This window comes from Talpa europaea (genome assembly GCF_964194135.1).
Source record: "Talpa europaea genome assembly, chromosome: 6".
NCBI classification, from domain to species: Eukaryota; Metazoa; Chordata; class Mammalia; order Eulipotyphla; family Talpidae; genus Talpa; species Talpa europaea.
In genome coordinates, this window is record NC_140072.1 from 19,044,807 (window position 1) to 19,116,895 (window position 72,089).

The 72,089-nt window shown below is 38.0% G+C and overlaps 1 protein-coding gene across 1 annotated transcript; it reads right to left on the minus strand.

The window, feature by feature from the left end:
• Window positions 1–2,445: 2,445 nt before the first annotated feature.
• On the minus strand, window positions 2,446–16,014 carry FAM98A (family with sequence similarity 98 member A). Its single transcript, XM_084235845.1, has 8 exons — window positions 15,947–16,014; window positions 12,581–12,729; window positions 10,019–10,153; window positions 6,445–6,629; window positions 5,368–5,448; window positions 4,762–4,878; window positions 3,513–3,680; window positions 2,446–3,426 (listed from the first exon to the last, which is right to left on the minus strand). Exons 1-8 carry the CDS (start codon window positions 15,997–15,999, stop codon window positions 2,767–2,769), a joined length of 1,548 nt encoding a protein of 515 aa, XP_084091971.1. The 5' UTR covers window positions 16,000–16,014; the 3' UTR covers window positions 2,446–2,766.
• Between the last annotated feature and the right edge of the window lie 56,075 nt (window positions 16,015–72,089).

Sequence of the window (72,089 nt, forward strand, 5' to 3'; positions counted from 1 at the left end):
AACCAGGAGTGAGGGTTGTAAGTTTAATTCGACCTTCAAACTTTGGACCTTGAAATGGGGCTATATATATAATTCATATTCACAGACTTACTGCCCCCAAAAGTCTAGATAATCTAAGCATATATTCCTACCTCCTACCTTTTTTCTTTTTAAAAAGATTTATTTATTTATTTATACAAGCACTGGGTACAGTCAGAAGCGGGGGGGGGGGGGGGGGGGAGGGTGAGAGAATTCACCAGAGCCAGAGATCAGAACAGGCAGACTGACGAAGTACACTACTGAGGGCAGCAGCGGGCACGGCAGGAAAGATCTGCGCTCCATGTGGGACCCCCACCCAGTGGCCGGGGATTGAACTGGTGCTGCCGAGGCTGGGCAGCTTCGCAACCCAGCGCTCAACCACTGCGCCACTGGGGAGGCCCACTCTTTTCTCTTTGCGCACTGCCATCAGTAATTGACTGTAAAATCACTCAATAAAAAAGCCAGGTTCTGCATTCTCGGCAGCATCCTGGCAGAACAGTGTGCTTTACGAGTCCAGTTTCCTTGATGGTGTGATGTTGCCTGACACAACATTAGGGTGCAGAAGTCAAAAGCAGGCAGAACCTGGACTCAGCCTGGAGACCGCCTTGGTTGACCAGAGGCCAGCCCCGGGAATTGGAGGAGGCTGCTGAGGTAGAATCTGGACTCCATCTGAAATCTGCCTATGTTGCCCAGAGGTTGGCTCGGGGCATTGGAGGGGGTTGCCAAGGCCCTGGGTGAAGACCGTGAGTGCTGTGGGTGCTTTGGAGGGGGTGTTTCATGATAACAACCACTGAAATGGGTGATCTTATACTTCCAAAATATAAACAATGATATAAATCAGTATTACCTCAATAAATTTTTTTTAAAAATGTGTTTATCTCAATAGCAAATAAGATCTTTTTTTTTTTTTTTAAAGATTTATTTATGTATACAAGAACTGGGGCACAGGCCAGAGGTGTTTGTGTGTGTGGCGCAAGAGTGAGAGGATTCACCAGAGACAGTGGGGAACAGACTAGGTGGATTGACTGAAATACACTGCTGAGGGGAGCAGAGGGCGAGTCAGGAGAGGTCTGCTGCACCATGTGGGTACCTCCCTGGCTGGGGATCGAACTTGTGCTGCAGTGGCTGCAAATAGTTTCATAAGTTGCGTCTTAACCCCTTGTGCCACCAGGGAGGCCTCATAAATAGAATCTTTTAAAAAAGGGATGACTTCTTTTCCCTAAAAAACCCAATTAAGCAGGTAAAGAAATACTATCTCTTTTTTACAAATATTTATTAATATTTTCAATTCAATATTTTGTAAGAAAAATGTTCCTCACTCTTAGGAATGACAAACTTAAAACAACACAATCCTAAATAATTAGGGCTATTACTTTATCTTTGTCTAATACATTGTGTAGCAACAGCTACACCCAGTGGCCATAGTCAAGTAGTGAAGTTTCCTAGCTACATTACAGTAAAAAATAAATTTGGGAATAGCAATTTTTCAATTGAAGATTTTAAAGTGTTATCTTTCACTACAAGTTATGTTTTAAGGAAACACTCAATTTTTGGATGAACAAGGCCTTAGCCCATGTCTGAAGCAAGTGTTCTGTGAAAAAATAGCTAAAATCAAATTCAAACCAAAGAGAGAATGAACAGATACTTTATTGCTCACCTTTCACACAAAGCACGCCTCTAGCCACTTTCTTTCACAGCTTGACAACGTATACAAAAACCCAGCAAGAACCATCAGTTGGATTTCAGTAAAGGAGAATGTAAAACATCAACTCAGCCAGGCTTTTGTTTTCTGCAGCAATAATAAAGGGCCTCCTGCACTAAGCAAAAATCTGTCCTCTTACTTGGTAGTGCATTTCTTCCATTACAAAAAAAGTCTCCTGTCCAAAGCAAACTAAATTGTATTTGCTGAGCCAGTGGTATTAACTCGTGCATTAAACAAATTTCAGTTTGCTGTTTCTTCTAGCAGATTTCAAGTAAAAATAAGGTTAAAGGAGGAACTTGTTTTGAATGGATGCAGGTCAGTTTGAATTGCTATACTTAACTAAATGCCTACATTTACTATAGGTTCACAACTTAGTTTGCTTTTATAGTCTTTATGGATTTTGGCCGTGTTCAAGGTTTTCAGAGTTGAGCATATGGTACAGTATTCCATCAAAAAGATAAGGCTACTGAATGTGCTATCTGCAGAAGAGCTCATTTAATAGGAACTGACCTAGAAGTTCTATCATGAAGCAGATGTGGCATAACCTCTCTGAATAAAAAACCAATCAGGGCAGAACTGTGCTTGGAAAATAGGTATTAGAATACTTTAAGGAAAACACATAAAAATGCATCATTAATATGAGGAAGGTTTCCTAGTTGTAAATCTAAAAAAATCTAGGAGAAACCTCATTTTTCAAAACTGCATATTGAAAACTACTTATTCAAGTAATTTCTTCAAAAAAGTATGCATGTTCTGACTGTGGAATTAGTCTACTGGTCAATTAAAGGCAATTTTAATTACCTTTTAAAAAATTCTTCATACAAAGGAGAGATGTTGCATGTGTTTCTCAAATAAACAGCATTATGTAAGTCCATTAAAAAAAAAAAATCAAAACAACAGAAGAATGAAGACCTACAAATGCTATGCCAAGCAGGAATCTGCCTGCCATCTGTGGTCTCACATTAATTCAAAATAGATGCTGGATTCAGGTTCTGAAACTAAGTTTCTATTACTTGAGCTCTAGCAAAACATAAGGTAGTGTAGCCTCAACTAGTATAATGTCTTCCCTGTCCAAATCCAGAATGATTATACTGATAACCTCCATGCTGGAAGTGCTGTTCAAATTGTCCCCCTTGGTGATAATTCTGGCTCCCCCTTCCAGCCCAACCTCCTCCCTGGCCACCACGTCCACCTCGGCCTCCACGTCCACCTCGGCCTCCACGACCACTGCCTCGATCACCATGGTGCCCTCCATCTTGGTATCTATTGTCTTGCTGGTATCCACCACCCTGGTACCCACTTCCTGTGTATGTAGATGTTTGGAAGCCACCATAACCACCTTGATAGCCACCACTGTGGCCACCATGATAGCCACCTGGTTGGAAACCTGAATCTCGATAACCACCATCTTGGTATCCACCACCTCCTCCACTCCCTCCATCTGTCCAGCCTCCTTGGTGCTTATTTCCTCTTCCTCCCCCTCGGCCACTATGGTCATAGCCACCACGTCCACCTCTCCCTCCTCCTTGTTCATGACCTCCTCGTCCTCCATAAGAAGAATGTTCATAACCACCTCTCCCTCCTCCTCGGCCTCCTCCTTGCTGCTGGGGGCCATCTTGCCTTTTCTGCCATGGTGGCATCTCTGGGGGTGGAGGTTCAATTTCATTGGGTCTACCTCCTCTGTCAGGAACCCGGCCCATCAACACCTATGGGATAAGAAAGATATTTGAAATTCACTTTATAAATAAAAATAAATGCATTTATAAGAAAATTAAAAGTACTCTATAATCACCTTATTGATGGCACAAGCAGTCTTTTCTCTTACAGAACCACTACTTGTCCTTAAAATCTTTGACAAGTCTTGTCTTGCAGCCAAAAGATGGGCAACAGAAATAGCACTTTTAGGAGATAAGACTGAGCGTTTTGGCTGGTAAACCTTTGCTAATTTTTCTGTTTGACTCTGTTGAAAGAAAGTATTTAAAGACAAATGTCAATTTTCAAAATAACATAGAAACACTCTACTAAACAGGTTAAAGCTACAGATGGGAAGACAAAGCTGTATATACTCTAATCATTACGCCAATCTAGTCCAGAACTATTTTACAGCATTGCAAACAGACCTGCTAATATGCAAGGAATTACAGCAGGGGACAGGTGAAGGAAGGATACAGAGGGGAGAGGGACTTCCTCTAGGACTGCTGAATTAAGAGGTAAAATGGATTCCTCTTGCCATTAATCAAACATTTTCATCTACCTATTGAAATAAAGGAATGTAAGCCCATTTCAGAAATTTTTCTTCTATCTTACTTTACTAGAGATAAAAAATTATAAGCTGCAACTAATTTCTACTAAGTATGTTTAGTGATATATTTCTTTTAAAAGTAATAACCCTCTTAATATTCCTCTATTATAAATAAGAAAAAAGAAAGGCCTGCTTTAAGTATTTAGTAGAAGTCTAAATTAATGATTAAGATTGCTAGCTCCAGAGAGATTAAATCATTAGGCAATTTGGAAACTTGGATTAGTCATTTAAATGTATTTGAAACACAGACAAAAAAATAAATGAGCAGAGAGTTAAAAGAGAAAATCCACCAAGAGCATGTAAGTTTAAACAAATATAAAAAATTTTTTTGGACAGGAATCAATTAAATGCAAATCAAAGTAGCCTAAGTTTTGGGACACAATAATGTCCTATCTGCAAATTTTAATTAGCAAATTAAATTGCTAGCATAAATTATGGTAAACAAGTAATTTAAAAATTTATTATTTTAGTAATTTTAAGATATTCTCTTTGTTCTGCTCACAAATGGGAATTTGTAGTGAGATCTACAATAATTTTGTTGAAAAATACTAAAAATTGGAAAAAATAAATTCTTTATTGCTAAATAGCTTAAAGAGTGGCTACTTAGCAATTCATTAAAGAACAATTTCTATATGTCCTCATATTTCTATTGTAATCGCCACTGTATCTAAACTGAGCTAGGAATGTAGAAAGATCCTGTCTACAAATACTCTACTCTTTTAAATTATTTAATGTATACCTTAGCTCTGTCAGACCAGCCAAAGGACTGGACAGTGACATCCAAACGTTTTATTAGCAGCTTCCTCCGAACTTCATATTCATTGGCTATGGCTTGGTTAATTGCTTCTATCTTTTCCTGAAATGAAATTTAAAAAAGTAGAATTTAAATCAGATAGATTTCCCCCGTTCCAAAAGGAAAGAAACTATTTCACTCATTACTGAACCACAAAATATCCAACAATATGTTATAACAACAACTTACTAAAATGACCCTGTCTCAAAGCATAATAAAGAATATGTAAGTACAAAATTTTCATTTAGCTTTTCCATAATTCACTGTGTGAAGCTCAGCTCTACTCAGTTTTTGGCTTGAAGGCAACCATTTGGTAACTAGGAATATGCATCATCGTGAACTTCAATTTACTCTAAAGAGCTGTGTGAGATATTTACATTATGAGAAAAACGCTTCAATACTAAACAAATAAAATTATTCTGCATAAATCTTAATATTCACACAAACTGGTTCTAACGATGTTCATCAAAAATATGACACATTTGAGGACAACATAAAAATCAAGAAATAGGTGGTTCCTTATAAAGTTTACTCAAGATGATCACCACTCACCCAGTGGGCTGGTCCCATTGACTTCTTCAATAAAGGCTTTCCCACATGATTAGGTGGAACTTTCGCTAATGTTTCCTTTAACTGACACAAAAACATAAATATATGAACAAATAAATCTAAAAATAAAACATATCCTCCTTATCTTCCCAATTCCCATCATATCTTGCCATCCTGAGAGAAGATTCCTGACAGAGACAAAGGTGGAGGATGTTTTGAAATGTAAAAGACCCACACATTAATGACACTCGCTTGTCCCACTCCTTATATACCTCTAGAAGTATGATTTCTTCACTGTACCTACAACAGTGCCTCAAAACAGCAGGCACTCAATGTTTATTTGCTGGATGGATGAATGAACATACAGAAAAATACGGACTAAGGAGATACTGCTGCTCCCCTGGAGTGTTCAGCCAGATTGGTGCATCATGGTGTCCACCTACCCCATAATGCAAATGTACCAATTCTTAAGAGTCAGGCAGAGATGCACAGAGAGAATACCTCTGCTATAATAAATATCATTCTCTTCTTTCATTAACATTTTATTAAAATTGTTAATTCCTAATCAAATACACACAAAAAACTCTCCACTGTTAATAAGGTATGGCGTTTAAAATAACTAATTTCCATATATAACAGCTTGTTAACAACAAATTTAATTTGCCAACTGAAATGTAAGACTTAGAATGGACTAGAAACCAAAAACATTAGCATCTTTTCTGTCCAGTCAACGGGAGGAGGGTGGTAACCTAAAAATTAACTGCATCAAAGTTCAATGATAAAATAAAATATTGTTTAAAAGGATTTAAGTCTTAATTCTTTTTACATTGCATCTATCTTATTTCAGCTTATAAATCAAAGTGAAAATTTTCTTTTTAGAAAAATAATCATACTAACACGTTAAAAACACTAATTTCTCTTTAAGGTATCTATCCAGGATTTAAACCCCAAATTCATTTAGTAACAGTTATTTGATTACATGTACATTAGGTTCCCAATAAGAGAAATTAGCTTGCTCCATTTCAAACAAATGTAGGACTATCCCTTTAATACACTACAATCTGGTACTAAAGGTCTTACTTTTTTTTCAATCCCGCTGAAGAATTGGAACATAGTTATATTGGCTGGAGGTTTGGACATTCCTAGAGCAATACATATGCCTTTCAACTCTTGAAAGACCTCACTACCGCCTCCTTCTTGAGCTTTTTTTGGAGGAGTATTCACACAGAGCATTCTGGCAGCTTCTAGTTCTGAGATGAGGTATGCTGAAGTAAACAAAATAAGATTTCAAAATGAGTTATAGCTACAGTTAATAGTCATAAATCTGGAGTCACAACTCTATAGACCTAATGATATGTAACTTTTAAAGCTGCAGGAATGGATAAAAACAAGAAAGGAAAACCATTGTTACCTGTAAATGACGTAACATTTACACTAGCTCTATAATTCAGGTGTTTAATCAACATATAATAATGACCTATTTAAAAATAAGCAATTCTTTGAAAACAAAGGATCAAGATAGATCACATCTAAAAACCAGTGAATTCCACTCTACCAAGGAGCCTCCAGAACAGGGGTTGGCATCTGTTATTAAGTTTGCAAAAGGCAGCAGCTGACTAGTTATCAGTGAGAGCTAAAGAGATTATTTTCCCCCCTTCTTACAAATGACATCCACCAGTGATATAACTACCTTGCCTTCCAGTATTTAGGCAGTCTCTCTAGAAAATTGGTATGAAACATATATAAGCAGTCAAAGTTCAGTGTATAGAAAGTGGGAAAGGCATTAACTCTCAAAAGTTCCTTTCCCAGTATCTGACTGTCACCCTTCAGCTGTTCACAAAACCCCCTATTACATCTACATTCTTCTTAAGATTCCCTTCCCCCAACTTTCCTTATCCCTATTCTCTCCTCCAAAAACAAAACAAAACAAACAAAACTTTCTAATCACTTCTTGGCATCAGCAACATCCCCCTGTGTGTCGATTTCAACCATGTGTAATGAAGGCTGCAATCTGCTTTAGATAATTCAGTTCAATCTGAATTCAGTCTTATTCCTTTAACCTACCAAAGAACATTTACATTTTTATAAAGATTAATAATCATTTGTTTCTGAGGATTTCAGGTTATGTGACAAAGTGAGCACCTCTGACAATATAAGGAAGATAGTTTTGGAAAAAGACATTTTCTAGGTTATTTTAAGTCCTCATAGAAGTACAAAAGAAGGGTCAGTTCCAATATCTCATTTCCTATACCCAAGGTGTAATGTTACAGGTACAGGCATCCTAATTTTGGCAGATTATTTCTGATAAATACAGCTAAAGTTTCTGGAAATTTCTAAATTCTAAGTCATTCCAAATAAGGCTTGCAAAATTCTTAACATGTTCTAAATAGTAAACGGTATGAGTTTATACATCAAAACATTAAACCACTGTCATGGAAAATAATCACTGTTTTGATAAATAAGGTTTTACTGGAACACTGCTACACTCATTCATTTATGTATCATTTGAGGCTGTTTATATACTATAATGGCAGAGTTAAGTAGTTGAGACAGATATACCTTACAGCCACAACATGAAAAATATTTACTATCTGGCCCTTTAAGAAAGAGGTTGCCAACCCTTGTTCTAGAAAAATCATATATGATTTAATAAGCTGGTTCTCTAAATTTGGGACAACACAGGTCCGCATTCATAAAATTAGTTCACCAATACAAATACCATCAAAAAACATTAATTGTAACTGATGTGGCTTAAGTACTAGGAACGGCAATGAAAACATGATGCAAAACAAAAAGGTTTATCTTTATTGACAATCTAGTTAAGGATGAAGAATATATGCACAGATGACTATTTCTTCATCTTTTAGGTACTCAGAGTTAACTTACTTTACCTAAGGGAAATAACCCAACACCAGAAAAGTCAATAAACAGCTAAACCAGTTTTTAACCTGACATAATAAAAGTTTTTTTAGCCACTCATTCAAACTACTTTTTCTATTTTACTAACAATTCTAATGAGGTTGGTTTACCTCCTCCCTCAAACACAATGTATTAAAAAATTCAAATTAGATAGAGAGCCATAAGAAGCAAAATTATAGCATCAAGATGTGACAATACTTGCAAAGATGAGAAATAGTTACACAAAGTGAGTAGAGAATATGTACATAAATACTAGAATGAAAGTAAGGCTACAATCTGAAGGGACTATTTTAGGAAGGGAAATAACAGCAGCAAAGATAAACAGAAGCAAGTGAGAAGTGAGTGGTGTGTGTGCGTTGAGTGTGTGTGTGAAGAACTCAAAGAACAGAATACTTTTAGTTGATTCAGTCATTTTCTTGAGGAGTAAAGAGTTAAATATTCTTGTAGAGCTTTTGAAGTGGAGCACATTAAAATGTATAATTATGGCCATATACCTAACATAATAATGTCCAACACAGTCTACTTAAGAAACAAGAGTTAAATGTATTTTATAAATGTATTTTATAAATAAATATTAGCACTAAAAATTCTGAGCTCTTTGGAAGCATTAGCAATTCAGGGTCATAACTAAGCTATCAACACATGTTATCTACCTATGTAAGACAACATATTCTAAGTGCCAAATATTTGGTATTGGTAAGGACACACAGTGCTACAAAGGAAGAATCAATAAATGCACAGTGGCTGAGTCGGTTAGAAGAATACTGAATGCATGTATAAGAGCTATACACAGCAGTATCAATACCTAAAGCAGTATCTAACATTATGTGCACATATCCTCCAGTAACAATCATTTGACAAAAGGAAAGTGAAGTGATTCTGGAATAACTTAGTGCCTAAGTATAATGGGAACCTATGAACACGTTTTAAAAACAGATTCTTTAAAATTACAGATTCTTTAAAATTGGAATTGTATCATTTTTCAGAAGATCAGTGCATTCCTAAAGATAAACAGCAGAAAAAACTCATTAACTGTGTTTGTTATAATGACTATAATATTCTGTAAACCAAAGTTTAATCTAAATGTGTTTTCAGAATGCTGCAAAAATTTCAAGTTAAGACTAGTGGTTGAGTTTATTGGAAAGTTTAAGGCCAAAAAAGTTGTGAACCCACTTGCCGTTTTCATGGTGACAAGAAAAATGAGTTCACATATAATAAACATGAAAGAACTTTTCATAAAAATTGATTTCTAGCATAACCACCTACTACAGTATTTCAGAAAATTTCACACTGTAATTTGACATATTAGCAAAGCAAATCAAAACTTTCAATTAGCCCCAATGGGATATCAGTAAGACAAAGAATTTTAAATTAGCTTTAAAAAAAACTTTATTATTCCCCCACTTTCTTTTTATTTGAAAATTTGCTTCTAGTCTAGACCACTCAGGCTGAATAATCACACACCTGAAACATTCCAGCACTAACTTTGTTCACCAGAGGTGAATCACAATAGTCTGAGTAGCACCAAAATTAACTGATAAAAGAACAGCAATTACAAAACAATGCTACGGGTGCACAGGCCCACCATTTGCTTTTTAATCAGAAATTTAACAAAAGTTTTATTTAAAAGTAGTATTTTTGAATTAACTCTATAGTGAAACTAAACAATAACAACTGGTTTAAGTCATGGAAGACATAAACAGAAAATAGTTACATTTAGTAGCCAAGAACTTACTGAGCAGAAGGAGGCAGTTCTTTTGAACAAGAAGGCGCTTGGTCACATCCCCAGATGTCAGTGAAAGATATGGACAGTTCATCTCCCCTAGTAGCCCACTCACCTCAAGCTGGAATTCTTCAGCTTCACTTGGGCCTTTTAAGAATTAAAATGATTATACTTAATAAAAAAATATTGTTTTTCCAAGTAGCAAAACAATTGTATATAAATTGAAATTTTCAATAGGATGTTCCCAATACAAGTTCCTTTCCCTTCTAAGACCATCCTTATATCACTGGTAATTTTCTTGTTCTTCAACTATTTTCATTGGGTTGAGACTATGTAATGGCTTCTTAATTTCTGCTCCAGTGGATCTAATTTTCTGTGTGTTTTCAAAAATTCTTTATAGTCTTTCTACTTTGCCTTTTCCAGCATATAATATAGTTGTCTCTATTAGATATATGTAGTAGCTACTGATTGCTTCCACAAACATTCCCTTTGTGCCAGACTGGTATTCTCACTATGCCAGCAACTGTCAATCTCATTTTCACTTGTATGCCTTCATTTAAGTTTATTCCCTGTGACTGACTGGCTCTCTGCTCTCTACTCTTGCCTCCTTTATAATATACTATTTATCTACCCCAGTCCTATCTTCTTGCTCCTTGGGGAAGCCTTTCCCAAGTACTGTCACACTCATTGGTTTCTTCTCACCACGAACCATGAAGTAAATAACCACTATACTAATGTCCAATTTCATTTGTCTAATTATTTCCAGTTAGATTAATTTTGACAATAGTCAACATACTTGCAGTTCTATATTCCCAAACAGCATAGAGTTCATTTTATGTACCAAGGGAAAACAATGCTTTTTTTTTTTTTAAAGATTTATCTATTTATGCATACAAGAACTGGGGCACAGGCCAGATGTGCTGGGGGTGAGAGGACTCACCAGAGACAGAGTGGGGAACAGAGAAGCAGACTGACTGAAATACACTGCTGAGGGGAGCAGCGGGCGAGACAGGAGAGGTCTGCTGCATCATGTGGGTTGCTCCCTGGCAGGCCTGGGATTGAACTCATGCTGCAGATGCTGCGGATAGACTCAGTGCTGTGCTCAACTCCCTGCGCCACCAGGGAGGCCCAACAATGCTTGCTTTCTTACTGTTTTTATGGTTCTCCAGTGAACAGCAGAGTGTTAAAAATTAACTAACAAACTTTGAGAGTCATTTGACCTGAGTCTATTTTCTTATCTGTAAAATGGGAAGACTGAATTTATCCATGGTTTGCAAACTCTGTTCTATAAACACTAAAGTTCCACAGCACTCCTTCAGAGGCAGCTGTGGAAGAAGAGGAGGTTAGTTACACTAATAGTGGTCCCATTTAACATCCATTACAACAGCTATATTTCTACCTGTTTTATAAATTGGTTTCTAGATAATGCTTTTGTTTGAACTAAGGGGCTACAGATTAATAGTTATCATCTAGTATAAGTGTTTTCAAAAGTTCCAACAATCTCTGAAATGTTAGGTTAAGAGGCAGTACAGCATTAAGAGGACTGGATCTCAAATTTGACTTCTGGGGTTGAATCCTGGCTGTGTGGCCTCAGGCAATGTATTTGACCTCATTGTACTTCTTTGTTTAATATATAAAAGAATAATAAAACCTGCCTTAAGGGGTTGCCTTGAGATCTGAATGAGTTAACAAAGGTACAGTGCTTAGAACACAGTGAATGCTCAATATGTGTAAACTACTGCTATCATTACTGTTACATTATACTCTCTATAATATTTAGTACTGAATGCAAATAACATGCACAAATTCAATATATGAATCATGTAGAGCTAAGCTCTTCAAAATAGGATTCTGGGGGGAAAAAAAGGGATTACATGTTTAGTTCTCCGTAAGGGTAGGTTAATAGGTGGGCATTTTTCTTTGTCTTATAGGTTCACCTATGACAGGAGGGAACAAGATGGTCAAGGTCAGGTGACAAGTTTTTATCTCTTTTGCAGAATCCACAAGCTAGTGCTAAAGCGAAGACAAAACAGCTTTCGATGCCATAAATCTGACGGTGCTAGATCTGGCTGTACTGAATCTAGTCGTGCATTCCTGTGATACAGAAAGCGGATCATAATACACTAAGTCTTAATAAATGTTCTCTTTCTCCCCATGTATAAAAGACTTATTATGCATTTACTTTACATGTTATATGTACTTCTGTAACGTGGTAGCCCTAAGAGGAAAAAACATCCCAATTTCTAGTTTCAGTCACCAATGTAAGAATTCAAAAATCATGTCTTGCAATGAATGGAAAGTCTATATACACAATTACTGTCACTGCTTTTCTGTATCTCAGTGAAAATAGGGTCTTTTCAACTCCTTCCAATTTTTAATAGTTGCATGACTACATTCTGATTTTTCAACTTCTGAACCACCTTATCTCTACATACAGTGGAGGAAAAACATCTGATTTCTTCACAAAACTTTTTTAGGATTAAGAACTTGAATTTTCTACTTTAATAATAATCATGTTCAACTGACAATACCCCACTTTTTAGCTTTTGCACCTAAAATCGAATCTTTACTTACTGTTAGTTGCTTGTACATTTTCCTCTAGTTTACAGAGCACTCTTAATTCAGACACCAGCCAAGCACAGAGTTTGGTAAACTCAGGTGAACTGGCTCCACCAGAGATTGCCTGAGACAGAGCGCCATCTTCTAGCAAAGATCCCTTGTAACTGCCGGGGGAGAAATGACACTTCAGAATAATATAAAATCACACCAATGTTTTACAGATATGTTTATCTGTATAATTGAACAATAGTTTAATAATAAATTACGGCCAATTTCTAAACTCACGAAATTTAGCATGACATTGAACCATTAGAAAATTAAGCTAAATGGTAACTGCTCAGCCCTTCACAAATGTGAAATTTAACAGAATCACATAAAATACTAAGTTGTTTCAACTTGTGTATATTTACCTAAAAGTGTACAAAGGCTTACTCACTTATTTTTACTGAATGGTACATTATAACCAGATTAACAAGAGATAGTTAATGATACCTTAAAATTTCAGAAATAAAACTTGTTTTATTTTCCAAATATTTTTTCCAAAAAGTAATTAGGTTAGGTTTGCCCCCCACCTTAAGTTTAATTAATTAATTTTTTTTGGGGGGGGAGTGCAAACTGGTTTATTTTTTAATTTTTAAAGATTTATTTATTTATTTATACAAGCACTGGGTACAGTCAGAAGCACGGCAGGGTGACAGAATTCGCCAGAGCCAGAGCAGGGAGCAGAGCAGGCAGAAGGACCGAAGTACACTGCTGAGGGGAGCAGTGGGCGGGAGGAGAGGTCTGCGTGCCATGTGGGACCCTTGCCAGTGGCCGGGGAATTGAATTGGTGCTGTAGAGGCTGCGGGCAGCTTCATAGCCCAGCGCTCAACCGCTGCGCCAGCAGGGGAGGCCCCCACCTTAAGTTTTAAATTACTTCCTCCAATCTAGAATATACCTAGAATTAAAGATTTTGTCATTTTCAAAGTAATTTTAAAATATTTATTCTTTTTTCATTTTTATTGATAGAACATTGCATTACAACACGCGTGAGGTGTGAGCACATCATTAAAAATCAACATATATAATTATCTATATAGTGATATCTTCTATACTAAGTTCATGACTAAAGTCAATTCTATCCTTTACCATTTAAGTGATTCCTTTTACCTGATCTACTTAGTCTCCTAAAAAAACACATTCTTTAGAAGATTACTTTATCTTCTTTTTAATGAGATGTTAATAAAACAGTTAAGGTGACACATTAAATATGCGTAAGATAACAAAGAGGGAAGGAAGCACAATGGACCATAGTGGTAAATTACAGTAATTTGGAGGTGGGTGCACTATGTGGCAAGATCTGGTGGGTCATTCAAATATTATCTCAGTTAAAAATAATTAAATAATTTTTAAAATGCATAAGCTAATTCAATAATAAGAGGTATAGAGCTATTAGCGAAATGACAAGCCTCAATCCTTCTAAAATACAACTATATGCTTATATGTAAAATGGAATGGGAAAAAAATCATACACAAAAAATGAGATTATATGTAATCTGGCATTTATATTCAAAACCACTTATTAACATTAGAATAAGGAGACCAGGCCTAGAAATTTCCCACTTGTGCTACATGTTTAAACCTTTTCAGTTTATTCTACTAGTCAGTGAATTCCTAATATGTGCCAGGCTAGAGATAAAGGAGTCATATAATTATGTCTCAGTCAGTCCTTGAAACTGTTACACGTTCATCAATTAAGGCTGAATGTTAATGACTGTCATCAAACTAGTAACGGTTAAAATTTATAACAAAATTTTCAGAAAATTCTATGGTTAACATTACAACCCACCTCAATTATTTACCGAATTACAAATTATTACAGTACACTTACTTTGATAGTACTCAAGAGAAAAAAACGCTCAAAAGAGGGTAAAAGAACAATTATGCAGAGAAAGGGCATGTCACCAACTGTTATCTCTCCAAGCAGAATCCTCCAAGCAGAATGTGTACATTTAGGTGTCTCCCTCTGTCCTCCCTAATCCTCCTTCAACATGAATCATAAATGTTACTTCTAGGAAGCTCCTAGAGCTTAATTTCCTTTCCCAATAAAGATGCTCTCCTCAATTCTCTCAGCATATTCTCAGAGCAAACGTATCTGTATCCTTCCTTAAGCCCCAATACTGCCGCAGAGCAAATGTTCCTCAAAAGTTCACTGGTTTCATGTCTTAGCAAACGATTTAGTTTGAGATGTCTGCCAACAAAAGAGACCATTTCATTTTACTTAAGCTTTAAATCAAAGAAACAGGCCCCCTAAAGCCTGGAATATTCATAAAAATACAGAGCGAGTCCCCATGAAAATAACCATGGTAATGCACTTTGACAAAACTAGTAAGTGCTATCACTTTCTTGCCAAAAAAATTACCAGGACAGCAACTTATTGCAATGGGCAGACCTTGTGAATCCACATGGTGTCCCTCCCTAAAGAAGTAAGGTTCCCCCCAAGGCTTTCCAAGTCACGGAAAAGCCTAGGGCAAGGTTTTGCTAAGGGACTAGTCACCTAATAAATACAGGTAGCTAAATCTCTATTTTTTTCTTTTTGTCACTATACGTGCAGGCAAAACATGATTTGTTTCTGGAATCACAGTGTGCCCAAGAGGTTCTAAGTTCTCGAGTATTCATCTCCAGCACATCGATCTGGGTGACCCAGTGCGCACAGAAACCCTATTTCCACCTTTGCTGGGTAATTACCAGGCGACAGAAAGCACAGCAAATCTGCCGGCGCTCGGGGGGTGCACCGACCCTCAGGGCATGGCTAGCAGCGGCTCAGTAAGTGCGTGGCAGGGTCCAGGGGAGCTGCCAGTGGCCCCAGGCAGGTGACAGGTCAGGCTGGCGGGGCGGGCGCAGCGCGCGGACAGGGCTCGGGCAGCATGGGCGCCTGCAGAGATGACTGGGCAAAGCAGGTTTTTTGAGAGGAGTGGGGTGGGGTAGGAGGAGGGGCTCAAGACCGCGGCAGGAAGTTTGGAGGACAAGCAGGACAGCGGAGAATCAACTTCGGCCACCTCTGGAGTGAGGGGGTAGGCAGGGCAGGAGGCGGGGAGCCAGCAAAGCCCGGTGCGGGGATGGCGAGCAGCAGAGCCCAGACAATGACACGCATGACTGGAAAACGCCGCGGGTCACTCGGCGGCGGGGAGCTCGGGGGCGGGCTGGGGACGTGGCCGCCGGGGGGCCCGAGCCGGCGGGGCCAGCCGTGGACGTGGCACTGGGGTCCCGAGGCGACAGGGACGCCGGTGGGAGCGCCGGGCGCGCGGCGTGGAGAGGCAGGTGTCCCGGGCTGCGCCGAGGAGGCGCTCCCGGGGGGCCGCCGGCGTGGGCGTGGGGGGCCCCGGGCCCTGGCAGGCTTACCCTAGATCTTCCAACGACTCCAAGATGTCAGTCTCCATGAGGTCACACTCCATGCTACTGAGGTATTCAAATTTCCGAGTCGTCAGGCTCCCCTCTTCACCGGCAACGCGCACCCCAGCGCATGCGCTGCCGCCCCGGAACTTCCAAATCGACAGCTGGCGCCTCAGACCCCGCACTGCGCATGCCCCGGGCCTGCGCAAGCAACGAGGGCCCGCCTCTCGCTCCACCCCTCACTGGCTGAGAGAGTGCTAGGTAGCAGCCGTGCACATGCGCAGTAGTGACGAGTGAAGCCGGCGGCCCGAAGAAGGGCAGGCGGACTGGCTGCGTGGCAGCTGGGCGTGGGGACCAGTCGAGGGGGGAATGCTTTCACCTCGCTTGGTGGTGGGATGTACGCATGTGCGAATCTTGGGCGAGGCAGGAGGGCGGGGGAGGGGGTCTTGGGGCGGGGGCTGTCCCAGGACTTGGGTGGGTGTCGGCTGGGAAAGCCGGGAGGGAAAGCCTGGCTGCAGCCAGGGAGTTACCTGGACGGTGGGCCGCAGGTAGCTGGTGTTTGGAGCTGTGGCCGAGGGTCCTGGAGAAAGGGAAAACCCATTCTGATTTCTTAGCCTGGGGGACATGGGCTCGGAAAGTGCCTGGGAAGGCAGATACCAAGACTTGGGATTTCCTTGAGGCTGCTGTAGTCAGTTTTAGGGAGGAGTTAACTTTCCTTTGACACGGATGTGTTTGGAGAGGTGTTTCTTTCCCCCCTGCTGCATGCTCTACCCACTAAGTCCTTCCCAATACCAAGAATCTTATTTTTTAGGGGGATGGGGAGTTTCATTCTATGCAAATAGAATAATAGAATAAAATATATTTACATCCATGCAGTTTAGACAATAAACCTTTTTTTTTTTTTTTTTTGCTGTGATGTCCTTGTTTTTGACACCTGACTGGGTAAAACATTCAGTTCACGATAAGTTCAGATTTTTTGGCACATATTAACCCTTTGCACTCCGAACCATTCTGGACATTGGCTACCAATGTTCCCTGAGAGGGGACAGCGGAGTGCAAAGGGTTAATTGGGTATGTGCTGAGAAATTACTGGAAAATGAGAAAGTTTTCAAAGTGATGGCATATTTGCAAAATTGTAACTGTAAGTTGGCATGTTACATTGTGTAGGCATTTTAAAAGTTTGCACCTTGGTACCAGTAGATTTTATTGTGTGGTATCTTACTGTGTAATGGAATAAATACCCCAATTCTTAATCATACCGTTTTCAGTTCCTTAGTTTGAATCATCTGCAATAGGGTAAGGAATTAACATTCAATTAACATTCATTATTAGGAATTAACATTCATTATCCCCTCACTGTGTGCTTGATGGGGTATTACTCCCTTAATGTGTGTTATTTTATGCAATCATAAGACTGTGAGTATTACTTCCATTTTACAGTTGCAGATATTAAGCTTCAGTGACTGATCTGTAAAAAATCCTAAGGCTAATAAGTTGAAATTTGAGAAAGGCATATCTGTGTCTCCTTTTTATTTAATTAAAGATTTATAAGCAGGATGTGAAAAGATAGGAAGATGTGGCAAGATGAATTTGCTTAAGCTTGTATATGTTGTACCATATTATTACTTTATTATAATGGGAATGGGATAATTATCCTCATGCATTTAATGGAACATGCTAACAAAACAGCAACACTTGGCAGCTCTCTTGCCCACCTGTGACTATGCAGGTGACTTTCCTTTTCTTTCTCCTTTTCCTAACAAACCTATCTTTGTAAAATGTGTGTGTGTGGGGGAGTTAATGCTTATTGCCAAATCAAGGTGAGAAAAGAAATGGTTTCATTCTTGACTCTTTGATGTAAGTTGGAACACAAAATATTACTGAATGAGCAAGTGTGGACTCCCTGAAATTTTATATACTCTTTTTAATGCAAATCATTGGCTTAACTGAAGGGTTGCCAACATGAAGTTTTTAAAAAAAGTATTTTAAATAATTCTTTAAAGAATTGAATCTTGCTGCAATAAAAACTGCTTTAAAAAGTAAGTGTTGCCATAATGTCTATAGATCTACTAGGAATAGTTCACATTTTATTTTGAAATGGTTTGCATTGTAACCTGGATATCTAAAGACCTCATTTAAACTGAATTTAGGAGAACGAAAAGAACACTGATGTGGGAGTTAGGAAGCCCTGTTTTTTACCTGAGATCAGTACAAGAAAGAATTTTCTAACACTTAATTGCTTAAGTTCATCAGATATATTTGAGAGATGATAAATTTTCAGAAGGTGTTCAGCTAGAGGCTGGAAAATGACTCATTGATGTACCCCTGTGAGAGGCGCGGGCATCCTAGTTACCATGTGCTAGCCCATGAATCCCGCACATGATAGATAAACCAGATACACACTGGTCTAATTTAGATGCAGTAAGAGTTTATTAAATTCTAGCCCCAAGGTGGTAAACTACCATTTTTATCAAGCTGAGCACTGTTTTATTTAGCCTGATTAATAAAGAATTTTGAGTCTAGCACTGAAAAGTTGGGAGATTTCATCTATAAATATGGATTTCTGATTCTTTTTGGAAAAAAAAAAACTCAAATATCTTGGCAACAGTAGGCTGTCATTATCCATCACAGCAATGATTGGCTTGGCTTGAGATGATTATTGATTGGGCATGAATCTGCCAATTTTTTTTGTTTCTGGATCTTTACAAACTATCATACATGTACATCATTTTAACAAAGAGTGATTAAGTTGTGGAGAAGTGACTAAACAAAGGGAAGAGGGTTTAAGCTTCTAGGGGTGGTAAATTGTAATAAGTAAGTATATGGGGAAAATAAAGGAAGATGAGATATTTTGGTAAGGCGGGTTTGTGCCAATTCATTTCAGTGTTTACTCCTTCATGGGGCATAAAACTTCTCTGGAGACGAGGTGTGACAGTCCTCAATTCCCAGCAAATCTGCTTTTTGTCAGGTGATAGAAGCTCTGGAAGACTTCTGAGTCTGCCTTCAGCTCAAAATAATCCATATGCTAAAATAGTGTATTTTGGGGTGGCATATTATTATTTTTAATTTTTATTTTAATTTTGGGGTTTTTGTTTTTCCATATGTGCACATGTTCTACTTACCCTTCACCAGCCCACTGTGTGGGGTGGCATATTTGGATCTTTCACTACTCACATGAAACCTCTATTCACTTAACACTTTTCATGCCTCTTAATTTGGCAGGAATTGTTTCCTCTGCTTTGTTCTCTTCCCCTCATTCTCTGCCTTCTGGTCAACCTTTAAGATTCAGTTTTCTGAGTGTCCAAGGTACATATTCTTTACCTCCTAAAATTTAGCACATTGTTCGAGAACTGTTCCAGTCAGTGCCTAGATGCCCTCTGCTTTCTCTGCTGCTTTGCTGTTATTCTGCAGCAACTATCCTCAATTTAGCTGAACTTCCTTGCTCCACAAACGTATTCTCTGACAGTACTACCTGAAATTAATTTTCTTCTTCTGGATTTCTGAGGGATGGTGCCTAGCTTGACCATCAACCATCTAGAGAAATTAAATATAGACTTCTGGGTCCTGCATCTGATGAGTCTTTAGGTCAACATTTATTGGAATCTATTTATTAGGAATCTATTTTTCTTAAAACCATGTCAGATGGTTATATAATAAGTCCTTCATCATTTAACAGCTATTAATGTTGTAATTTTATGTTTCTTATTTAATATATTCTGCTCTTTTCTATCCAGTTACTATAAAACCAGGCACATCCTACATATTGCTTAGTACATTGGTACATACACAAAGGCATTAAAAAAAGGTTGATTAGTTGATGACAAGAAAATTTCCCCTTTTCATGAGCAGATTTTGCTTTCTTCTGAAAGAATAAAGTGATTCTTTGCAGGGAATAAATAAGTATACAATAATGAATTATGCTCTGAGCTCTTGGATAATCCTGGAACTCAGTCAATGCCTATTTAAAATTAGGCTATTCTTGTAGGATAAAATGTTCTTTGCTGACTTAGATTGTTATTAGCAACTTTGTCTTTTATGTTAGCACAGTGCTTTTTTATGGGATGTGTGTGGAGGGGGTTATAATCTTCAAGGAGATTTTTCAATCTCTCTACTCCCCACAGGTCCCCATAAGAATCATAGCTTTGTGATGAGAGATGCTCTGACTGGGAGTGTGCTGTGAACAAAACAGGACCAAAGAAAATAAAGGCAGTAAGTCACTGCACTAGGGAGAGCTTGTCAATAAGACCATTAAGATTAGATAAATGAACTTGAAACTCATTTTGAATGTCCTTGGCAAATTTTAGTTTCAAGTCTTAGTATCAGTTAAAATTTAATTTATTATCACAATAGTATCATTGCTTACAAACACAATATAGATAAGGAGAAATATAATTTAAGGATATAATTTAAGGACACACATTATATTCAAATCTTGTGTTGGATTACTTTTTTTTTTTTTGAGAATAAAAATTTAACTCTGAAGAGACCCTTTGGACATCATTCTAGATCAGGCTTTCTCAACACTTCCAAGATAGAATTAAGCCTAATGCCCCAAGGCATCCAATCCCCTCATTGTCTTTATTAATTAGCTTCTCTTTTATGCATTTAGAATGCCACACTAGTTATTTATGTATCATACTTGTGGAAAATGAGAAAAGACTCCCTGAAATAACTTTCTTCAAGACCCAAATCTCTCCTCTAATTGAGAAAAGTTCAATTATCTAGAGTCTAGTGGCTTTCAAACTATTGTGTGTATCAGCATTATCTAAAGACTTTAAAAAACAGATTGCCAGGCCTCACCCTTAGAGGTTTTGGTTCAGTAAGTCTGGGATGGGGCTTAAGAGTTTGCTTTTCTAAGGAATTTGTAGGTTAATAGCAGACACTGCTTGGGTAGAGACCATAATTTGAGAACCACTGTTACTTCCTTTAAAAAGAACTCATGTCAGTTAGTAAGAAAATGAATTTATATTGCTACCCAGTATACCCAGGTGTTATTGTGTACCCCTAACACATAGGTACACAAAAGTGCATGCCAACACACACAACTGAAACAGTTTGATGAAACAAAACATACCTCTTTTTCATGCTGTGCACTGTTTTTTTCACTTAAACTATATTCTATTTATTAAAAAATACTGCTGGGAGCCACTAATTAATTGCTTAATCATCCAGGTGATAACAGGTGTAGTGCCAGGATGGACACAGAGCTGGTTTTCCTTATGATTTCAGCAGGCCAGACCAGGTAAAGGAGAGGCCTGGAGCCCTTGGTGGCTTTCTCAGGCTTTTATTGAGCTTTTACATGCAGAGCAGCAACCAGGCAAGTGGGGAGGGGTGGGGTGGGGTGTGTGTGTGTGGGTGTGGGGGGGGTAGGGGTGGGGGTGGTGGGATGGTAGTGGGGGATTGTGGGGGTGGGGGTGGGGGTGAGATTGGGGGTGGGGGGGCAGGAGGCCGGGAGACTTCCAAGCCCCCTGCAAGTCTTCACTCTGGGCTTCTCTCCTTCCCCTTTTCTCTCCTTCCCCTTTTCTCTCCTGCTTCTCTTGGTGACTATCTCAATACTCTGCTATGGCCCACAGAAGTAAATAACACAGCTTATAACAATGTAACAAAAGGCAGGTACCCCATCAGGCAGGACAATCCTGAAGCATGAGGGAAGAAAAGCCTGAGAAACATTTACCTTGCAATCCACCCCCTCAGGGTTTTCTGCTATACAATCCACTATATTCAATTTTCCCTTAGCAAACAAACACTGCAGCCATAGCCCACAAAAGAAAATACAACTGAATAATGAAACAATACAACAGAACACAAATAAGTCCAGGCAGGGCACCAACCTAGTGGTAAAAGACAATCATTGGCACCACCACTTCTGCTGCCTTCCGCACTGCTCTGTGAGGGCGGAGCCGCTCAGGCATCTGCCATCAGGCTTCCTGGCTTTCTCTGGCTGTGGTCTCCGCAACAAGCCACACACCATATCCACCCCCAGGATGCACTCACTCTTGGGTTGGCGATTCTGTACTTTGGGGGTGTAAAGGCAGGACAGGACACGGTGCAGGTTTTGTGATCTCATGCAGACCGGGTAAAGGAGGAGTCAGAGTCCTCAGTAGTTTTGCAGGTTTTTTATTTGGGGTTCACCAGGCATATGGCAGGCAGGGGTGCTGGCTGGGGTGCTGGGAGGCTGGCAGGCCTCCCAGCCCCCAGCAAGTCTTCACTCTATCTGAGCTCTCTGGAGTTCGTTCTGCTGCTTCTCGGCTTCTGCTGCTGGTGCCGCTGCTATTGCTGCTGCTGGCGTCCCCGTGACGCCGCCCTTATAAGCACAGTCTCAGCTCAGCTGAATCCCATCTACCTATGCCCACACCCTATTCCAGGTGCCCGCCATCAGGCATGCATTCAGGACAAGGATCCATCATCTATCCTGATGGCGGAAGGGCAGAAAAGCCTGATATTTTCTTTACCCTACAGGGGGTAATTGCCCAATCCTCAGGGTTTGTGTCTGCAGTCGCTCCAACACTTGGCTTTCATAGCTCCCAGTAAGACATGCAGATCCCTGCAATCAGGCCAACACACACCAGCACATGGGTCGGGGATCCGTGGATACAAGCTCCACGTGCTGCCTCTCTTGGCTTCCCTTTTTGGCTGTGGGCTCCTCCCCCAGCCACGTTCCCCACCTGTCTCCCAAGAACGGGTTCCTCAGCTCCTCATCCTTACTCAGCAGTGAGCAGGGCATCACCCACAGGTGATTTTAAGAGACTCGCTGTCCTTCTTTAACACACGTAGGCTGCTTAACAGCCACTCAGGTCTTCCAAATCTCAGCACCAGCTTTCGCCTTTCTAAATTGACTTTTTTAAAAAAAAATTTTTTTTTAAGATTTATTTATTTATGCATACAAGAGCTGGGGTACAGGCGAGAGGTGCAGGGGGTGGAAAGATTCACCAGAGACAGAGTGGGGAACAGAACAGGCAGATTGAAGTACACTGCTGAGGGGAGCAGTGGGGCGAGTCAGGAGAGGTCTGCTGCGCCAAGTGGTAGCTCCCTGGCCGGGGATTGAACACATGCTGCAGTGGCTGCGGATAGCTTCGTAGGCTGCAACTTAACCCTTGTGCCACCAGGGAGGCCCTCTAAATTGACATTTTGATCTGCCTAGCTGCAGGCTGCTTTTGGCCACCAAGGCCCACTGGCCACCCCCAGATGTTTTAAGAGGTAAAGATGGAAGTATCAGGGATGGTGTTAGGCAACTGTGTAGATTTGAGAGTTTTCTTCTTTACAGTTTGAGCATGTTTAGAAGCCAATAAAAAGGATCTAATTTTGAGTGAGGAATTTTGTAAAGGGGAAAAAAGACCAAATTGATAATGATATTTTTGAAAGTTTGGGAGGGGAGAGAATCTAAATTATTGACAAAGATGCTTCCTTGGGCCAAAGTTCAATCAGGCTCCTTGACTGCTCTTTCTAATGAGATCCAGATCTTGGCCTTTGTCTATCCTTTGACTCTGCTCTCAGTGTAGTTTTAGCAAGAACCCTGCTGAGTCAGTTGAGCAAAAATCCCATACTCTTCTTATCTGATCAAGTTCCTTATTACCCACTCTGGATATCTTATTGCCCTGGCTGGCCTTCAACAAAAATCCTGTCACTTTAATCAGGATTCTTACCCCTGATGCTTCCTCTTAGTAATTTTCCATCTACCAACTCCACCCTGTTTCTTGGCTGTCAGTCTCCGCTTGTCCTTGTTGCATTCAGTCATCCAATCTCTCTCCCCTCTTGCAAATGTCCCATTGTAGTAGCTCTCCCAAATAAAGTCTGAGTTGCCATCTTTAACATATGTCACAATTAGTTTTTCTTGAACAGTGTTAGCATATGAATGAGTCTTGGAGACTTGGGAAGGTGGTGATCTGTATTGAACAGTGGCGAAACAGCTGATAAAAATATTCCTATAATAACTTGGGAGAAACATATCTAATAAAGTGTAGCTGTAGGGAAGATAAGGAAATAATCTTAGAAGCTTATGTAGGTTGCTATTTTCATGTGTAAGTTGTATTTGAAGACATGAACTAAAAAAAGAATCACTGCATTTCCAACAAGGAATGAAAAGGAGTCAAATCTTCAAATTCAGGGACCTACTCTTGGAAGGAGCAATTGCTTCTCAATCTCAATTAGAAAAGGCCAACTTCCTAGGAATAAAAGCAGATTAAAACTCAGTCTTGTGTCAGAGGTCAAACTCACTTGTTCAAACAACTGGAATGAACTAAAATGTTTCAGAGTAAACATCTATCTGTGTCCTACCCAGTAAATCCCTTCAGTGACTCAAGGAGAAGAGATTAAATGTGTGGCACTCCCTCTGAAACTTTATAAACCTCAACTAGTTTATGTGAGTGAATCTTCAGGGTAGGAAAGCAAATGTAGCTATTCTAAGAATTCTGTTTGAAAAAAGAAAATTAGGGATCTGGAACTGACAGGAATTGAATATAAGAGAATTGCATAAGGGTATTTATCTGGCAAATAAGTCACATGCCTGGTATAAGAAGCCAAAACTGACTCAGATTTATCGTGGTTTTGGGTCCCTGAACCTTCTAAGGGCAGGAAGCAGCCTCAGAAAGCTGCCAGCACTTGAGGGGCTTCTATCCAGTCTCGCTTAAGGTATGGCCAAAAGAGATGATGGAAAAGGAAGGGGCTTCTTCTGGACTTTTCCCACTGGAATGACTTTTGTTCCACAGCACAGAGAGCCAATGTGAGGGTTCTTTCAAGTGCTGAGTATATTCACCTCTGTTAGAAATCAGAGGCCAGGGAAATAACTAGAGGATTGTTCTGTTTGGTTAACTGTAGGACAGATATGAGCTTGAATTACAATTGCATTTGTCACTTCACTTCCATATGCACCCATCCTATTGTATGGTGGGCATGATGGCATTTTGTTTTCCTCTGTACTGTTGTTGTCTGACTCTATATCTGAACAGATTTGGGTATTACCTTGCTCTGTGTATAGTTTTCTGGAAAATGGCCAAATGTTTACCTATACATTTGTTGAAAAATAAGGCTCACAAATTTAGAGACATTATTGTCTTTATTAAATGACTTATGAATCCCACAGACTCCCATCTAAATACTGCAACAGCTCCCAAGAAATGGAGGGTATTTATAGACAGAAAGAGGGTAGAACAAGATTACAGCAAAAGAAAAGATTCTCTCAGGTAGAGCTACCTTCCTTTAAGGGAAGGTAGGGAGCCTTCTTAGCAGATTGTCTCACTGGTGCTGATTACAAACTCCAGATTGATTGGTGTAGGATTTTGCTTTTGGGAAACAAAACTGCAATAAGTATTAAGTTTGTGTGGGGGTCCACTATGGGCCTGTTATTTTTTTTTAATAATTTTTTTAATACATTGGGCTACTATATAGAAATGAGAATGAACAAACTACAACTGTACACAGTATTGAGTCTCACAAACAAAAAGTTGAATAACAAAATCAAGATAGTAAGTATTGTGTGGTATGTGAATCCATGGCTCAAAAGTTGCAAAACAAATCTATTATCTTTAAAGTGAAAATAGTGGTAACCTTTTTGGGGTTAATGACTGAGAAGGGAAAAACAGTCTTCTAAGAGGTTTGTTTTCTAAGATGCCTGTTTTGTTTCTTGACTTCAGAATTTATATTGTGTTGTTTGCTGAATATTTATCAATCTGTACACTTATGATTTTTGTGCGTTCTGTGTATATGCTATGCTATAAGTAGTCTTATGTAAGTTGGTGGATTTATATTTATGTATTATTTTCTTTTGGATTTATACTTAGAAGTAGTATTATAGGGTCATAGAGTTGTATGTTTAGTTTATCAACTACTAAATTTTCCAGAAATGTAGCATTTGCATTCTTATCCAGAGTAAGTGTGTATTCCTATTGTTTAATGTCCTTGTTATTGTCAATTCTTGTCATTGTTTTCTTTTTCATGTTAACCATTCTGGAAGGTGGTTGTGGCTTTATTTCATCATGGTATAAATTTTCCTTCTCTTATGACTAATGATTTTGAGTCCCTGTCCACCATTTTGAATATTTAGAACAGTATCTACTACAATGTCAATAAATTTTTTTTGATGAATGAATTAGATGACAGGAGGTTCAACAAGTGCCTTTTATTAAATATCTATCAATTTCTTAGCTATATTTAATATTAGTATACAACTAGCTATTATTCATTCTTACATGTGACGTTCTTGTTAATAGGGTAATCTTAATTGTTCTCTTTCTGTATATAATAGAGTGGTTAAAACCCAAGTAACAAGCTCCCTGACTTTTTAACTTATTGCCACAATGATTTTAGGAAAGTTACACAACTGTCTTGTGCTTCATTCTCTTCCGTACAATGGGTGTTGAAATTTACAACACAGTATTATTTTAAGGAGCAAATGAGGCAATCTATACAATATGTTTAGAACAGTGCCTGGCATGTAGTGTCAGTAAATGTTTGTTTTTGTTATTATTTTGCAGAAATGTGAAACAAAGATTGCAATTATTTGCTATAAATTGTCAAATAGTCTGTTTGAATAAGGAAATAACAGTCTCTTTTCAATGATAAGAAGCTAGAGCTCAAAGACATATAGCTGTAAATTTGTGGCATCAGAGTTTTACTAAAATAGAAATTTACAGTAAGAGTTATTCCTCTTGAATAGCATGGAGACATGTCCTAGAGGATAGGGTTGGTTAAAAGCAGGGACGGAAGAGTGGGTAAGGTGAATGGAGCAGAAAAAGATGGGAGCTAGTTTTAGCATCTGCTCAAATCCCCAGCTCCTGTTCTTAAGAATAAATAGCTCAGCCTACTTGTCTCTGCTGATTATGCATAGATGCCCTGAAACTTGATTCTTTGCTAAGAAGCCAAAGTATGTGCTTTCACCTCCAAAGAAACATTCTTGGTAAATTCATTCATACTAAGAAAAAACCCAAACAAGACCACACCTCCTCTTTTGCTCACCATAAATAAGCCTGTTACCACTCGCTAGTCCTTGCCTGCTTAAAACCACCTTTGCTGTTTGCATTGTAACATATTAATATTTCTTTTATTATTTTTTATTTTAACACTTTGCAATATTGTTCATCCTAGAACTGCCTAGTTACTTCACTTTGACAAAGCAATATAAAACCAAGGCACTGATTCATTAATCCATTTGACAACATTTATTGAGTACACACTATGCGACATCACATTTAATCATCCAGGACCTGAGCTACTTTGGTGTTCCTCTCCCTAGCTGTTTATTAGAGATCAATTACTCATCACAAATTAATGGGTAGTGTTTGATATTTGAGATTGAAAAATAAAATCCATATCAATAAATTGGTCGTTTACTTGCTTTGTTACCATATATTTTAGCAATCAGATCTCAAACTATAGTATTTTGAGGTAACTAAAAATTTCAAAATTTGTTTGAATTGGTTTGACTTTGTCTTCTCATTTGAGTTTTACATAGCTTAATTATTATTTTTTTATATTTAAGGAGCAGGTTTATTAGGAAAAAGGATAGAAGAATAAAGGACACTTGTATAGATACAAGCAGGCAGAAGTAGTTGCCTTAATTATTTTTGATTTCATTGTTACAAAAAAACATTCCTTAGGGGCCTCCCCTGGTGGCACAGCAGTTGAGCTCTGGCCTGCGAGGCTGCCTGCAGCCACTGCAGGGCAGGTTCATTCCCCAGCAGCCTGCGAGGGTCCCACACACACACACACAAAAAAAAAAGACATTCCTTAGAATTTGTTTAGTGTTCAAAGTGATATGGAAGTCCTTATTTTAAATACAGAGCTAACGTAGATATTTTAATTGAATTCTATTTATTGCTAGATTATTGATCATTGGATTCCTCTCCTACTTTCCTTCCTATTGAAATTTTCTCTGCTGTTGTTAACATAACAACAAAATAACCTTCCATCCTCCCTCCCAGATGTAGTTGACTGAGTGAGAGGAGAACACATGACTTAAGAATAATGTGCTCCAAGATCCATAGCTGCACATGAAAAGATGAACTGGGCCAAACATTTTTCTCCCTTGTGAATTTGGAACTGGAAACTGGATAATTACGACTGAGTCAGTTGGCAACAGAGACAGCAGTGAAATGGTGTATGCAAGGTGACTGGGATGAAGCATAGCCAGGAGGCCTGAAGTTAGGAGAGAGAAAGCCTGGAGGATATTTTTATAAATGAAGCTGTAGCTCAGAGAGCTTGGGTTAAATTATCCATGCAGAGCTAATAAACGTAAATTGTATTCACAATTTGTTCTTCTTATCCTCTGCCCCTTCACATAAAAGTAAAAAAGAACTTGGGGAGTACTAATGAAATAAAATTCTAAGAGAGGCATCTTTATCTTTCTTTGTAATCCCTCCTCAAAATTCTTAGAGCACATGTACACTATTTTTATGAATTACCTAATTTGTACATCATCCAAAGTAATCTTAAAATCCCCAACCTAATACTGTGAAAGATTAATGCTGTATTTTCTTTATTTCACTATTAGAAGACTTTATTCAGTTCTCACCCCACTTCTACTAATAACATTAATATCTACAGCTTGTATTTTGCTTACAATTCTAGTGAGTACAAGTCTTTATTTAACAAAGAAAGCACAAAGAGATAGATTCTTTTTTTGCCTTGCAACTTTTAGGGGAGAGGGAGCTTGCTGTACCATTAAAAGCAGTCAAGTAATCTAATTTGATAAAGCACTGAAAACATTCATCAGAGTCTCATACTGCTTTTCTGTGCAATAGGGAGATTTTTGTGAATAGTTATAATGTTGCTTACTTATTGTTTCCTGTTAATCTGCCTGTCCTTGAAGCTATATTGAAACAAAGGAAACTTACAATATTCCAAAGACCTTAGAAACCAGTGCCATGCCTTGTGAAAACAACCTTCAAAGAGAAACATGTAATTCTGATTGTCCCTATCTTTTTCTCCCATGTGGTTGGAGGTTGGGTATGAATGCTGGTTTTTAATCATATAAAAATGATTAATAATTTTAAGTTAACTATTGTTAAATAAATAGTTATTAACTCAAATAATTCAAATCAAATCTTGGTGAAATTGATTTTTTAAAAGATTTGTTTATTTATGCATACAAGAACTGGGGTATAGACCAGAGTTGGGGCGGGGAGTGAGAGGATTCACCAGAGAGAGTGGGGAGCAGAACAGGCAGATCTACTGAAATACACTGCTGAGGGAACAGCAGGCAAAGACAGGAGAGGTCTGCTGCACCATGTGGGTTGCTCCCTGGCCAGCCGGGGATCAAACTCATGCTGTAGTGGCTAGTGATAGCTTTTTTTTTTTTTAATTTTTTTTTTTAGCTTTATTTATTTATTTATACAAGCACTGGGTACAGTCAAAAGCGCGGGAGGGTGAGAGAATTCACCAGAGCCAGAGCGGGGAGCAGAGCAGGCAGAGGGACCGAAGTACACTGCTGAGGGCAGCAGGGGGCGGCAGGAGAGGTCTGCGCGCCATGTGGGACCCTCCTCCGGTGGCCGGGGAGCAGCCGGCCCGGGATGGAATGAGCGCTGCAGAGGCTGCGGGCAGCTTCGCAACCCAGCGCTCAACCGCTGCGCCACCAGGGAGGCCCTGGTGATAGCTTGATAGCGCTGTCTTTAACCCCTGTGCCACCCAGAAGGCCCTTGTAAAGTTGATTTGACCTATTTCAATAGCTTGGGGGGAAATGTCACTTCATGTTCTTCATGCTCACATATTGATTTGGGAAGAAGTCACATGTTTCCCAGCCTATTTTTTTCTATCCTTCCCAGTTGTTTAAGAGCCCTGGGATTCACACTTTTTCTTTCCATATACCATGCAGAAAGTGAAGTGGGAAGTCCAGCCCCAAGCCTATTGCTATGTTCTGCTCCTGGCTATCTTGGACAACCTGAGGAATGGATGATCCCTTTGCAGCATAGATCCTTGTGAAGGCTGTTGTTTGGTGGCCTGGCGTGGTCTCCACATTTATGTTAATATACTCAGCCATTTCCCTCACATCCTGAAACAGAGCCAAAGTAAATCCAAAGGGGCTACAGACTAGCCCTCTCTGTCCCAGAGTCAGTTCTCATGCCTTGCTTTTTGGTTGAGCCTGGACTGCCAGCGCAGACTTCTGTTTCCTTGTAGGAGTTCTACTTTGGGAATCTTGACATTTTTTCCCTCCAGAGAACTATTGTCCCACCTTGACCTACCTGGGTCATGTGAGTCTTCAAGTGCCTTCCCTTCCAGGGGTCTTGATATGATTTAGCACCCTCCTGGGTGCTGCATACAAAGGAATTTTTAGGTGGGAATACCTTTATCAAACCCAGTAGGGTTTTGTTGTATTCCTCCTTTGTTCCCATCACTGGCTGCATGCCTACCTTTTAACTGCATCATTAAAAGAGATGTAAAAAATATATATATATATATAAATATATTTTTTAAAAAGTTACTATTCACTTACCTTTGCTCACTTAATGAGACAATCTGCCCCAGATAAATTATAACTCAACTTTGGACCCAGAGGCAGATAGCATAATTTTTATTTTTTCCTCCTCTAGTCTTAGATGAGGAATGTCTGTTTAGACATGGTACGTAGTCTCAAACACATACCCAAGGTCATGTGCTTTCATTAATAGTGCAACAAAGGAATATTTGAGGGTATGTAAAAGGAGGTATGAGTTTTTACATCTGTATGCATACATGCATGCTGTTGAGTAGAAATCTTTGTGTGTACTCCAAAACAAACCACCTCTCTTTGAAAACTGTAGAGGAAGAAAGACTTTTCCTCACTCTTGTCTTGTTTAGTGCCTGGGAACCTAAAAATTAATCTGACAAATGACATGATAGAAAAAGAAAAAGTTTATCTCTGAGTGCAATATGTGTGCAAATGGGAATGCTCAGATGAGTAATTCAAACGAGCAGTCAGAATTTGGGGTTTTATTTTATTTTTTTTATTTTTTTATTTTTTTAAAGTATTTATTTATTTATACAAGCACTGGGTACAGTCAGAAGCGCGGGAGGGTGAGAGAATTCACCAGAGCCAGAGCGGGGAGCAGAACAACAGACTGACGAAGAAATACACTGCTGAGGGGAGCAGTGGGCGCAGCAGGAGAGGTCTGCGCGCCATGTGGGATCCTCGCCTGGTGGCCAGGGATCAAACTGGCGCTGCTGAGGCTGCGGGCAGCTTTGCAACCCAGTGCTCAACCGCTGCGCCACCAGGGAGGCCCCAGAATTTGGGGTTTTAAACCAACTTAAGAGGTGAACGGGAGGGAGAGAAATGCAGTGGGAAAGTAAATGACTTCTTCAAAGGGGGAGCAGGAGAAAGGGCATTTGTGGAAGATGGCTTTTTGCAAATGTGAAAGGGTTTTAGGAAAATAGATGGGGAATATGATAGTCTTAAGACAATGTCTGTTTGGATGTGCTACTAGTCTCCAAAAAGATTAGATTTCCCTGTGGAAAGGATCTATGACAATTGAATTCTTTGGGGAGTCTTTGGACTCCAGCTTCCTTTTAGGAAGATGAGGGACTTCAGGAACTCAAATGCCTTTAGCTAAAATTAATTTTTATTCCATAGTGGTATATTTTGAGGTGACACATCTTAATTCCCCTTCATAAAAGGGAATGTTCAAGTTCATTTGAACATTATAAAATATAAAAAATACATAGAGAATAGTTTCCTGTTCCTTTTGAAGGGAGATATAGTATACTTTAAGAAAGTTCAATTAGGGGCCTTCCTGGTGGTGCAAGGGGTTAAGCACAGCACTATGAAGCAATCCGCAGCCTCTGTAGCATGAATTCGATCCCCAGCCGGCCAGGGAGCAGCCCATATGGCACAGCAGAGCTTTCCTGTCTCTCCCTCTCCTCCCCTCAGCAGTGTACTTGGGTCAATCTGCCTGTTCTGTTCCCCACTCTTTCTCTGGTAAATTCTCTCATCCCCTACACCTCTGCCTGTACCCCAGCTCTTGTATGCATAAATAAATAAATCTTTAAAATAAAAAAAGTTCAATTGAATACCTCAAATATCTCCCAATTTCCCTAGAAAGCCAATCATTTTTTAATTTTTTAAAATTTCATATATTTTTTATATCATTTTTGCACAATGTATGCATTTTCATCTTGGTTATAGTCTCCATACAATTACCACCCCCCTTGTTTTGATCCTCCCACCCCTAGTGTGTCTCTGGTTTATAGTTGCTTGTTGATTTTGATTTTTACTTTATGACTAGATCAAGAAGATGTGGTACATATACACAATGGAATATTACTCAGCAATCAAAAAAGATAAACTCACGCAATTTGCAGCAACATGGATGGAGCTGGAAGGGACCATGCTCAGCAAAGTAAGCCAGAAAGAAAAAGAAAAATATCAGATGGTCTCACTCATAGCAGGAATTTAGAAACCTAAATAAGGGACCAGGAAATAGAAAGCCAATCATTTTTAACCCTGAATTCCATGAATCTTGGATAAAGGATCTTTATATCTTGGATAAAGGATCTTCCCTTTATGGTGAAGCCTCCGCCAGTACTAGAAATAAATCCTTATGTCTTTCACCTTCACTGGAATTTCTCAATGGTCAGTTCCTTGGTGCCTCCAGGAGAACAGAGATGGCTGGTGGCCTGTGTGGCACAATGGTATAGATGTGCAAATATAGTTACCTTACATAATAAGAACTGGTTTCTAGCTTTTAATGTTCCAACTTTTGGTTTTCAGTTTGTAATCACTAACTTCTAATAGTATTCTTGCGTGACAAGTTTTTGTCTACTTGGTCTTTTTGACTTAAATACATTGAAACAAGTAACAGTGAGTTTGTTAAGGAATCAAGGCTGCAGACTAGAGCCTCTAGAACTGAGAAAGTGGTCTGAATTTTCAACTACTCAATGAGAATTATATACAATTCACAACAAGAGACATTGCAAGGATTTTCTATACAGAAAATATGGTCTGGTGTGTGCATTGAAGAAAACAAAAGAGTTTTCTGAAAATTTACCCTATTTGGAGTCTCATCTTCTGAGAATTGGGATTTTTAGCAATGTCACGTCTCTCAGAGTAGGTATTCTTTGACGTTACTGATTTGTCTGTAGGCAGCAATATTCAAAAAGTTGCCTTATCAGAAAGACGGCATTTTTTCTGGACATGATTTCTTGACAGGACAAGACCAGGCATGCCCGTATTCTTGATTTGTGCCCTTTAGTTGTGATCAGGGCTAGGATTATCCACTTAATTGTTATCTTGGGTTAGATTGGTTTATTCTAGTCTGTACTGAGGGCTAGCTATATGATGATTTATTAACCTGAAAGACAAAATTTAGAGAAGGTATCATTTTCAAGGTAATTGTATGCCTGTGGATCTGGAAAAGACAAAAGATGAATTGACTAAAACCTAGTGAAGTGAAAAATATTTGTATTTTGCTTTAATGACTCAGAATCCCAGAGCCTGGTGGGATGGTGATTTTATTTTTTATTGTAGCAGGTACTCAGCAATGGCTTTAGAATTGTCTCTTTGTTCTGTGTCCAGTGAGGTTTTCCTGCTGGTAGCAGATGGCAGTTAATTTTTATATAGACCTGGACAGGGATCCCTTTTCCCCCCCCTTTCTTGGCTATGGTGATGATTTTTGGAAGATCAGCCTCCATAGAATGTTAACGCTGGCAGGTTAGATTTTTCATGTAATCCTGATTGGAAAAATCGGGAATAACGATTGTAAATTTGCCAATGAATACTTCTCATGGGAGGGGAAGAAATACTCAGAGTCTTTACTAATGATGTCAAGGTCTCCAGCTTCTTCTATAGCTGATCACAGTTATAAGTTCATATTTCTGTCTCTTGAGCCTTATCTTAGAAGACATGCTTTGAAGACCCTTCTCCCTTTGCTTCCACAAGGCCCCTAAACATTCTTGCATAAATGCTATTTTATTTTTATGTTTCTTTGATGACTCTCTTGAGCCAATAACAGCATCTGCTCCTACAGTTTGCAAGGCATTATAGCAAGAGCTTCTCTTGGCACTTTGTGATCTATGACGGACACTTCTTATCAACTGCATTTGAATCAGGGTATTTGTTCTCTGCTTCTAAGCAGAAGTGTTTTCTGCATTGTGGCATTGACAGATAGAGGCTCTCCTCAGCTCTGGTCATAAATTTACAAGAAAATTAGTTTATAGTTATGAAATAACACATTACATTTTCCTTACTCAGATTTGTTCTATCAAAAGAGAAAGATTTGCTATTTACTTAGGAGGGACTGAATTGATTCTGTGCTTTGTTAGAGCACTAAATGACACTCTGGGAGTGCCTCCAGTGCGTCTTTATTCATTTTCAGATAAGGGGATGCCTATCTGTCATGTAGTTTGTGCCACATAAAGTTTTAGAAAAACAATTCTGTAGATTCAATCTGTGTTTTGAAATTATCATTTATGGCAATTTTATTTCTGAAATGACATTCGTAACATCACATTAAATGACTTCTTATGAAGTTATATCACAGATTGAAGAAAGATATCTGAGAAAGAAAATGCATAAGTATATTCATTTTTTCAAATTCATCACTGTTTGATCCAAGGGTCTCTATACGGCTATTGTCATAGACTCTTATATAATGGGGGAATCTTAGAATACTCACCTTAGAAGTTATCTTAAGATAGTGTTATGGACTGAATGTCAGTGTCCCCCCCAAATTCATATGTTGAAATCCTAATGCCCAATGTGCTGGTATTAGGAGGTGGGTTCTTTGGGTTTACAGTAGTGAGGGTAGAGTCCTCATGAATGGGAATGGTGCCCTCATAAAAGGGGCGATAGAGAACTCTCTCTCCCTCTCTCTTCTGTGTGAGAATATATAACAAAAAGACAGCCAAGAGAGCTGTTTACAAGAACCCTGTTATGATAGCACCCTAATCTCAGTCTTCCAGCCTCCAGTGCTATGAGAAATAAATATCAGTTTATAAACTGCCCAGTCTATACCACTTTGTTACCACAGCCTGATGTTTTCCTGTGCTTTCTACATAAGAATGGTTTAGAGAATTGTCAATACATTCAAAGAAAAAAGCATAGTGATAAGAAGACATAGTCTTAGTGATTTATGATGCATGCTCAGAAGTTTTCTTTATTGTAATGTTACCCATCTCCTTTAAAATGTTACTGTAGATTGGAATCTCCAAGAGAAAAGGAAATTGCATTTTGTTTCCCAAGGTTATTTGACCACACATTAATTTTTTAATGGCCTATCATTTTGTGGGCCTTGTGTTTAGTCAAACACGTATGAGAGCTATTGTTTCAGTGGAAGAAAATGACACCCAGAAGGAGGGATTGATATGCTCAAACTGACCCAGCTGGTGAAGTGTTGACTGAAGATAGGAACTCAGCTCCCGTGTCTGTGTTCTTTCCATAGTTCCTCACTGGCTCCATTTGGTTACGCTTTCTGACATAAAGACCACATTTAGAGCAATTGCTATATAATATTTTTCTATGACGTGCTTTTTGTGATATACATTAAATACTAAACTTATTTAGAGCAGTTTTAGGTTTACAGCAAAATTGAACATATGGTATAGAGATTTCCCACATGCCCCTGCCCCCATACATGTATAACCCCCGTTAATCAATATTCCTACCAGCATGGTACATTTGGTACAATGGATGAACCTTTATTAATATATCATTATCATCCAAAGTTCATTGTTTACTTTAAGATTCACTTTTGGTGTGCATTCACTTTTGTAAGTATATATTGACATGTTCCCATATAATATTATTATACAGAGTAGTTTTACTGTCCTAAAAATCCTCTGTGATCCCCCTACTCATCTTTCCTTTCTGGATTATAATACTATTAAATACATTTTATTGAATTGAATAGATGAAATTCAAAGGATAAAAGATCCCAAAGAGTCAGCAGAAGAAGTTCTAAATTCAGAAGATAGGCTTTTTTGTCTACTTGAAAAGAAACATCTCCCACCTTCCGTTCCATCCTTTTCTCTTGCTTCACTTGAGTATAAGGGAATGGGAGGCAGGTGGCAATTTTTTCTCTTCTGAGTTTAGGGCTGTGTCCACCCAGGAGGTATTGGATTGAATTAACAAGAATGTTTTCCTCTGGAGAAGGAAATTCTAATTGCAGTAATCTTGTTCAGAGACCTAAAGCTTTGCTAGACTCCGATGGCCCAGATACCCGGGGAATACCCATATTGTAGGGGGAACAAATCAGTCTGAAAAAAAAAAAAAAGATAATGAGATAGACTTGTTGATAAATATTTGGCTCACCTTTTCAAGAGACATACCTTTAAGCTATAAAAGTGTACAGTATGTTTTACGGATTTTATTTTCCTTACTAGCTCTATAAAATCAGAGCTTTATTGGTGTGAGCCCTTTGTGTGAAATAAATGATAGATAAGCAGATGATCATTTTATTTCATGGTTGAGACAAGATGTGCTGGACTTTTATTGCACTAATCCCCCGCTGAAAGAAGTTTTAAAGTGCATAGTAGTTAATTCTCTTTGGCAGACATGAGCTGTAAACACGTTTCATTTCCTTTCTCTCATTGCATTAGAAATTTCTGTGATTATAGGTTTTCATTTCTCTTATGGGGAACTTGGAAATACATTCTTTTATGTCTACCTTTCCTGTTTTTCAAATGCAATTGCAATGTAATGTGGAGTGGCCTGAGGTGCAGTATTAATTTGTTTCAGCATATTTCATCGGAATAAATTGCATTTTAGCTTAGGAAAATCAAGGTTAACTTTCTTCGCCATTGTGAAAACAGTGATTCTTGATCACCCTAACTTGGAACTATTCTATCATTCTTGATCTGTATTTAATAAAGTTCCTTGTACATGGAGGCCTGTATAATAACATGTTGATTCCCATCCACTTTATTCCTTTTCTCTCTGCAGAAGGGATAGAAGACTTTAGTAAAAGGACAAAAAATCAGTTTTCTATTTTATGCTTCCTTAGACAGATAGTTTTTGGCTTTGTGGAGCACTGAACCTGGAAGAGGATGAGGCCATATTAGTATATAGCAGTGCTGTAGTGGCTTAGAGGTGCCTCCCCAGGATCACAAGTGGGTTCCCAGTCACAGTGCACAGTTAGATTACTTCAGTATGAAGGGATGGGAGTTGTAGTCTACCCCTGCATCCATAAATTTTAGGGCAGGTGATATTCCATAGGAGCACCATGAATCTAAAGGGCATCCATTAGGAACAGGCTTCCTCCTCTTTCCCTTCTAATTTTCTCTACACCATCTCCAATTCCAAGTCAAAATCACTCAATCGGAGTAAAAGATCACATAACCATGTCATGACTTACGTAATAAATGCTTGAGGAAATGAAGCTCACTTACAATGGGATGTCTTATGGCAAGAGCCTCTGCCCCAAACCAAGGATTATTTTAATCCTATTGTCTAAACCTGTGAGTTTTTCTTTTTCAATTTTTATTTAGATTTCTTTGGGAAGCATGGGTCATTCACTGAACATCTCTGACAGAGAAATGTAGAGTAGGTTTGTCTTCTGGTTTCATAAAGCTTTACTTGCAAACAAACCTAGTGTATTTACTGGCTGGTGACCCCACCTTTGTCAGTTTTTATCTCAGGGAATCACCTATTCCCTTCCTCATCTGTGGGCTTTTGTTCATTCTGTCTCTTTTTTAGAATGCCTGCCTGCTCTTTAAGCCACTCCTTCCTGGGTCCATCCAATGCACCATAACTCTGCTAAGTTATAGTTTAATTCAGGATTTGCCTCATCCAAGACCTTTCCCTTGTTTCACACTTGGACAGATGTTGATTGTTTCCACATATCTTTTAGTAAACAATGATTTTTTAGTGGCCCCACATATAAGAGGTGACTGGATCTCTTTCTGGATCCAGAGATTGAATCTTAAACCAATAGTAATACTTTTATTTCCCTCATCAGTGACTGTTTTGAAATAAGCACATAATGTATTTCTGGTTATCACATAATATCTGATTTCACAAGGGAAACGTCTGGTAGGTACATTTGGGAAACTGTGTGTCACTCTTAGAAGGGGAACCAAAAGTGATATTCTCTCTGCTGATCTGTGCATGTTGCTGGTGTGGAAGTGACATGGAGTTGTGGCAACCCATTTGTGATCATGAGGGTGCAAGTTAGGAAAAAAGCTCAGGAGGAGGTTTATCTCCCCACCCCCAACTATCTAAAGGAATTTAGATAGGAGGCTTGTTCTAGGAATTGAACTGTCATTGAAGTTAATTCCAATTGTAGTGCATGACTTAGGGGTATCTAGGCACCCCCAGACTTCCATACTTTAAAACAGGATGCTGCCAAATGCTGCACAAAAGACAAAGAAAGCTTTGGTGTGAAACACCTTTAATGCAATTGGTTTGCACAGAGAGGGAAGAGAAGAGAGAATAAGAGTTTCCCAATAAAACACCTAAGATTACCCATCTGTTCATAGGTAAATGCCCAGCTAAACAGGGTCAGCCCTCAGTGGGGCCAATGAAGCCTATGAGCTTGCCATAAGTCTAAGGCACCTCCTAGTGGAGAACCATAGGAGAGGATGTCTCAAGCAAGTCTCAGAAAAATGGGACAAAAGGAGATGCCACATCAAGATAGTGGCTGCCATTGTCAGCTTCCCTGTGTCTCTCTAAGTGTTTCTTCATGTCTCTCTCCACGTGTCTCCTTTCCAGCAATACCAGGTACAAGTCGGGCTGCAGAAGCAAGAGTGTTCTTTTAGCCACCTGCCGTCCGTGTTATATAGCTTCACCTGGCTGCTCATCTCTGCCCATAGTCCCAGTACCTAGTCCAAGGCGTCTGCATGTAAGTGGGGATGGGGAACATAGCACCTCCCCCTCACACAATGAATATGAGCTTAATATGATAAGAGAGAGACTGGAGGAAACCTAGTAAGGCCTATGTTCAAATTCCTTGCTGTAGCTATTGTTTCTGCATGACCAAGAAAGCATTTGTTTACAAATGTTTGATTTTTCTCATCTTTCTATGACTTGCCTTCTTTTCTTTTGAGGTCCTAGTGTTTTACACTCTTTTTTTAAGTTCAGAATGGCATGTATACTCTGCCTATTGCCTTAATGCCACTGTACCCCTTATGTTGTTGCCCTAGTGGAGGAAATTTTTTGAATAAATATTTCTGCTTTTGCTGTATGCCTTTGTGGCAATTTTGGGAGACTTTAAATGGCTGTATTTTTATAATTTTTACTAGTTATATTTGTTTTCCTGAGGAGTAGATCTGCCAATCTCCTCCCTCATGATACCACTCTAGAAGTTTTCCATTTTTTTGGTGGAAATTTTAGGGATTTCCTTAATGTATCCAGAGCTCTACATATGTTATGGAAGAGATATGATAGAGGCAGTTTATTTTTATCGAGGAGACAGAACTAGGAATCTGATTTCTTTTGCTTCCCTCTAGACTTAGAAGACATTAGGCAGATGGTATGGAAAGTTAAAATTCAGCTTCATACTATGAATTAATGTGGTGGGAATAAGACTTATTAATAAAGCATGAGTAATGAGTGTTCTTAGCCTTCTCTTGCTTTTTCACTAGTTAAGGATAATCTTGTCTTTACTTATACAGGCTCTCCTGTCTCTGAGAAGAGTTTTGTCTTTGTCAGTCTGATTCCAGGCTTTTAAAATCACTTCATGTTGGGAAGACTGGTAGAGAAATAAGTTGCAAATGTATCCTTCATATCTTTCCGGTATGCAGATGTGTCATTCAAGTCAGAGAAACTCTCAACAAAGTGGGTATTTCTTGGTACTTCTCCCCTTTGTCTGGTTCTCACCACAAAATGGCCTCTCCATCAGTCTATTAAGTCCCTCAGTCACCACTTCTACCATTAGTACCTCTGGTTCTCCACTCTTGGACAAATGGTTTCCAACTTAAATTACTTTCATTTGGTCTTACCTTTAATGAGAGGTTATCAACTTTGATTGCATGTTAGTTACCTGGGGAGATTAAAAAATTACTGATGCCTACGTTGTATCTAAGACAAATCAGAATCTCAGTGTAGTGCCTGGCTCTTGGTATTCTATAAAGTTCCCTCAGAGATTCTAATGTGTAGTTAAGATTGAGAACCAATTTCCTAAGCACTTGCATGGATGTAGTTCTTTATTATGTCACCAAATAATGAACCTATTCTTGTCTAGATGAAACTGGCTGTTGACCTTTACTTGTCCATAGGGAATGGAAATAGAGCATCACCTACTCAGAATCTGAGGAAGTCACTTTTCTGTATACCATGGATTTGCCCTTTCTGTGCTCCCAATATCACCAAGTGGAGTGAACTGGCTATATCCAGTGATGCCAGGCAGAGGCTTTCTTGTGTTACTGAGAACAGAGTAATTGAATGTAATTATTACATAGTTCTCAATTTGATAGACTGCTTAGAGGAAACAGAGATCAAGTTTAATCCACTTGCTGGAAGGGTTTCCACTTCTGGCTATAGGCTCCTTTACTACTGCCCAGAAGTACTTCTGCTAACCTCAGGATTTCGAGGAACACAGATTGAAAATCACCACTTACGGGTGATAGCAGTAATATCAAGGGTGAAAACTCAACAGTTAGCACTAGACAGAGTGCTCTGAGTTTGTTTGCCCAACAGAATGACAAGGCCATTCTCACTGAATAGCTAAATTTACGGAAACCTACACCCTCAATGAAAATTCTAAATGTAGGAGAAGCATCAAAGGAAGAGGCAAGTGCAAGAAAAATAGCAGAGAGTAAGTAGGATAGTCACAAGCTGAAAAATTCACATCATGGGGGAAAGTTGAAAGAACTGGCAATGTTTAGCTTGGTGAGAAAAAAATGTGATAATTCTCAAATTATATTTAGGACTGACACATATAAGTAGGAATGCAGCAGTGTATGTGACTGCAGAAAATAGAACATGCACCAATGGGTGGGTAGAAGCTTTAGGGAAAATGCTTTTGGCTCAATTTAAGAAATTTCTACTATAATGGGCCACCTCAAGAGTTAGCAAGTGGCTTATCCCGGAGAGGCTGAGCCATTGACTTGATGAAAAAGTCACTATTTGCTTCCTCTTTCTCTCCCTTCCTTACATATTATATTTGAATATTCATATTTCTTTAAGAAAACCTGTAACTCATCAACTAAAATGAAAACTGAATACCTGCTATAGGTCACATGAGTTGTTCCTAACTACAATGCTAACACAGAGATGGATCACAATTAGTTAGGAAGTGTGTCATAAGAAATTAATTTCTGTTAATAAATTCCTGAAGCTTGCAAATGATTTGATTTAAAACGAGTGACAAATTAGGATGGATTCACTGACATATTGTTTTCCATGGTCACTAATTCTTTTGCATTCTTTGATGCATATTTGAGTGGGAGAAAGGGATGGGGATTATTAGCTAAAGTGTCAAATATTAATTACAACCTATGTCATGCCAAATTTGAATTACAACCTAGAGAAAGTATGGACAATCATATACCTGTGTGTGTTGCCTATGGTGCCATTTTACTTTGTTCATTTTTATGTGAAGTGTCCTCTGGGAGTGTATCTTTCTATATGAATGTCATCTGTTGAAGGACACACCTTCGACAAGATCCTTTAATTTAATTAATTAATTTATTTATTTTAAGATTTATTTTATTTACACAAGAACCAGGGTACAGGCCAGATGTGTGGGAAGGTGAGAGGATTCACCAGAGAGAACAGAACATGCAGACTGACAAAATCTACTGCTGAGGGGAGCAGCGGGCGAGACAGAAGAGGTGGGCTTGCCATGTGGGTTGCTCCGAGGCCAGTGGGGATAGAACCGGCTCTGCAGAGACTGCAGACAGCTCCACAGCGCTGCCCTCAACCGCCTGCACCACCAGGGAGGACTGAGATCATTTTAATAGCTGCATAGTATTCCAGCTCAGCAGGGCAAATTTACCCTCATCACCATTCTTTTTCTTACTCTACTTTTCACTGTGAATTAGAATATTCAAAATCATTTTGGTTTTAAAATGGATTGTTAAATTTTTAATTTAATTTTAATTGACATATACAATAAAATTAGTTTCAGGTACACAACATAATGATTCGTAGTAGTATATACTGTGAAATGATCACAACAAATCTAGTTAACACATGTCTTCATGAGCACATGTATGAATATATATAATAAAATGTTTATTTTATAAATTTATACTTATATAAATACAAATAATGATATTTTTGCATATAGCTATATATTTTTAGTTTTTAATTTAATATCTAGGGAAGTTATCATGTAACTTTTCTTTTTTTTTAAGATTTGCTTATTTATGCACATAAGAGCTGGGGTACTGGCCAGAGATGTGGGGGATGAGAGGATTCATCAGAGACAGAGTGGGGAGCAAACAGGCAGATGTACTGAAATACACTGCTGAGGGGAGCAGTGGGTGAGACAGGAGAGGTCTACTGCGCCCTGTGGGTCATCTCCCTGGTCGGGGATCGAATTCGTTCTGCTGTGGCTGCAGATAGCTTCATAGTGCTGCATCTTAACCGCTTGCACCACCAGGGAGGCCCTATCATATAACTTTTCTCATGAGATATTTTAATATGGTCTATTGTAACATACTCTGCCTTTCTCAAATAACCTCTGCTTTATTTTCATACACCTATATATAAAGATATATCAGCTCATCCCTAAATGTTGTTACAAAACACTTGTAGCAGGCACTTCTTTTTATTGCCTATTTCTTACCCATTTGTCTTTTCCTCTCCTCCTATTTAATACCACTTTGTGCTCCACATGGCCATTTATTTCATTAAGCTGATTGTTAATTGTGTAAGGAATGGAGCCTGATGAATTAAGCTGCTAATATATGCAGTGCCCATCTCAGATGTAGTCATGAAGACAGTAGACAAAGATTATAATCTCAGAGAGTGAAAACCAGAGGACTAAGAAGGAAAAAGACAAGAGATCTTCCCAGGGAGTGGATCCGCAGGTTGACAATTGGCCCCCAAAGACCTCTCACTGATGCTTTGGAAAGGATCCTTGCATTTTTGTCCTTCAGAATACATCAAGTAAGCACATCAGTTAGTAATGATTGTATCCAGTTCTGTTTTTTCCCATTCTTGAATTAATAGAAGATACACATTTATCCATTTTCTTCTGTATAATAGGGTATTGGGCAATAAAAGCATTAAGAAACTGCATGACCTGAAGAATTTAAAAACAATAACAAAACTGGCAAAAAGTCAGTCTACTTTTCAATATCACCATGTGCCAGCCATTTTGAACAATTTACCCTTTTCTACCAGGGTGGATAGCCCCCGCTGGTGTCTTCTCTGATACTTCAGTTTTGATTATATCACTGATTGCTGAATTAACCTACCTTGGAGCCAATGTGCCTTAGAATTTCTGGTTATGTGAAGTATTATTGTTAAAACCATTTTGAGCCAAAATTTCTGTTACTACTGAAAGCTAATATCTGCTGTCATCCTCTGCTATCACTTTATCTTTTATATACTTCTTGGGTCACATTTATTTATACTTTTCATATATTTGATTTTCCAATGATACTTTTAACTTTTTGACTAGGACATCGCTTCTCAATGTCTGTTATTGGTTTCTCAATAATTGATCTTTCAATGAATGTATCTGTAGCCTTGTTTGATCATCTTAGTGTCATGAAATTACCTTTGGTAGGATATTACTCTTTTATAATACTCTATGATGTTCAGACAACAAGAACTTAAAAAGACTTAATACATGACAATTTTGTTTTAGATCATCAGACTTGTCATCCCAGTTCCTATAAAATAGAACTTTATGGTGTGATGCACTAACTCATTTCAAATATATTTCAGGGAGATGTTTGCTTAGTTAATTTTCTTAAGTCTGAAAGAAGTATATTAAATATAGATATACAATACAAAATTTTCTAAAGAAGAAACATATACTTTCCCTGAATTACAGCACTGAATTTGTTAGTTTATTATGGATGAGAGTCCACTAGATGGTACTATTGCATAAGTGATGATACTTGGAATAATAGACTCAACTTTTCTCCATTAACAATTGCTCACTGAAATATTTTGTTTTTCAACTCAGACTATGCCAGCTTGATTAATAATGTAAGTTAGTCTAAAGTAAGGAAGTAAATTGCCAGTATTAAGATTTATGGTAAGTTTCTTGCAAAATAAATGAGTAAGGTAATCAATTAGCACTTTCTAGTAGTTTGTACGCATTGAAGATTGTGAACCACAACATGCTTACTTGAATACTGAATCCCTTTCAGAAAAGCATTTTGGTGTTTATGAGAAGGGAATTACATTTGGTATGCATTTAAAATTTCCTGCTTTATAGATGTCAATTTATTGACTATTGGTGTTTACAAAGTTTTGCCAGGAAATCAACCACTAATCTGGGAAAGTCTAAACATTACACATCATGCAATTAGAAACAGATTTGATTTAGTAGAGCAGCTACAGGGAAGCCTCCTGGTAATATTTTCCATGCGATTCATGCTCTGAGTCTACCTTGGAGTTGGAGCCACTAGAAAGCAAGCCATTTTGATATTGAAGTATCCTCGGAAATCAAGATGAACTACTTCATATAGAAATCACTTTATAGTAATAGTTTGACAGAATCTCCAAATCACCAATGTATTGAATTAAATTTGGAAAATTCTAAGGTTTGAATGTAAAAAGTAATTCTATGTTAACAGTTGTGATTGCAAAGATCAGAGCTGAAGGCACTACATTTATTTACATACTGGGAAATATACTCTAAGTGACATATAGTAGAATGAGTAAGCAAATACTGCATTTTTCTTTATAAATTTTTAAGCCTTTCTAGCTCAGATTTTCTTAAAGTGATCCATGGACTCCTTGGGTGTTCATGGATAGCCGTGAGGAGTCCAGGAACTTTGAGTGCAAAAATTGCATCTAACACTCAGCATTTCTTTTAACTATGAAGAGACAGGAAGCCATAGAGATATTAATAGGACCTGTGCTTTTGACATCAACAGAAATCACAGATATTGTCATATCACATTAACAGTGGCACAATATGTTGAAATATCTGTCTTATTCATCACTACTTTAAAGTTGTGGTGGTTATTAGACTCCTTGTTGGACTTTGTTATTAAGGTGTTAGTAAAGAAATAAGTGCATTATTCTGTAATGGCTTAGAAATTTTTTAATTACCATATTTTAGTGTAATTTACTTCCTTTATAATCCTGTACATTTTATTATATGCATTTCAAAATAGTATTCTAATACTCATAAATTTCACCCCAGACCACCAAAATTACTCATAATACAAATATATTTAGAAGCCCTACCTTAGTTGTACTCTGAAATAGTACATTCCAGCAAAACTAGACTTTGCTTCTTTGCCTTAGAATTGTAGCATCTCTTGGGCTATGTCATTTAAGGGTATTGAATGACCTAGAGGGTGAACTTGAATAGACCTTGAATGACCTCGAGTAGGAGCCATGACTATCCTACCATTTAGCTATAGCTTAGAAGATTATTGTTTTAATTAAATAGATATTCAGAATTTTAAAATTTCTGAGAAAATAAAATGTTAAAAATGCAGTCAGCTCTCAACTTTTTGTAGCAAATAATTGAAAATTGAGCTAAGTAGGCAGGAAACTTGTTTCTTAGTATTCCACTCCTCTGAAGCAATTCAAAGGTCGTGAAGAACTAGATTGATGTTAAGTTCTCAATACATAGGCCCAGGTGACTTCAAGAATTAAGAAAAACTTAAAGAAAATTTCTACCAGGAACAGAGTTGAAAGTTTGTGTGGTAAAATACAGTAAAATATCCTAAAAATATAGACAAAAATTGAGAAGAAAACCAAACTTTCTCTAAATAGTTGAATTTGGCAAACTCATCAGTAAATATTTTATTTGCAGACATACTCTTATAGACAGTAACTATTAGCTATGACTAATACCTTTCATGTGTTTCATCACACTTTGAGCACATTTCATTACCATTTAATTATGAATTTGGCCAAGGTTTATGTGAATAAAATCTCTAGTGTTTTCTGGTTCTCTTTATTTCTTGCTAAAAATCCCAGTTTAGAGTAAACAGTGAATTGAAAAGGAACTGAGAGAACTCATGGGACTTGAGTAAGGAAAGAAAGGAGATTTATGATTTGTCTACTTGGTAGAAAACACTGTGGCACTTTTTCTTGGTCTTGTAAAGGCATTTACGTTTTACTTATTTGTTAAGTGTGAGTGATTGGCTCTGTGTTCAAAGAAAAGCTGATGGTGCTAATTCATTTTGCACAATTTGCCAGTGGGAAAGTTAGAGCCCTGGGTGTGGGGTCAGTGCCCTTTATCCCAGAAGGTTTGTTGCTGGAGGAATCCAGGCATGAATGCATTAGAGCAAGCTTGTGCCTGTTGTTTTAATGTCAGGGCCTCCTGTGAACCATGGCTCATCTACATGTGGAAAATCATCAGGATTGCTGCTGGGGCTCTGAACTCTGCTTCTGCTCAGCTAATGACTCACACACTGGGCAGAAATACTTTTGCTTCTTTAAGCTTCTCCTTCATTTCTCTGAGGAGTTTGTCTCTGCAGTGTCTCAGCAGCACCTCAGAGTTAATATTAACACTATGCCATCCGACCCACATGGTCCTTAGCTCCTGATCAGATAGCATTGTTCTGACTTATAGTCTATATTGCCATATAAGTTCATTTCTGACCCTGCATGATACATATATATACACACATACACATAAATAAATGTATATACTTAAAAGATATGTATATGATATATGTGTATGTGTGTGCATACAATAAACACACACACACATACACATATTATAATGTAGGTATCATCTAGTGAAACTAATTTACCCTTCTGGCTTCCAGAATTCCATCTTAACACATTAGAGACATACCAATGCATCATTTTCACTTCATCAGTATCTTTTTACCTTCATTCAGTATTAAATGCAATGCTAGCCATCTTGATTATCACTGAGATTATGTAATTTTAATCCCTTAAATCCTTCAGGGACTCTCTTTTCCCCTCTTCATTACCAGTGCTTTAGATGCAGCCAGCATTTTACTAGTGTATTTTCTCTATATCCCATTTCTGTTCTTTTTGCACCTCCCCTTTTGGAAGTCATTCCCCTTTTCATTCATAAGTCATTGTTCACACTTTCTCTAATATTTCCCTTCCATGTGACTCTAGAAACATGACCTTATATCCAAGACTTTAATCCATAACTTTTATAAAGTTTTCAAAATTATTTAGAAGAAAATATGTCTGTGTTCACTGCAGCCCTGATTACAATAGATGAGTTGTGGAAGCAGCCTAAGTACCCAACATCTGATGAGTGGTTTAAGAAGATGCATTTTACATATGTAATGACTACCACTCAGCTATGAAAAAAGAGGAACTCTTGCTATCTGGAACAACATGGGTGGGAATGGAGGGAATTATGCTATGTGAGATAAATCAGAAGGAAAAAGGCTAAATACCACACATTTTCTCTCACAGGTGGTAGAATATAAGAAAGAAAACAGATATGATTAGAATTGAGGCTACCAGAGGGGTAGGATGAAGGGGGAGGTGGCCCAGTAAACTATGATGAAGGATTATGGGTACCTTGGTGGTAGGTGTCACGTTGAAACATACATGTTAAGAGGTATGAAACTGTACCTCTGGATCATAGAGTGTTGTAAACCAGTGTTACCTCAATAAAAATAAAAAACAAGACAAATGACTTTGGGTGGGAAAAAGGAGATCAGTCATGGGAGGTTACCAGGAAGTCACAATAAAAAAAGGAATGGCTTATGCAGATTTAACTTCTATTTTTTCCATTGAAAACAGTGAGAGAGGGGCTTCCCTGGTGGCACAAGCGGTTAAGTCTCAGCACTACGAAGCTATTGGCTGCACATCCCCAGCCAGGGAGCTCACCCATATGGTGCAACAGACCTCTCCTGTCTCGCCTGCTGCTCCCCTCAGCAGTGTATTTCGGTAGATCTGCCTGTTCTGTACTTCACCGTGTCTGTGGTGAATCCTCTCACCTCTCCGCATCTCTGGCCTATACCTCAGCTCTTGTATGCATAAATAAAATAAATCTTTAAAAAGACAGAACAAAACAGCGAGGGAGATATCCTTATAGAGCTTTTCCTTTACACGTGTAGGTGTCTCTTACAAAAGGCAAACTCTTCTCACCCTGAGAACCCTGCTATGAAATAAAGCTTTTGCCAAAGATGTAGTGTGGACTGGCATATTTTTGTTCACCTACATACCTCATTAAATATTTTATCAAAAATAGCAGAGATGACTTCTTAAGCAAGAGTTGTATCTTATGGGTTGAGTTATATATTGGGTTGACTAATAATGAATTGCTCTTTTCATATAGCTTCTCTATATCTACTTAGGTAAATAATTTAATAAGAAAAAGATAAGGAATTCTGGGGAAAATTTTGAAAACAATTATTTTGGTTAAAATATCTATTCAGAGCTGGTGTCTTAGCTCAGACTGCTGTAAGAAAATAGCATAGACTAGATGGTTTAAATAATAGACTTTTATTCCTTACAGTTCTGGTGACTGGAAAGTCCAAGATTAAGGTCCAGTGTCACTTCAGTGGTGCCAAAGAAGACCTCTTATTCAGAGATCCAGTCAAAAGGTAAGAACCCCGTTCCTGTATTGTAGATAGTCACTGTCTTGCTCTGTGCTCACAGGGCCTTTCTTTCTGCTGTTCTCTGCTCATGAGGGAACTAATCCCATCATGAAGGTAGGTTACTAATTTAAATCTAATCACCTCCCCAAAAGTTGCACCTCCAAATACTGTCACTTTGGGGATTGGGTCTTAAAGATATGAATTTTTGTAGGACACAAGCACTCACTATGGTTACATACTCTGTAGAACCCAGTGCAAGATGAAAATATGAAGCCCTTATTTAAAAGCAGAAAAAAGTGCAGTGGAAGGTAGTAAAATGTAAAATATTTCCCTTTCTTCAGCAGTCTGTTTTGACTTGTCACAGTGTCTTTTTGTCTTAATGTCACACTCTCTTGCATGTCAGAACATCCCTCAGATAGATACAGACCCTTAGAGGTACTTGGGACTTCACCCTGTGACTTGTGTACAATCCCACTGACTGCCAGGGTCACACTCTTCCCACCACCAGACCTCTGTAGGTAGTCAATTTCCCTTTCCTGTGGTACCGCTGCCTTAACTCACAGTGGGCATATGATTCCCAAGGGATTGCAATTGCCATACTGACATGCACTAGTAACTAGTGGGTGAGAGGCTAATCCTTGCCAAGTATGCTAAGTTTGCTTTTGTGCTGCCATCCCAGAAAGGAGATGGCTACCTCCACACCCCTTGCTGAGACAGAGTGATTGTAGTATTATACACACTACCCTGATGGACCCCATGCCTACATCTAGGCCTCAGGAGTGGCGCGGGGCAGTAGTAGCTAGATAGAGTTGGGATCGGAAGTTGAGTGGGGGCCAGACCACTAGGGAGTATGGGGCCAGGTAGCAGAGAACCTGTCCTAGGGATGTAGCCAGAGGCAGGGCTGCCTTTGAGCCAGGACTCTAGCAGGCCAGCACATGCTCTGTTGTCCCATCAGATTTTCCTTACATAATACAGATTTAAAGGTAAACTTTTTAAAAATTTTAAGACAAATCTTCAGTATCTTAAACTCCAAGTGTAGGGCACTTAAGAATAAGAGTCCTTATGTTGGTCACTCATCCATGGGCCCAGCCATTCATGCCATCCCCAAAACTTGGCTGACATGGATTCTGTATTTCAGATCAGAAATGATAGAATAACATGTTATTACACTCCTCTTGAGTGGCTAGGCTGTGTATTTATTGTCTTTGAACCACCTAGCTCCCACTATGGTAACATATATGAAAAATTTATTCATTGAACATTGATACATTAAAAACAGTAACCCAAAAATAAGATCTAACCTAAAACTAAATACCTCATCAGTGAGTTTCCATTTAGTGCTATACTATATACTTTAAAAAGGACATTTCAATTTTATACACATAGGTGCTCAAATCTGAGGCTCTCTTTATAAAGGCACCTCTTAAGTGATCTTCCTCCAGCAAGTTCATTGTTTAGAAAGCAGCAGCATCCACAGATAGAATCCACAAGGAGGAGCTCTGAACTCATTTAAACACCAGGATTTAAATTTTTATAGCAGAGTGTATCCATGGAGAATACTATTGTCTTGAAGTATAATTAGTTTCAAGGCAGGATTTTATCAACTGAGTCTTTGGGGAGTGGTAACATGTAAACACTTATTAAAATGTTGTGGTGGGAGGGGACACAATTCTGTATAAGTCAAATTGGACAGATGCAAATAAAACCAATCCTGCCTTCTGGGATTATTTGTTCCTTGGTTGAAGATATATGTCATATGGTGGATTTTTATCCGCATTAACAGACATAAAGGAAAGAATAAGGATATTTTAACAGTTTACAAATAGCTCTGACAAATAGAGATATAAACAGTGCAGCTCTCAGAATCTGGTGTTTTTCCACAGGGAATCTTTGGAGGGAAAAAAAAAAACGATTGAATTATGTTTCCATATTGGGAAACCATGGATTAGTGTTTTGTGGTATATCTTGCACAATATAAGTAAATAGATAAAAAGTATATTGTAAAGATATGAAGTAATAGAAATGAAAGCTTATTATGGAATTTGTGTTCCTCCTCTATTTTGTATCTATCTGAAATCACTTAGTCTTCTGCACCAGCAGGAGAAATTAAAGCTGTCATATTGAATCAGTAGTAGTTTGGGACAGTGGCTAGTGAAACCGGAAGGATATAATTTTCCTTTGATCTTACTTCTTGGTTTTCCTGCTTGGCTTTGGAATAAGGACCACATAGCTTATGAAAATTAGCAAGCTACTGTTGTGGCTAAATACTAAAGACTGAAGAGTTTGGGAGAATTCCCCCTTGTTGTAAGGATATTAGAAGTGAATTGGGAAGTCAATTGCATTGATTGACTTTGGTAATTTCCAAAATAAGATTGCATTAGATTCAGAGGATAAATACCCAGAGAACTTTCTGGAAAGAATAGCCCCATTCACCCTTTTATCACCATTCCTTTGCCTTGCTTTTTATTTTGTGGTGTGTATTTATTTGTTTTTCATCTGTACTCCCCATTAAAATGTAAACATCCTCTTGAGGACAGGGACTTTGTATTGTTTTCGAGTTTATGCCCAGAGTGTAGCACTATGCATGGCACAAAGAAGGTATACAATAGAGTAGGAATTCATAGGTATTCATAGGGGGCTTATAAATAAAGACATTAATTAATATATTAATACCACGTGATTTATTTTATCACCTTTTTTGTATTTGAGATCAAACTCTTGATGTTGTAGTGTAATGCAGTTCCTATTTTGATGTTGGAAGATAGGGAAATTGCCCGCAACAACTAGGTTGATAATTAAGGTTTCCCCTACTAAGAGAATGTCCTCTACCTCCTTATTCCAAGAGTGGATCTGCGTATCAGCAGCATGGACCTCACTTGAATAGGAATCTGAATTTCCCCCAGATGCCCATTGCCCAAGATGATTTATATATGTATTAAAACTCCAAATAACTGTGTTTTTTTTAATCAGACATACGATTAGATTAACAAATCTGACTCTAGTTTTCTTTCTTGTGGGCTAAGCACTAATGAAAACTGCAAATGGCAGTTTTAGAAGACAGAATAGAGTGGTTTTAGAACCCTTTACTCTTCCTGCTTTTATATTTTCCTAAATTCCTTTACATAAGCCTCTCTCAATTGTACATTTTTCTTTTTGTTCCTTTCCTTTCCTTTCCATCATAAATTTCCCCAGCTCTCTTACATTGTTATAGTTTCACCTAGTATGTCAATTTTGTATTTCACATATGAAAGCACTTTAGCTAAATAATGACTTGTCCTAAAGATGTTACCTCTCTATGTGTAAATATTTTCTTCCTCAGATATTTTAGGTGTTAGGAAAAATGCCTATATAATAAGATTTCTTTCTTCCAAACAACATTTTACAAAAGACCCTTTATTTTTGGACCAGTGCTTACAGCAATGCCCTCCTTAGGCCAAGAGTTTCTTTTCTGCTAAAAGACAAAAAGAGCCTTTTGTGGTTTTTCAAGTATTTTCTGAGAGTGCTTGAGTAAGAGTTATGCTCAGAAAATTGGTGTTGTGCATTTTAATAAACATTACATAAATTATAACCTGAGGAATGGTTAACTTACAATGAATATAATTGAGAACCAGACACAAGGTCACTCAGAGACTAGGAGAGAAAAATGCCAGATTTTTTTTTCTTTTTTAACCAGAAATGTCTTGTATCACCATCCTAAGATTGTTGTGTAAGCATTAATTCATAGAATAATCTCCCATTCCACACTGCTACCATCTTATCTCCACATTGATACTTGAGTTTCCCTGATGAGAGAAACTCTGCCTTACATTTTGCTTTGTGAACTTTCTAGCACAGTATTTCACAAATTGCAGTGTTCAATAGAAATTAAAGACTTGAAATCTGAAAAAAAAAAAAAATCAGGTGTAAATGGAAAGAATTGTGAGTAGGTCAAAGACCTAGTAAGACAAGTCATTCATGTTCTAGACAGAACACAAATTGAAAAGGTGGTTTAAAATGTTTTCTGTGGGCATTTTAAAGTTGCACGAATCATTATAATAAGCAATTATTAGACATACTTAATACTGTTTACCCCCCCAAAATCTTTATTCTTAATATATAGTTATGTTTAACTACAAGACTGATGTATGTTTCCTCTGGAAGTTGTATTCATCTATTCATTTAGGTAAATATTCATGCCAAGATAGCATCATTTTGCTTCATCCATATTCCCTAGTGATGATCATACCATCTTCCACAGTTGAATAACAAAAACCAGTCTCTTTGTTCTGTCTTGAAAGGTGATATGGAATGAACTCAGCTTGCCTTTGTCTATTTCCTATGCCGTATTAGTCTTAGTGAATAATTTAAAGTCAAGACAAGGTCTGTTTTCTAGCTCTTGGTGGTGCTGACACACATAGAAACAGTCTTTTACACTTTATAAGTTTAAGAGGATACCATGTAGAATATAGCCTCATAAAAATTAGATTACATAAGCATGCAATAAATTAAACAATGCTGACATGGATGTGATAAGCTATAGATAGGCCACATCAGACTGTTAGGCTTATGGCTGTAGTATATTCGTTAACTGATGTAGAATGTAAAATACACTATTTTCATGTCATTACAATCTGCCCTATTATCAATATTCCTCCTCATTTTCATCAGTTCCAATTTAATCCTGCATGCACTATTTATGTTATACACACACACACGTATATACAATGCATAATTATATATATCAAGTTTGATATCAAATTACATTTTTGGCACTAAGAGAGATAAGATGTAAATAAAACTGTCTTTTGAATGAATTTTCATGAAAAGCAAATCCTAACTCTATAGCAAAGGAAAGGCTATTTGAATTTAGCATTTTCTCCCTTTTATATATTTACTTTTTCAATGCTGAGAAATAAGAAAGAAAAACTCAGTGGTTTGAGTTGTGTACTATGTAAAATTAAAAACAACACCAAAATGAGGTATCACAAAGGGATGAAGGATTTGGTACTTTCTAAGCTAAAGAGAAAAGGAAAAGACCTAGTAATAAAACTTAAGGTCAGGAAGGTAAACAATACTCTTTAATATAATATAGTCTAGGAGAGCACTTCTAAAATAGTAGAATAAGAACCCTTGAAGACCTACTCCTCTATAAAAGGAATGAGAACATTGATAGAAATTGTCAAGGTCAACATTTCCAGAACTCCGAAAATTAATCAGGGCTTACAATAATTTGCGAACCATTTACTCAAGAAAATCCTTGAATCCTCGCAAAAACGAGTGAGTGTTGCATTGTTTTAATTTGCCCTTTCCATCTTTCCTCTCACTGTTCTTGAAATCCTGGTAACAAGAAAACCAGCAACCCCAAAGTCACTGTAAGGGGCAGAATGGGCTTGAAGTTCCTTAAAAGTTCTGTTCCTAGACAATTAATTTTATTTGACTTGTCTGTCAGTTCCATGGAAACAACATTGGCAGGACTTGTTTTTATTTGATCTGACTGGCTCAGTACCAAAAGTTTTCACCCCTGAGACATTTATTGAATATAGAGGTCCATAGTTAGCATTGTAGCTGCCTGAGGTGGTGATAATACTTAGATCATACAAAAAGGTGATCAAAAACTTAAAAGGATAAGTTGGGCAATGAGATTCTATAGGGGGATTTGAAAAACTTTGACATATCTCTGGGCCTTTGGGAGGGCACACACATGTATAAGTCTGTGTGTATGTGGACTAGGGCAGTGTAACAAACTACTGCCCAGGCATTGGAAGCATAATCCACACAGAATCATTTGGCAAATGCTGGGAGATTTATTGGTTCTACATGTTTAAGAAAATGTCTAACCAGTCAGATGATTCAAAGCTGACTGAACACAGACATCAATAGCCACATATGACAAAGAATACAGATTTTAGACAATTAAGTTAAGAAAGCCAATAAACAAACAAACAGCAATAGCAACAAGCCGGGGGGCAAGATCTGATTTCCAGTATTACCGAATTATATAATTTAAAATATTTAGTTTTGTGTAAAAATTTAATGCATACAAAACAAGAGTGGGTTGTGTATGAATCTTAAATAGGAAAAAACGTCAATAAAAACATATTCTGAGAGAGCCTAGATATTACTAAAACAGACACAAGAGGACGAGGCAATGTAACCAGGGAGGTAGAGACTAGAATGGTACAACCACTAATCAAAGGATGTTGGTTGTTGGAAGAGTCTAGGAATGATTTCTCCCCTAGAGTTTCCAGGGTGAGCTTGGTCCTTCTAATACTGCTTTCATCCTAGTAATACTGATTTTGGACTTTTGGCCTTTGAAAGTATAGGAGAATGATTTTCTTCTTGTTTTAAGACCCTCATGTTGTGGCAATTTTTTATAGCAACCGTAAGAAACTAATATGCTTCTCAACTCATTCTGTGAGGCTGTTATTACATTGATGCCAAAACCAGTCAAAGACCAAAAATAAAACTCCATATTAATATCGCAATGAACATAGATGCAAAAATTCTCAATAAAATACCAGCAAACTGAATCCTGCAATATTAAAATGATTATATACCATGACCAAGGGGCTTCTAGGAAGGCAAGGTTGATTTAATATTTGGTATCAATGAATCACATTATATTAAAGAATAAAGGACAACCACATAATCATTTCAATAAATAGAGAAAAATAATTTGACAAAACCCTTTACTCTTTAATTATAAAAACACCCAGAAAACTAGGACTAAAGGGTGACTCCTCCACCTGACAAAAGTCATCATATTTAATGGCAACTGACATAGGAAATGCCATATTTAATGGTAAAATGCTGAATGCTTTTCCATTTAGATTATTAAAAAGACATGAATTTCTGCTCTTGCCCCTTCAACATTTGACTAGAAGTTTTAGGTGGTAATTAGGCAAGAAAAAGAAGAAAAGGCATGCACATTGGAACTGAAATAGTAAAACTATCTTTATTTGCATAGTTTGATGTAGAAAAGCATGAAAATTCTATTAAAAAACTATGCACTATATTATATTTGGAGGCTGGTAAGAGGACTGGAACCAGCCTTGAACTTTTACTCATTAGGCTCTAAAGTGTGTTTCCTTTGCTCCACTTTCTTGGATCTGGCTTAAACTCATTGGTCCCTTTTTTTCTCAAAGAAGGACTTTCAATGCCTCTCCTACCTGCCAGTTCTAGTTCTTCTAGTTCTCCTGCTGGGAGTGAGCATTCCTTTCTGAGATATCAGCCATGGTGATAAGAATAAATGGATTCAATTAACCATTGATTTCTGTTCAGGTTATTACACTAGAAGCTTTTTTATTACAGCAGAATTTTACTTTAGAAGAAAAAATATGGTATAGAGTAAGAATATACAGTAACTGGAGATGGCAAAAGTCCAGCAAAAGCTAGATAATCCCTCAGTTTTGGGGAAGTACATTGACTATTTCATTTGAACATGAAGAAAATAGATGTTCTGGCAATCCAGATTAAATTATGCAGTCTGTAGACAGACTAAAGAAGAACCTCAAAACTGACTAGAATTCATAATTAATTCCCTGCACGTAATTTTTACATTCTTACTATTTTACTTTGGAAATGGACTAATGTAAACTATAATCTTTAGTAGAATTGCGTGCAGTAATAAATAGTCATAATTATCAAAGGGTTTTGTTTTTATTTCTATCTGGAATAGAATAAACAAAGATCTAATGTATGTCAACAAAACACTGAGTAAATGACAATATCAATAAACATGTAAAAGGAATATTTATTTCCAATGTATCATGAATAGTTGAGATGACTCAAAACTTGTATCAACAAGTTCCTTCCTTAACTAGGCTGTGGATGAAGTAAAAATGTACTAGCATACCCATTTCACCCCTATCTTGATTTATCCCTACTTCTCTCCATTTCCCCCTGCCATAGTAGCAAAGTACATTCAGGCAACACCAAGACTGGCAGCAGTTATGAAACAAGCCTTCAGTGTTTGGTTATTCGCTTGGATACTGGCCAAAACCTTCCATCAAACTGCTTTATACAGAAGCACCATTCCATCAAGCATATTATCCAAAGCTAAAGGCACAGAGAGGTCATGTAGGTGTGGACCTGCCCTGTTAAAGCAATATTTCAAGGGCCAAGAAGGAAAATCTTCAATGTAAAATCATACAGAGGATTTCCTTTGTTCTATGAAATAGATGTGCAGGAATGATCCTTTATTTACACAGGAAATTTCTAACAATAGATTCTGATTCTGCTATTAGGGCCCCTCTTTCTCATTTATTCTAAGAGAATTTGAGATTCAAAAAGAAAAGAGAAGAACTGTGAAAAAACAGGATGTCTTGAATATGCTATTGATATAAAGATTAACCTTTAAAACAGGGCATCTGCTATGGTACAGCTCTATGCTGAAAGTCTGTTTACAAAAGAAGGTATTAATCAAGACGTATGAATCCATTTATAATGTCTTTGCACTGTTGCTAACTCCAGAGTGAGCCAGTGAGTGAGATGGCTGAAGCTTGACAGCTAATTTAAGCCCAAGGTCTTCACTGTCCAGAGATTTATCAGAGAGTCAAGCAGCCAGTATCTTTTATGACTTGCACCTTCTCCTTTTTCAGAAGTAGTAAATGAAAAAGACCTAAAAAGAAGGTGCCATCTATTGTAGCTGTGTAAAAATCACATAAACACCGTGCCTTGGGCTTTCATTATAACACCTCCTTTTTAGCTAATTACTGTCAGCATTAAATTACAGAGTCAGGAGGCTCCACTCAATACCAATTCATTCATTTCAGGTCACAGTTTGGCAGAAAACCTGTAGCGAAAGGCCAAACCTTTATCCACTAAGCCTTTTATTTGTGACTAAACAAAAGTCTTGACAAGTAGCCTAATTTGCACCAAGCAGGGCTACACCAAAGGCCTATTAATATTTTTTTGATAAAGATTTGCTCTAGCTTCTAGTCCACTTGACAAGGCTTATCATTTTGCATATCAAAAGACATAAAAGTGGTAAATTATTTTTTTCCCAGTTCAAGCATTGTATATTTTAGTATTGCCAACATTTCAACCAGTGACAAGCAGGATTTTAAAAAAAAAAAAGCTCAACATTTTATATGCATCAGAGCTAAGTGGTTGTCTTTTAATACTGTGCTGGAGAGATGAAATTTTTGGTTATACTGGCCTTTATAATATGCTGATGGAGAGATTTACTATCCTAATCAGATCAAAATGTTTTTAAGAAATGCAGAAAGGTTTTAATCTGCTTAGGTATTTTCTGTGATGTACAACTGTATAAAGCTACTAACTTTCCAGAGAGGTTGGTTTCTTTTTTATCACCTATAAGTTGTTTCTTCAAACAACTTATTTAGGAAAAAGAAATCAAATACACTAAAGCCTATTATATATGACTGACAGTTTGATATAGTTTGTTAAATAAACTAATGTTTTGATCATACAGAAATTACTGAAATGAGAAAAATCAAAATCAGCACATCAAACTCATGTAGTGTAGAGTGATGTTACTAATTGATAAGAGTCAGTTTCTTCTGATTTGCTCTGTTTGGGTTTTAGGACATAGGGGAATGTTTTTGGTGAAAAGATTTTCTAGTGCTTTGAATGAAGAGTTCTGCTCTTAATGATGTCTGAGCCTGGACTAGCCACCTTTTCATATATAACCTATTCATTTATTACTTACAAGGATAGTGTGAGTTAGAGATAATCTCCAATTTCTTTTTTAAATTTATTTATGGATATATTTTGCATCATTGTTCATTTTTTCAACAATGTTTGCTTTTTTTATTCCCCCTCAGTTGTAGTCCCCATAGAATTTCCTTCACCAGTTCGCCCATGAACCATCACCACAATCCCCTGTGCTCTTTCCTCCCTGCCTCCGAGCCCGCTCCTTCCCCCTCCTCTGCAGGATGTCTCCGGTTTATAACTATCTGTTTGTTAATAATCTCCAATTTATAAACGAGGAAAGTCAAGATAGGAGAAGTTAAGTATCTTGCCCAAGATTGCATGCTGCTAAGCAGCAGAGTGAGGATGGAAGTGCACGTGTTCTTGGTTGAAAGCCACTGCCTCTCCTGTACATTGGATGGGGAAGACTATATTTCTTTTAAGTTCAGCATTACCATTATCAATGAGCAGTGTTCAAACGCAGTGCTCCCAGCAGAGTTTCTGGAATGATAGCCTGCCCTTTGATAATTGCTGAGCAAGAAAACTCTCATTTTTCCTCAATTCATGGACTGCTTTGGCAGTGATTACGCTTATGAACATGCAAAGCAAGCAGGCATTTAGAGTGTTGCTCTAATATGCCCATTCTTTTTTTTTTTTTCTGTACACTGGAAGAATGGATAAATACTCATGATAAAATTTTAACAAAGTGGAAACTGCTAACTTAGAGGGTTTAATTGAAGTGGGTAAGTGTGAAAATGTTTGGATCCTTAAGATTTTTGATGTCTCAGATTCATAGGGGCTGGAGCATGACAGATACATTTATAATACAAATATAAATTCCTGCAGTTCTTCTTTTTTCCTCAGAACCCAGTGAGAGATACTTTTCATCTAAGATAGGTTCTATAATTGTAAAATAGTTGCTAACCAGGCACCTATTTTATAGATATGTTTTTTGATTATGCTTTTTTTCTAAGACTAAATCAGATTAAGTCACAGATAATCACCTTCATGAGTGTCTACAAAATGACTATCACTGTGCTAGAGACAGTGGGAGGGGCCAACACTGAATAAGACTTAGACTCTGGATATATTTCTATAGGAAAGGGTGGTGCATTTGGACAGCAGAGATGGAATACTATTTACAGTGATAGATAAAACAATAAAAAAGTATACAACAGAGAACAGAGATGCAAGGGGAGATATTAGGAACTCTGAGTAAGGGAGTTAAGGAAGGCTTTCCAAGAAGGTGACTCTAAAGAATAAAAAGTGAATTGCTAAGCAGAATTAATTACAGATTCAAAGAAAGGCAAGTGGGTATAAAATAATATAGTCAAATGGCATCATTCAGTGTGGGAGAGGGTGGGCAGAAAGTCTATTCAAGGGAGGTAGATGCCAGGTCATAAAGGTACTTGTGAATCATGAAGCTCAGATATCTTGAAGTCCACTGACAGGCACTGAAGGGCTTCAGCAGGGGATCACCATGATCAGGTTTGCAGAGGAGAAGCATCAGTTAGCAGTGTAGGGAGAGATTTAAGAGCAGACAGACTAGAAGCATGGAAACCATTTAGAGCCATGTTATTTTTAAGCTCAGCAGATAGCGTCAAACCCCGAACTCTAAATTTGGTGCTGCTGCTATTATATTTTAATATTTATAAGTTACTAAAGTGATCGACTTAGATCTTCAGCTGGATTCCTCAAGAAAAGACCAGCTAAGATGGAGCTCTGCATCTTGAAGGTATATTGGGAAGCGTCTTCAGCATCATACTTACAGGAGAGTGAAGGAAGCAGGACTGGGCAGAGGGAGGAGTGACCTGTGACCAGAGCTAGCCCATGGGTGCTCACAGGCTGGGTAGCTGTAAGAAGCAAGGGGACAAGATTTTTATACATCGGTGGGCAATCTTTGTGCACAGACTTTCCATAGGGAGGTAGGGAAGACACTTGGGCTGTGGCAGTCCTGGAGTGGGACTCAGCTAAGAGCCACCAATTGCAACAATATGGCCGCTGAAAGAGTGAGTGCCTCCATTTTTGAATGCTTGATTGAGTGCTCACGCACCCCCTATCACTAAGGATGTTAGAATTTTCCTGAGAATATCCTTGTCATCAATCTCACGAATCAGCTCTCTTAGGCTTTGCACTGGCTTTTTTTTTTTTTTTTTCTTTTCCTGCCTGGAATACTCTCTCCTCAGTCCTTTTGCCTGACTGACTTTTTCTTGTCACTTGACATTTACTTCTAATATCTCCACTGAACCCTGTGAAATTAGCCCCAAGCCCCAGTAGTCTCTGTCTAAGATATCACTCTTTTATTTTCTTTATAGCAGAACAAGATAAATACACATTTCATGATATGTTTCCCCCTCCCTCGCATGTGAACCCCAGATGTCTTTTCTACCTTATGCACTATTGCATCCCCTGTATTCAGAACAGTGCTGGTCACATGCAAGAAGCTCAGTCAGCATTTGTCCATTGAGTAAACATGAAAATGATTAAGAGAATGGATATCAGGAGAATTAGAATTTTTCAAATGAGGAATCCCGAGGAATTCTTATCTTTTGCTTTACACACTGGTGAAGCTCAAGTTTTGGAAAAAGAGTTGTGTCTCATCACTTATCTAGAGTTTTCAGTCACCCACAGAGAACTACTGGAGAATATCTCTTGATCATGTCAGATGGATAGGCCTCTGGCATGAGCTTAACTCTTAGATCTCACATTGACTATCATTTTTTTTTGCCTCCGGGAAGTTTGAGGACTTTTATTATTCTAAAATAAAACTATCCTAGAGGAACATAAATTATCTATTAAAGAGACTTTTGGAATTTTAGCATAAAAATCACTCATGGAATTTGTGCAGAATCGACAAGCTACTCCTCTATAATCACCTAAACCATTTTCCTTCAAATAGAAACAAACTGAAAAATGTAGTAATTTTCAAGTGTAGAGGCAAAAAGGCACTTAGCACAGCTTGAAAATTCAAATTATTCTGGAAACAACGCTGCTGTACTTGGCTTTAATTTGAACTTCAGCTCTTCGAAACAGATTTAGAGTCTAGCTTCATGACAACTTCTAACTTCAGAGAGCCTGTGAATGGCAAGGAGTGGGGGAGCCCTTCATTTCTCTTCCTTTATCCTTCTCTGCTAGCTTCATCCCTGTCACTGTGCCTTATACGGTATTACAGTCCTGGAAGCACTTCTTGTGCTTGTTTGAGAAGAATGAAGGATTTCTTAGAAGTCATTTATTTAAGTCCTTGTCACTAGCCAGGAATAAATGTACATCATTCTATATAAATTCATTTTTCCTTTATATTTAAATATTTAGTTTCCTTAGTAGAAATGTTGGGTCTTCTGATTCAATTAAGAGTCCAGAGAAAACAGGGAAGCATTTAGGTAGTTATTAAAGGCACTGAGGATACATAGGGCAAATCTGCAATCTCTTCAAACAACAGGAGAGAGAATAATGAGCTACAAGGTAGATGTGAGGCCAGTGTTTATGCTGGTTTGGCTTTGCTAAAACAACTTCCATTCAGTGATTGGAGGAACTCCAGGTAGAATTGGAATACCTCAGGAGGTGGGGAGTGCTGTCACAAGGAGGTGTTCAAACAGGGCACACCTCTCTGTAGCTTGTGCACAGCTGACTTCCTGAGGTTTCCCTTTTTCTGGTCATCCTTTTTACTCCTGGGGAGAACCCCCTTTGCCTGTATCCCACGTCTTCCTCCTCTTTGGGTGACTTGCTCATTTTGGTGGACTTCTTATCTTCCAGACAAAGCGTGCTTTGAGGTAAATTTGAGACTTTGAGAAGAAAACATCTTTATTTTACTGTCCCACTTGATGACTCTTTTTTGACTGGGGGTAGAGTTTTAGAACAAGTGTTTTTTCTCTCTAAAATATTTAATACATTATTTTCTGGTCTCCAGAGTTAATGTTAAGAAATTAAAAGCCATTCTGTTTCTTGAAACTTTGCATGTGGACTATGTTTTTCTCCACACACTACCCCTCTGAAAACTTGTAAGGTTTTTCTCCTTTCTTTTTTTCTGAAATTTCACAATGTTACCTATCTTTATCTGTTGTGTTGGCCACTTGGATGGACCTTTAAGATCTAGAAAACCATGTCTTAAAGCTTTGGGTTATTTTCTTGAATTATATCTTCAATAATTTCCTCTTTTGCATTTTTTCATTCTGAAAATTCTATTTGTCTTGTGGTCCTTCTGGGCTGACTCAGGTTTCTGGTCTTTCAATTCATGTTTTTCATCTATTTATATTTTTTTCCTCCTCTCTGAGTATTCCTACTTTGTCCCCCAACCCTCCAAAATTCCACTGAGTTTTTCATTTCTACTATTGGATTTTTAGAGACCTTTGTTTTGAGTCATTCTGTTTTAATAGTATTCCAGTTTTGTTTCATGGTTATGACAACTTCTTTTATTTCTTTAATTTTATTAAAGTAAGTTTTCTTATCTTTGCTCCCAGAAAGTCCATTTTATACAAGTTTATTTTCTTAATTAATTTGATAATTAATTAATTCAATTTTGGCTTTGTCATTTATAATAGGTACTTTTCTTATGTATGTAATGATCCTCATAAGTTAGGGCAGGTAATTAGGTTTCTTTTTTTTCCAGTCAGTCTTGTTACTTTCAATTCCATTTCTAGAAGTACTTGGTACTACCAATTCCCAAGCCTTTGAGGATATTCTATGTTGTTAGTTAAGTGGCTTCTATTTACCTCTTTATCTAAAAATCTCATCCCTGTTATTACTACCTCAGGAGTCTTTTTCTTATCTTTACTCTCCTTCAAGTTCATACTCAGTATCATCATTATTTATTAAATGCATTATAGCAATAGGTTTTCAAAATGACTGTTCTTGGGCCTCCCTGGTGGCACAGCGGGTTGAGCACAGCGCTGTGAAGCTGTATGCAGCCTCTGCAGCATGGGTTTGATTTCTGGCCGGACAGGGAGATACACACATGGCACGGCAGACCTCTCCTGTCTTTGCTGCTCCCCTCAGCAGTGTATTTCAGTCAGTCTGCCTGTTCTGCTCCCTGCTCTGTCTCTGGTGGATTCTCTCACCTTCACACCTCTGGCCTGTGTTCCAGCTCTTGTATAAATAAATACATCTTTAAAAAAAAACCAAAATGGCTGTTCTTTGTGGTAATATTAGTGCAGGATTTTGATTGTCATACTCTCTTCATCATGAGCATAGAGTACTGCCCAAGTTTCATTTAATAAATTTAACTTCTTCCTGCTCTTAAAATGGTGATGGCTCACTATAAAATTAAGCCATGATTTTTATCCTGCATTTCAGGCATCTCTTAACTGACCCACATATTTCTGGGCTTATATTGTATTTTATTATATTATATTAAATTATATATGTATAATACATTAAATTATATATGTATATGTAATATAAAATATATTTATATATAAATACAATATATAATATACATTTATGTATAAATATAAAATGTATATGTATAAAGACCGAATCAGTTTGCAAATGTCAGTACATATGAGAGGAAAAATTCTCTCAAAAGGAATTTATTTTCATCATTATTAGGGTCATGCTTTCTTTGGCCCTTACATTAGGCTCCACACATTTTTATTATTTGTAAAAAAGGAGAACTAGGTAAGATGCATCAGTTAAAAATCTAATCAGTGCCGAAAATATTGAGATGGTTTAGTGTTTGGTATTCATACCACTCCATGGGATGTCTGCTGGCTCACTTCCAGACATTGTCTACGTGTCCACAGAAGCTTTTTCCTTATTTAGTATAGTGCTCAGTGTTTGTCCTCATTGAGCCTTAATCAGTTATTAAGTACAACAGTTACTTAATAAATGTAGAAATCAATTAGTTCTTGAAATCATATATGATATATTCAGAAGATTTCCATAAAGTTGAGTAAGACAAATACTACATCTTTTGGAAGATAAATAAAAGGTCTTTCTGGTTTACAGATTCTAAACACTCTAAGAACTCTAAAACTGTGAAATCTATCACCTAATCAGGTGAAAGATTCTGAAGTACCTGTTAGTGTTTCCCTAGATGATTAAAAAGGACTTTTATTTATTCATCTTTGGAGGAAAATAACTAGAAAATATCAATTTTGAGGGATAGTCATTCTCACGTTGATCTTTTTTATTGCATCATATTACAACTTTCCCAGCAAGTAGAAAAATATATCCAAATCCATTTCAGTGATATATCTACCCCAAAGTTCAATTTCACCTCTAAAATGAATATGAATTGTATCTAATGAGACTTTGGGAGCAGTTGTACAGAGTGAAAAGGCCAAATAATCTGGAATCAAATTTGTCAAGTAGCATTTTACAAAAATGAAATATTTTCTTTCTTCATCATATTCATAATTCCAAACTGAGCCCAAAGGTCACATCCTATGTCCCCAATTCCTCTTCTCTCCTCTGTATGGCAGACTCTCTTTCGGTTCACACAGCCCCATATCCTTTCCTCTAAAATAGATTTTACAACACGGTATTGTAAACTTTTGGTTTCCTGGAGGGAAATTATTTTCCATTACCTATCTTTGAACCCTCTATGCCCATCAGAGTTCTTGGCCCATAGCATGTTTGTTCAATGAATAATGCAAATATCCCCATAGGAAATAAATTCATTTCATGCAGCAAAATTTCATGTTCAAATGTGTAGTAGCTAGTTTCTACAACAAACTACAAATTTACTAAGTTTTACTTATATAGAACTTTATTTTTTCTCATATAAAAATATGATTGCCCCTGGGCAATAGGTAGGTAGTTTTCAAGGACTTACGGTCTTTTTTTTTTTTTTTTAAAGATTTATTTATTTATGTATACAAGAACTAGGGTACAGGCCAGAGGGGCTGTGGGTAAGATTAACCAGAGACAGAGTGGAGAACAGAACAGGCAGACTGACTGAAACACACTGCTGAGGGGAACAGTGGGCAAGTCAGGAGAGGTCTGCTGCACCAGGTGTCTGGGAATCGAGCTCGTGCTTCAGTGACTGCAGACAGCTTCATGGGTTGTGTCTTAACCCCTTGTGCCACCAGGGAGGCCCCAGTCTTTTTTTTTTTTTTTTTTTAATAGCTTAGCCTGTCTTCAGGATCTCAACATCCTAAATTCATGTTGGTCTACATATTTGTGATAGGAATCCCTGGACACACTCTTATATAATGCAATGCATGCTGCCTTAGACAAGCCACTTGTCATTAATTTATCTACTCATATTTGTTGGAAAGTTTACTATGTGCATGGCAGTGTTGTAGATACTTAGGATGGAATAATGAGCAAAACAAGATCTATGCTCTTGTGGAACTTACATCTGTTACAGACAGATAATAAAAAGTAGAATAAATAAATGAAATCACATGTTAGAACATAATAATTCTATGGGAAAAATTCAAAGGTAGATCAAGGTAAAAGGGATCATAAGTATATAAAGGACTTATTGCAAGCTTACCTTATAAGAATTTGAAAGAAGGCTTTTTTGAAGTCATCCGAGACGGACGGTTATGAAATCATTGCCAGCCATAACTGTATTCAGATGTGTGCTCACTACATGCACCCAAGGAGCTCACCACCTAATCTCCATCCTGAGGCCTTTTATAACTTTCCGCTTATTGGGCCAGAGCTCACACTGATCTAGAGGCTAGACCACAAAACTCTCTTTCTAATCACCGTTTCCTATTCTCAACTATCTGTTTCCCCTGGGTTAAGATATGGAAACAATTTTTTTTTCATTAACTTTCAGTATCTTTTAGCTTCTGCTATGGTGAGTGATGAGCTTGGTGCTTGGGTTCCCTCATCTAACCAGACCGTATGTCCTCCCAGCAGAAGTACTTTTGGGTTTTCTCATGGACAGAGGCACCTCTCATCCCATAAAACCTCTCTGCCTTGTCCTTATCTTTCTGCATATGCTCGAGGTACCTTCCACTTTCTCTCATTATTCCTCAGGAGGGCCATATTCCTCCAGACAAACCTATTGTATTATTTCCCCCTATCCTGGCCACACCCGACTGTTACTTTCCAGATCTGAATGGTTGCTTATTCCTTTCTTTTCTTTGAAAGTGCTTTACACTAGTCTCATTTTTTCTTTTAAAGCTTGGTTCAGAAGTCATCTGTTTTTTTCATTTTCATTGTTAAACATCTTTTGATAATGTACATTCATAAATAACAGTGTGCCCATTGCAAATTGAAAGTCACCTGTTTCACAAGACTGTGTGACCAACTTCATCTTACTCTTATCACTCCATCTCCCTCATTTGTCTCTTTGGTCTTCTATGTCAAGAATTATAGTACCTTGATATGCTTATTGTTACTTTGTGGCTTTTGTTGCTACCATTAATCTTCCTTTAAACATTAATTGTGATCATCTCTTCCTTTTTTCCTGCTGCTTCAAGTCTAAAACTCATTGTTCCCCTGAAAGCTCTCACCACTCTTGTCCCCCAGGCAGCATGCTGGTCTTCTGGACTTAGAGTGATTCTAAATTCTTTTGCTTCTGTGTGGACTTAGAGTGATTCTAAATTCTTTTGCTTCTGTGTGCCTTAGTCAGGCTTATACTACTCATTTAAGCCTGTAGGTTTTACCCACCAAATTTCTTTCATCCCACATTGTAGTTTTCTCTGATTTACAAACTTGCTATTTGAACTCAGGTGCCAAAGGGCTACTTGCTCTCCATTCCTCGATTATATTTTCTTTGAACTCCTGCTCAGACAATAATTAATTAATTAAAGACATTTAATTATGTACCGCTATATATTGTTTACTGGTGTTTCAACTGTTGTACTTTTCATAAGGTTCTTGTAGTAATTCCATGTTATCTACAAAAGCCACCATTTCCCTAACTAGCCCCAGGAGTCTGTTCCTCTGCTCCAAGTTGAGGGACAATATTGAAATCACTCTGAGAAGAGTTGTTAGGGAAATGATTTATATTGCAAGCTGAGGTCTACTGTCTTCCTCCTTGGTTGTGGGCATTAGGAATAGATCCTAGGAATATCAGTCAAAGATTTAGCACATTTATTCATTTAACAAATATGTGTAGAAGAGCAGGGCTTCAGGTCTTAGAGATAAAGTGATAAACAAGACAGATTTTGCTCTCAAGGAGCTGCCATTCAAGGGCTGGGGGAGACAGAGAACAAACACATAAATATACAGATAAATAAAATAGTTGATGGAGCTGATGAATATTATCAAGAGGTTATAATGGGATCATGGGCTACAGAGTAGTTGGGGGGTGGGCAGGAGATGCTCCTATGACATTTAGTGGTGATATCTTTAGAAAGAGGAGGCAGCCATGTTCAGTGGGTGGGGCAGATGAGAAGGAGTGTTTCTGAAGAAAGAAATAGCAAAGAAAAAGTTTCCAGTATCAGAATAATCATGGGAAGTTTGAAGGAGAGGAAATATAAGGCAAAAGAGAGCAGTCATTATGGAGAAAAGTAGAGGGAAATGAGAGAGGAAGGCAGGGAATAGACAGCAAGACCTCTGGGAATTTATTCTGTGATGGGAAAGCAATGGAATATTATAAACTGTGGCATGATGAGATCTAATTTAGGCTTCAGAACACTCACAGAGACTGCTGTGAGAGGGTGGGCTTGCCGTGGAAGGGGTGGGCATGTGGACACAGTGAGTGTTGGAGCAGGGAAACTAAATTTAATTCGCTTGCAAGGGTGCTGGCAAGGCATGATCACGGCTTGTTTAATAGGTTGTAATAGTGGATATGATGAGAAGTGGGTGGATCCAGAATATCATCCAGCTGCATAATCTTGAGTAAGTCACATGACCTCTTTGGTGTTCAGTTTATCCATCTGTAGAGGGGGTTAAAATCAGTGCAGACTACATAGGACTGACCTGAATATTAGAGGAGTTAGTATTTGTAAGTACTAAGAATATACCTGGCATGTTAGGATGTACCTGGTTAAGTGCTATCTGTGTTCATTAATAGAAAAATAACTTAAAATTGTGGCTAAGCATTTTCTGATGGATTTGATGTGCAACATGAGGGAGGGAGAAAGAATCAAGATAACACCTTTTTTTAAACTTGGGTGACTATAGGAATCAGGATATTATTGGGATGAGAAAAACTTCTTGGTAGAAATGGGAGTTTGGGTGGTATCTGCAACCATGAAAGTACTTGAGATCTCTTAGGGAGCAAAGTTAGACTGAGAGCAGGAGGGGCCTGAAAATTGAGCCCTGGAGATATGTCACATTCAGACATTTGTAAAGAGGCAGAACTGAAGGTGAGAGGGAGTGTCTGTTATTGTAGAAGAAAACCCAGGGATGGTATGACTATAGACCCTGGTGCAAAAGAGCTTCAAGGAGAGTATGTACAACCATATCAAATGAGGTTGAAAGGATGAGGAATCGGAAGACAGAGATATCAGTGGGATTTGGGAAAAAAGAAGGTAATTGCTGGTGTTGGTAAGAGCTGTATTTGTGGGGTGGTGGGAAGGAAAACTTGATGGGAGTGGGTGGCAAAGGGACAGGCAGTGAGAAGTGGGGATGGTAAGCACTTTTCCAAGGAGTTTTGTTATGAAAGGCAACAGAGGAGGGGATGGTAGCCATGTAAGTAGGGACAAAAGAGGTGATTTAGTTTTTTATTTATATGTGAAGTCTTAGTTTCTCCTATTAAACACCTACAGCAAGCATATTTCTCTTTCTCTTAATTGTATCGCCAGCACCCTGGCACAGCCTAGCATATATTTGGGAATTTAATGTTGACATGCCTGGCTTGCAGTGGGAATTTAATATATACATTTGTCCAAAGAATAAATGAATGCAATTGTATATGAGAGAAAGTGTTCAAATTTATACTTAAAAACCTTTAAGGTGTCACTAGCAAGATCCCAGGAAATCCTTTCCTAATTCAATGAAAGATAGGGATTTATGTGGAGATATTTATTAATACTCACCCAGACATCCATTTTTCTCCTTGCATTGTCATAGAACAATCTAAATTAGATTTTGGGTGAAAAAAATGCCGTTGTGTTACATATGAGTGGATTTCCTGAGACAAATTTTTTGTTTCTTTTTCATTTTTAATTATTTATTTATTTTTCAAAAAGATTTATTTATTTATATATTTATATATTTATTTATTTATTTATACAAGAACCAGGGTACAGGCCAGATGCACGGGAGGGTGAGATGATTCACCAGAGACAGAGCAGGGAACAGAACAGGCAGAAGGACCGAAGTATTTGATTTTTTTGGTTTCAATTATAAAAGGGATGGTTTTCTTGATTTCTTTTTCTTCCAACTGATTGTTTGTGTATAGGAAGGCTGCTGATTTTATAATTGAAACCAAAAAAATCAAACACTTGGGAATAAACCTAACAAAAGAGGTGAAAGACCTATACAAAGAAAATTATAAAATACTGTTCAAAGAAATTGAAGAAGATACAAAGAAATGGAAAGACATCCCCTGCTCATGGATTGGAAGAATCAACATTATTAAAATGGCCATCCTACCAAAAGCATTATACAGATTCAATGCTATTCCAATAAAAATCCAAATGACATTCTTCAAAGAAATAGAACAAATACTGATGAAATGCATATGGAACCACAAAAAAAAAAAAAATGAATAGCCAAAGCCATACTGATGAAAACAAAGGAGAAAGGAGATATCACACTTCCAAACTTCAAGCTATACTACAAAGCCATAATAATTAAAACAATTTGGTATTGGAACAAAAACAGACACACAGACCAATGGAACCGAATAGAGAGCCCAGAAATAAAGTCGCACTTATATGAACAACTAATCTTTGACAAAGGAGCAAAGAATATGCAATGGAACATGGACAGTTTGTTCAATAAATGGTGCTGGGAAAACTGAACCTCCACATGCAAAAAAATGAAAAAAAACTGGACCTCCACATGAGGTAGACCACTACCTCTCACCGTGCACAAAAATCAACTCAAAATAGATAAAAGAACAGGACATAAGACCTGAAACCATAAAATAAATAGAAGAAAATATAGGTAAAACACTACAAGACATACATCTCAGAAACATCTTTAAAGACTCATCACCCAAAGCTGTGATCGTGAAGGCAAAGATAAACACCTGAGATTACATCAAACTGAAGCTTCTGCACAGCAAAAGAGACATTGATCAAAACAGAGAGACACCCCACTGATTGGGAAAAAATCTTTGCACTCCATCCAACTGATAAGGGACTGATCACAATGATATACAAAGAACTTACATGGCTCAACAAAAACAAAACAAACAGTCCAGTCAAGAAATGGGCAAAAGAGCTCAAAAGACATTTCTCCAAAGAGGAAATGCAAATGGCCAACAGGCATATGAAAAAATGTTCAACATCCCTGATAATCAGGGAAATGCAAATCAAAACCACATTGAGATACCACCTTTTACCAGTGAGAATGGCACATATCAAAAAAAAAAGAAGCAACAACAAATGTTGGCGAGGATGCGGTGAAAAAGGAACTCTCCTACATTGCTGGTGGGAGTGCAAACTGGTCCAACCATTGTGGAAAGCTGTCTGGAGTTTCCTCAATTGACTAAAAATGGAGCTTCCATATGATCTGGAATTTCTACTCTTAGGGATCTACCCAAAGGTCACAAAAACTGTGATTCAAAAGGGCACCTGCACATCTATGTTTACTGCAGTACTGTTTACAATAGGTAAAACTTGGAATCAACCCAAAGGCCCAAAAATAGATGACTGGATCAAGAAGATGTGGTACATATACACCATGGAATATTACTCAGCATTCAAAAAAGATAAACTCATGCCATTCGCAGCAACGTGGATGGAGCTAGAAGGAATGATGCTCAGTGAAATAAGCCAGAAGGAAAAAGAAAAAAGTATTGGATGGTTTCACTTATAGCAGGAATATTGGGGAACCAAATAAGACATCAGTGTAAAAAAATAGTAACAGTACAAAACACAACAAAGCAAAAACAGACAATTATAAATTATAAACCAGAGACATCCTGCAGGGGAGGAGGAGGGAGAGGGATCGGCGGAGGGAGGGAGGAGCACAGGGGACTGAGGTGATGGTGCACGGGTGCATTGGGGAAGGAAATTCTATGGGGACTACACCTGAGGGGGTGGGGGGAAATAAATATTGTCTAAAAAACTGTCAAAAATGATAAATGTTAAAATAAAAAAAAAGAAGGACCGAAGTACACTGCTGAGGGGAGCTACAGGCGAGACAAGAGAGGTCTGCCCGCCAATAGGACCCTCACAGGCTGCCAGGGACCGAACGGGTGCTGCAGAGGCTGTGGACAGCTTCACAGCGCTGCACTCAACCACCTGCGCCACCTGGGGAGGCCCTCTTTTTAATTTTTTTAAAGACTGATTTATTTATGCATACAAGAGCTGGGGTATAGGTCAGAAGTGCAGGGAGTGAGAGGATTCACCAGAGACAGAGTGGGGAGCAGAACAGGCAGATCCACTGAAATACACTGCTGAGGGGAGCAACCTGCGAGACAGGAGAGGTCTGCTGCATCACGTGAGTGAGCAACCTGGCCAGGGATCGAATTCCTGCTGCAGAGGCTGCAGATAGCTTCATAGTGCTGTGACTTAACCCCTTGTACCACCAGGGAGGCCTGTGTTAATAGTTTCTTATACATTATAAATACCTATTTATAATGAATTGTATCATTTTTGGGATTTTAGTGGAATTGGTATATATATATATATATATATATATATATATATAAAATTGGTGAGAAGCCCAATGTTAGTTGATTTTAGAGTTCTCCAAACTTGTATGTATTATCATGCTATGAGCTTGTCATGCTGAAAAGAGGTTCTGCAACCTTCTGATTCTTACATGGGGCAAATCTCTGGTCGCAGATCATGATGGTTCTGTGGTTACTATACCTGTTAATCACTTGATTCTCTCATTCCAGGAACAGTCCCATTTTGGACCCAGCATTGACATTTCTTGTCTCCAAGTCCAGTTCTGTGGAGACTATTGGGTACGCTCCCCAGGCATGAGAGCATCTCAGATAGACTCCCCAGGGACTCCTGGTGTCCCA

Excerpts from the sequence above, each read along its gene's own strand:
- FAM98A (XM_084235845.1), bottom strand. The coding sequence starts at position 15,999 with ATGGAGTGTGACCTCATGGAGACTGACATCTTGGAGTCGTTGGAAGAT. Across the intron at positions 3,681-4,761 it reads GCTGGTCTGACAGAGCTAAG|AGTCAAACAGAAAAATTAGC; the intron begins GTATACATTAAA and ends TTCTTTCAACAG. Across the intron at positions 3,427-3,512 it reads CTGCTTGTGCCATCAATAAG|GTGTTGATGGGCCGGGTTCC; the intron begins GTGATTATAGAG and ends CTTATCCCATAG.